This window comes from Orbicella faveolata, unplaced genomic scaffold (assembly GCF_042242905.1).
Source record: "Orbicella faveolata isolate gen_17 unplaced genomic scaffold, um_ofav_v1 contig_2, whole genome shotgun sequence".
NCBI classification, from domain to species: domain Eukaryota; kingdom Metazoa; phylum Cnidaria; class Anthozoa; order Scleractinia; family Merulinidae; genus Orbicella; species Orbicella faveolata.
Genome location: NW_028301547.1, coordinates 10,032,685 through 10,095,000, shown reverse-complemented (window position 1 = coordinate 10,095,000; position 62,316 = coordinate 10,032,685). Strand labels below are relative to the sequence as shown.

The window sequence follows — 62,316 nt, the reverse complement described above, 5'->3', positions numbered from 1 at the left end:
ATAAATATAATCAGAATCAACTAACACGTGCTGTTCAGTGTCCTTGAAGTCTTACCGTTGCATTAAAATACTGAGCAGTTGACCGTTTTATTCACTGATTAATTTAAAAACTGCGGAAGTGTTGGAAGGCGACGATCCCGGGGGCGGGGCATTTGCCCTCTTTCTTCGTCCCCACCCCGGGGCATTTAGGCAGCTTATGTGTCCCCATCCCGGAGAATTTGCCCATTTTTTTGAAAAAAAATGCTAATGCCCGGGGGTTAGCCCGGGGGGGATGGGCACTGCTAGAATTGACCGATGCATAACGAATTTGAGGGGAAACGACCAAAATGTTCGTAAAATCGAGGTCATAGTTAATGATTGATTTGTAACACAGGTGACTTCTGTCACGCAATTCAATGCAATTTTCGTCACCCAGAAGTGCCGTGTTTTGAGATGCAATTCATTAAGCATGGTGGCTTTCAGTATCAATTATTTTCACTTAACAAAAGAACGACACTTTCAGAGTAGCGATTTAAAAATGTTGCAACATAAAGGTTATGCAGAAAATTGTCTATGTAAACAAGGAAACGGGCTTTAGTGTTGTTATGTTGCACTACCCAACATTTCCGGATTTCAAAGAAGATAGAGCAGAAGTTAATTGATGTCGAAATACTATAGTGCCAATGTCTATGACATATAATAAGCCGTTGACTGAAAGGTTGCTGTCTCTTTACCATAAGGACTACAAGGATTTGTTGACTGTTGATCTGCTCAGCGTTTATCTTCTGTCGCCTCTTGACTTTGTAATTCGTTATATCGAGGTAGATTTTACGTTTGGGCTTCCGGATTATGTTCGTTATATCGAAGAATTCGTTACATCGAGGTTCGTTATATCGAGGTTCTATTCCATACATTTTACTGTAACTTTGGCCGGGACATAGAATATCGTTCGTTATATCGAGGACTTCGTTAAATAGAGGTTCGTTAAATCGAGGTTCCACTGTTCATGAGATTTTACTTTAATGATGTATAAGAGCAGCTGAAAACTAACATTCATACAAATTTTCGCTTCGAATGGGTTCTTGGTTTTGTGATATACTACGCTTGAATTTCTAAGCTTTTGCGTGACGCAGCATTTACATGACGGCGTAGAGAGCTGTCATGTCATGATGGTTAAAAAAGTGACTTATTTCAGGAAACTTGGCTATCTGAACAGTTTATGTCTTAGAAAAAGTATTATTTTAATGTTTTAGAGTTCCTCGAGGGATAAATTCACCCTTTTGTAGCAAAACTCAGTGACAGGTGTTTCTGTTGGTTTCCGGCCGCCATGTTGGTGGCCATACGGATGGGCACCAGCATGGCTTCTCCATACAAATCTCTATAAATTTGGGTAAAAAATTTCTCCGCATATCTCACATAAGAAAAATTGCTGTGACCAGAATCTTGGCGAGAGTCTTTGCATATTTACCTTCTTTCATTTCCCAGATTCTGGACTTTATCAATTGACCGGTTTTGATTTTTATTTTGATCTATTTTGAATTGCGTGACACTGAAAACCAGCAATAGACCTTTCCCGCATTCCAACAAACGATGGCGCCATGTCGAGGCCAGGGTGGACAAAAATACAACAAATGTATGAAAATGTCCACCCCAACCTCGCTCTGGTACTGTTGTTCGTACGCACTGAAGTGAAATGCGGGAAAGGTCTCTTGGTCTATTATTTTTCAAAAATTGTCCCAATGGGAGGGGGCGACCCCCTCCCATACTCTCCCGGCTGGAACTCAGTTGTTGATGTTGCTTTAGACTTAGTCATTACAGCAGCAAAACATCTTGACACTACATGTACACGTAAACTTGTCATGTGTAAACTGTGCCGAGCTCAGAGAGTTAAACTCCATGGGACAATGCACAAAATCGGGCTGAATTGAGATATTGTTGTTGTGCTTTGTCCCATTGGGACTACGAGCTAAATCAATAATAATTACTATTGGGGTAAAGAAAGTAAGTAAACACTATTCTGCCATACATTTCCCACTTAAAAATTGTAACGACTTGTCTTCCTTCTCATTTGTGGCAATTCAACTCCCAGATACTGACATCCAGCCGAATGGAATAAGCATAAGCATAATACCACAAGTACGCATTGCGGACCTATTTTCTTTAAAAATCCCGCCAAGAAAAGATCACTCACCTCGAGAGTCTCCTCCCCCTCCTCCAGGGTCTGTAAGGACAGCCCGTTCGTACGGTGACGTCATTCATTACCAAATTTCCTCGGCCGGCTAGTCAGACAATTTGTCCCTGAGAGGGGACGGTAATGTAACGTGACATGCTCAGGGCAAAGTCGTTGCGTGCTTAGTCAGTCAGCCGTATTCTTGGCACGAGAGACCCTTCGTTTAGTTTTTCGCATGGCAAGCATTTCGAATGAAATTTCTTTCGATTTCAAAAAGAAGGCACATACGTGGTGCAAGCAGTACCTTGGAGGAAGTTGGAGGAATGTTTCTTTGGAGGAGTTTTCCATTGACGTTTTAGGGTAGGTAAGCTTACTATTTTTTACAACAATGCAAGCTTATCAGCTGAGACTTGCTGAAATGCCGTAAGATATGCAAATATTTTGAGTGTTTTTCGGATTTTTAGTTCTATATAAGCGATTCTACGTCTGTTTGCCAACAAAAATTCTACCTTAAGTCGGCGTAAAACGAGGCATTGTCTTGTAATTTCGCCAAACTTGTTGGCCTTGATGACCTTTACGTACACGTAGTCAACACTGTCTTATTTTGGTCGTAGATGCGTGTGGTGACTTTTTATGTGTTTTCCAACAGCAGTATTGTATGAAATCTTCAGAATAGAACTGTATGCTCTACGTTCAGATCGGTGAACTTTTAATCCTTAATGCACAGGCAGTCCAAGCTCCCTCTTTGAACCTCACAAGCAACACAATATGGCATCGAATTATAAGGGTTTATATGGGATTTTCTACAAGATATCCATGGAGGTAGTTAAAAGTGAAAATTCTAAATAAAAATGGCTTACCTTATTCCGTACATATGTTGTTTGGTCCTGGGGTCATTATTTTACCTATTTAACTTGATTTAAGTGACTTTTTTGAATTCTGCTATTCCTTTCGTAAAGAGAGGACAAGGCGAAACACCTCAGTTGGGACAGCCTGCCGAACAAAGTCAAAAATCCCAGGCTAAAATGTACCCAGAGCCACAAATCCACTGCAGAATTCAAGGGCAAAGGTTGATCTTTCATTTCAATCCTCTAGCCACACAATTGCTAGCCAACAATTTCGAAGGGAAAACCGGAATTAAAAAAAGTTGCTTAAATCAAGTTAAATCGGTAAAATAACCATACCAGGAGCAAACAACACACATAGAGAGAGCTTGGGCTGCCTGTGCTTGATGTTGAAGAAATAATGAAGTTCTATGGTTTAGAGATGCAGACAGGCACATGAATAATTTATTAAGCCTCTCGAATAAATTGCTCTAATTCAGTTTCGGGTTATTGATTTCTCATGACATAGTGACTAAAACAAGCTCATTTTAGGTCATTCTTTGTTTTAGTAATTAGGTTTCTCAGTATGGGAGCCTGGGTATAGGAAAAGTGAATAAATACTGTATATCATTCACTTTTGGTTGATACATGTACTTTCCTTTAGAAAATTAGCTTTTGAGATGCCCCCCTCCCCTTGGAATTTCTAAACACCCTCCTTGGGGTGGGTAGGGATATTTTCTGGAACCACACATTGTTGAGTTATAAAAGCAATGCGGGACTTTGTAAGAACATTACAGAAATGCATAGAAAATACAGAGGCACAGTCAAGCCTCATGGAACACAACTCCCCCTTTGTTACAGCGCACCCTCTACATGAGGAGTAAGTTCACTATCTCCATTTTAAATGTACAAAAAAGTAACCATGCTGAAACTTATCATGGAGGCCATATGCATTCAACATCACGTCTTTTCTCGTGAAGCCAATGTGTGCATAAGGCTCTTAATCCAACAGTACCTGTTTTGTGCTGCTGCCTTGGCTGTATTCAAGCTCTTCCACCCAGCCATGTCAGGCCATGTGCATGAATCTAGTTGGAACACATGCATTTATGTGCTTTGTGGTACTATGATAAGCTTGAACTGACCAATCATAGCACATGTTACTTGGGGAACAATTATAAATGAAAATAGCTAACCTGTACTTGCATGAAAAAGAGGATGGTGTGCACAAGTATTTTGATATAACTCGTGTGTGAATAGAATTGAAAGTTTACTATTGTCAAAAACTGTGAAATCTTGAGTTAAACCTGCATGTGATACAACTGCAGAACCCCGTAAGGCACACCTGCTGCTTCAGACATGCCCTTTATCAACTTTATAATGTACATCCTGAACCTTTTGGGAAGAAAATAGTTAACTTGCTCCTTTTGCATTGTTGAGTTATTGAAAGACTTGAGAATTTCTACATGTAAGAACACTCAAAAAGTTTAAAGAGACACTTAGCTGCATCTCACACGTGCTTCTCTTTGCACTTCTCTCAAGTGTAAACTGTAGTTCAAGTTCTGTCACACAGCAGCCCATAAACTGATTTTGGATTGTTCTCCTAACATGCTGGTTAATAACGACGCCTCTCACAATAACGCAGATAGACCTTTCCCGCGTTTTAACAAACAATAGCTCCAAGTCGTGGTCAGGGTGGACAAAAATACAGTAAATGTAAGAAAATGTCAGCCCCAATCTCGCTCTGGTGCTATATTTTGTACGGATGGAAGTGGAATACGGGAAAGGTCTATTGGATCCATTATATATCTTCCACTGACTTTTAAAACAATATGTCATATATTAATAAATTCAGAACGAGCTGGGCCTATATATGGGGTACAAGTCTGTCTCGACCAAGCTAAAAAGTGAGATGGAAAAGATTGTTATTCGGTCTTTTATGGTGATATGGATTTATTCTCTATGGCTAAACTTCATTTTATTAAATTTCAGTTTTATTTTCTTTTAGTGGTGGTCTCAGCAATGAGTTGTTTATTTGCCGTCTGCCAGATAATTATCAAATAGGAAATGCAGAGAAGAGGAAAGTTGTCCTACGCATTTATGGACCACTCTATGATGAACTTGTCACTAGTGTGGGAGCTTTGATTTCAGATTCTGTTGTCTTTGCTCTGCTTTCTGAGTGGAATGTTGGCCCAAAGCTTTTCGCAATATTTCCTGAGGGGCGATTGGAGGAACTGCTTCCAGTAAGTTTACAGTCACTTAGGGTTAGGGTTAGAGAGCATGTGGTCAGATTACTTAGCTTGAAAGAATATTATACGAAACATGTATTTCAACTGCGGGAGAAAGATTTCAAGACATGAGAGATCATTGCAGTAATATGTACAAACTTTATAGGAAGTTGCAAAGTTAACAAGGAGAGCAAGGGGTTTTCTGAAACAAATATATATATTAGCTTTGTGAGGTTATCAAAGAAGTAACATAGGTACAACACCTTTTACCTAGTGCTCACAAGTACCTACCCCATCCCACCCCACCACCTTTCCTGCAAGGCTAATTAATTAATTGAAATAAATTAATCATACAATCATTGAAGTTTACACCTTATTGCCATAGTGCCATGGTGCCATGGTGCCATGGTGCCATGGTGCCATGGTGCCATGGTGCCATGGTGCCATAGTGCCATAGTGCCTTATTGCCATAGCTCTTTAGAGGACGTCAATCCCCAAACCATCCCAATAGTGCACTCTACACTAAAAACTGGAAAAAAAATCAGACTTCAAAGTTGAATGGGATTTGAACCCATAACCAGAGCACTGGTATCGTAGAGGTCGTGGGTTCATGTCCCAGCCTAAATTTTTGCAGGCTTTATTTTTGCAACTGCCCAAGTAACTTACATAATTTTGATGATCTCTGAAACCTTTAAATTATTTATTGCAATTGTAGCTTGTTGCAAATTTGTTTTTTCTAAGAGGAGAAATTCTGACTTTTTTTGTAGGCACGGAGTCTGACTAGAAAGGAGCTAGCATACCCTGAGATCTCAGTTAGGATTGCTAAAAAAATGGCAGTGTATCATGGGCTGAAGCTTCCTCTTTCCAAGGAGCCTGATTTTATGTGGAATACTATATCTGGGTAGGGACTGTAGGTTGCTACGATATTGTTCTTCCTCTATATTAGAATTAACAAAGGATATCATCTGATATAACTTGAATTAATTATTATTTAAATTGTCACAAGATTTTTATTTAATTTCAATTAATTGTTTGTCTTGTACATGATATTAGATAGCTGTTTTATGATGAATTTGTTTCAAATGACAGATGGTGCGAGGATGCTTTACAAACACAATTCAATGAACAGGATAAAGCTGTTAAATTGGCCAAACTCAAAAGTATGGATTTAAGAAAAGAATATCAATTTTTAAGGTAACAGTCACTTTATGAATTAATGTGATTTGAATGCAGACTTAATTTATTGCAACATAGAACTTAACATTCTTTAACTTATTAACAACCAGTTCATGGTTTAGCTTCATCATCAATTATGTTAAGTCTACATGTATGGAAATTATTGCTGCATTGAAGTGATCAACATTTTAATAAAAAAGAAACAATAATATTCTCCATTGCTGAATAAAACATATATTGAGGAACTACTTAAATGGGACTTGAAACTCTTAATGTAAGTTAATGAAAGTTTTTGAGGGTGTGTTTGATTCTTGATTTTTTTTAATTTCATTTATCCCAGAAACTATTTAGAAACTGCCACTTCACCAGGGCCAGTTACCTTTTGCCATAATGATCTTCAACAAGGTATGATGACAAACATTAAATAAGCACTTGAGACTGGTCAGGGCAGGGATTTGTAGAGTACAAGAGACTTAAGGCTCTTGAAATTTCCACCACTCTGTCAAGTCTGGTCTATGTTCCTGCATGAGAAGAGACGGCTGGACACATGAGGGACAAAGTATGCCTGTGGCTTAAATTCATAATTAAGTTCATGCTGTGCTTCTGGTCGCTGAGAGCTTGTGCTCCTTTAATTTCTTGAGCAGTGGCTGAGATTCAGGCCTAGAAGGAGACCTGCTTTATACTCTTTTCTCTCTAAATATGGGACAATTTGTTTACATTTTATAATAAAATAGAATGTGAACAGTTTGAGCTGGTAGTAATCGTGGTTCACCTCTTATTTTCAGGCAACATTTTGAAAGTCTCAAAAGAAGTGCAAGAAAGCAATGAGGAAGAATTTGACTTAAAGCTAATAGACTTTGAATTTAGTGCCTACAATTACAGGTAGGTAATATTGTACATACATACATGCAAATTTTGTGCTCTTGAACTAGCCTGGCATTTGTTTGGGGGATTTTTTGAAAAAATAACGAAACTCATACTTCCCAGACTGAACAAGCTAGTTCATTAAAGTATTTATATGTACATATATCACAGCTCTTTTGTGAATTTGTTGATTAACGAGTCGCCATGCCATGGTCTTCTTTGTTTCAGAGCTTTTGACTTAGCAAATCACTTCTGTGAGTGGATGTTTGACTATGCAGTTCCTCCTCCACAATATTTTTCTTTGTCGCTCAATAACTGGCCCAGCAAAGAACAGCAAGTAAGTTTACATTGTGTTAATGCAATTTTACTGTCACGTCAGTAAAATATAGTTAATGGAACGTGACGCTCGTAATCAGTAAGCCTTTCATGGCGGCGTTGTTTTCAATTAAGCTATTGTGTAGGCAAGCTCCCAAGGCCAAGCAGACTCTGAGATACATTGTATTCTAGCTCAAACATTATGGCTTTGTTACCTCTAGCATATTATAATGATCGATAGCATTGGCCAAAAATATTAAAGCACTATTCATGGCTAAGAGTATACATGTGTAATGCTAAGCTGTCCGGTAGTACAGCTCTTTCTACTGGCCTTCCCAGCAGACAAGCGTCTAGCTATAAAAGCTCAAACAAACTGTTCAGAGTTCACTTTGGTGTTCCGTTGTACAGCGCAGTTAGCACTTGCTATACTATTGTTAAAAATGTTCCCTCCCTCCCTCCCTTTGGAGAAGAGGCTGGTTTGCTATTTCTTATTCTAATAAACTTGGGTCACTCCTGTGTGGTGCGGTTAAGTCTGCGCAGCGACTTCCCCCAAGCGTCTTGGCTACGTCGCCTATGAATATCGCCCGCTACCAATACTCTTGTCCGATCCAGCACGGGCTGTCTTGCAGTCAGCTCGTAGTGCTGGGGAGATAAGTGAGGTTCTTGTTTCACGCAATCTCCGGAAGTCGCACAGGCTTACCTAACGCAAGGCAGTGCTCCCCCATTAACGCCAACTTGGGGCATTGTGTGTTTTAATTAGTAATTTGCGTGATAACCAAACAACAAGTCACGATTAGATTATTTTGAAAGGAACAGTTACATTAACTGGTTTTAACTGAGTGTGGAAAGCAATCAGACAATTACTTTGGTTCTGGTTTTGGCTTTGCTACTGTAACAATTTTAGATTGGGTGAGTAGTCTGATTGGTAAGTCATTGGTTAATTGGTTGATGTGTACACACATCAGTCAGAGATTTCCTGTTTTAGTCTAATTGTTGGAATTTTGTTCTCTGTACATGTCGTAAGTGTCAAGCAAGATTGCCATGAATACAATGAGAAACATAAGAAGTATAAGAAACATTTGAAATTTATCAAATTTTTCTATGAGAACAGCCAACCTGATAACTCATGCTGATTTCAGCCATTGCATGTATGCAATGGCTAAAATTGAGCTTCCAAGCCAAACTTTTAAATGGAAAGTATGGACCCAAGCTGAAATTTCGGGAGGGAGGGGAGAGTTCAAACTACAACAACCTTCTGTGGGAGAGGGTATGGATATTTCTAGAATATTCAACATTTTTTTATCCGACCCTTTATTGTGTGCAATTTGAGTAAATATTCTCCTTAAATCTTTTTCAAGGGAAATGAACTCTTACAGTACCACTGTACTTTTTATTATTGACAGCTACTCTTCATCAGAGCTTACTTGGACAAGGATCCACAGAACAACCATCCCTGTGCTGAACCAACCATAGAGGAATCAGAATTGTTAGATCAAGTCAATAGGTAAAATGTGAACATTATTTTCTTGCATTTTGTGCCTGTTACTTTGCTTGTATCCAGACTTTACCTTTACCTTACTTCTACATGTTTGAGTTGTTCACACAGAGCTGTAAATAGAGGAGTTTACACAGCAGCATGAATAGATAGGAATTTTATTTTTGAGTGGCAGAAATAATATTTTATGAATGAAGGAGTGTGGTGAGTGAGTAATAGTGCATTATTTTTTTACAAAACATAGGAACTCGTTGTCCTAGTTGGTAGAATAGAGTAGGGAAAAACAAAAAACAATTACATGGGAAAAAAAGGTGGTGATTGTACTGGCAACACAGCACCTGGGACATACATGCTCTACATTTTCCAGCCTTGCATCTATTTAACAAATGGAGTCCATTTTGCTGTGTGTCTGTTCACAGATGACATCAAAATGCGGTAAAAACACTGTGGAGCACACAAGGCGATAGTCGAGTGTGTCACTGATGTTCTTACCATATTTTGATGTCTTCTGTGATCACTTACTTAATAGACACATGGCAACATGGAATATATTTGTTTTATATCATTACGAAACAAAAATATGTTAATGACATCTCCTTGTCCGTTCTCCATTTGATCATAAGTTAGAACCAATCAAAGAGTCTATGTTTGGCTCACCATTGAAGTCTTTTTTCTTCTTTGCGCTGTAGGTTTGCTCTTGCTTCACACTTTATGTGGGGGTTATGGGGTGTTGTACAGGAACGATTAAACAATGGTAGTCATAACATCCAATTTAACTACCTGGTAAGTTTAGCTTGTGGACATCATTAAAAATGATAGATTATGAGCTTGAGATTTCTATCTCCTGATAGTTGATGAGGGCGAACCCGAGTCAAATATATCATGCATAGAAATTGAGAGTGAAAAACTTAATTGTTTTAGCTTAAATCTTCTAGTTGTTCAAAACTTATGTCTCTATCTAAATCCTCCTCACAGGAGGACTGCAAAAAAGTGGCCACCATTTTGTTAACAAGCGCACACTGCTCGGCCACTCACTATCTACAACAGAATAGATAGTGACAACATTTGCAAAGAAATGCAAGTAATACTCCATACATTGACTAACTCCACATTATTTACAAATGAAAACGGGCTTTAAATAACATGATGAAGTTCAACTCGCTTAATTCAGAGTGCATAAGGATTTCTATCTTTTTTGCCACGAGTTCCAGCTGTTTTGGAAAGTTTACGGTGGTGTTTGGGCATGAGACATTGGGTGTACATGACATTTCCATTGATAATTTTTTTTTCACTCAGAATTGCTTTATTTCAGGCAAATGTAGTCTTGTTTTCACAAGCATACCAACACTAAGTACAATTTGTTAATCAAAAAAGCAAAAAAGTCATTTCCTAAGACGTGATCAAAGGTACTGAAACAGAGGGACAATACTTGGTTGATTGAATTTCTCAAGTGTAAATTACAGAAATTAGGCCTTCCTTCAGTTGCTTTGTGTCAATTTCGATCTTGGCTCTGAGGCTAAGGGGAATAAAACAAAAGAAATCCCACTGAGGTTTGTGGATGTTTAATGGATTTATTTTGTTTTATTCCCCCAAGCCTGGGAGCCAATTTAGAATTTTAATACCTCGAAAATGGCCTTTTTTCTTTTGTTGATAAGTTTTTTCCTCACAACCTCATTGTTTCGTATTTTCTTTTCAGGATTATGGTTTGGCACGGTTTGAAGCTTATAATCATCGCAAGAAAGAGCTAGGTCTCATTTAATTCTAAAAAAATTGACTATGAACATGAAACTTTGTATTTTATCTACAGAAATTTACAGACAGACAGTTGTCTTGTTTGAATACAAAATTAACAAATATAGTCATTTGTACACTTAGCAAAAATATTGTTTATTCGTGTAAATTTGTAGATATGCTATATAGATCACACAAAAATTGCATTTTTGACAATTTAGCCCTTCAAGATTTTTAACTTATATATAAAAAATTATCAATTTTGACAGAAAAAATTACGTAATATATTATTTGCATAAACTAGGTGATGACAAATCACGAATGAATGTTAACTTAGCCTAATGTTGTTTCATTATGTATCTATAACCTATGTGTTTTAGGATCTTTTAGGTTTCGGTTACTGGCGAAAATTTGATTGAAAACATTGTTGCTGGCGTAATTATTACAATTCATCCATAGTTATGCCACAAAGGGCAATGAAAAAAAACTGTTTTTTGTGGTTATTACCATGCATGTTTGTTAAACTTGCTACTTCCGTAAAGATTCGATATAGCGCCCGCGGGGCTAATTTGTTTATTGTAGCTCATTACGGACGGACGATTAGAAAAGTGATGGGGGGGGGGGGGGGGCTGGGAAAGAAACAAAAAAAAATCATGCAAGGGAGAGTGACTGAAAAAAAAATTGGTGCAAAGAAGAAGGAAAAAATTTTCTGCAGAGTGAATTGCACTGTCTGGCTTACAAACTGTACTCGCCTGAAGAGCACCTTGGCAGCCACTTTATACTGCAGTTTTAATATCCCTGTCCTGGTGGAATCCCCATTCACCTGGTTTCTCTACAATTATGAAAACGGACATTTTTCACACTGGCAGTCAAACATCCGTGCATAAAAACCCTCTCTCAGATTGTCAAGATTAAGATTGCAAGAGTAGAATATAACCCCCCCCCTCCCAAAAAAAAAAAATGTGTGTGTGTGTGTTTGGGGGGGGGGGGGGGGTATGTTGATGTTCATTATTACGTTCAGATATCAATCAATCAATCAATCAATCAATCGATCGATCGATCGATCGATCGATCGATCAATCAATCAATCGCTTTATTAACGCGGTCAGTACGCTCAGCTGCAAGCTAGTTTCCAGGTACGCCATGAAGTAATAAAGATAAAAATAAAAAGCAGACTTAATAATAGATTCGTCTAATCTGTCTGCTCTGTGGTTAAGTCTTTAATTTCGCTGGTTGTAGTAGGAGCGCTTATTAAAAAACCCCGGCTTATTAGAAAGGGACGCTTGTTGGAAGGAGGGTGCTAAATCGAATCATTACGGTACATACATTTTATATTTTACTAAAACTACAACCCTAATAAATTCTATCTGAGCAGTAGTCACACGATCTTTTAAACAAAGTATACGATGTTCGCGATTTTCTAAAAATATACCTTCTTCACCTCATTATGCCTCTATTGTATTTGATATTTGTATCGTGAGAAAATAAAGATATTAGTATTATTATTATTTCTTGTGCAATGTTCTGATATTTTCGGAGTCTCCCGATTCCCGCAAACATTTGCTGCTCCCTCACAACTGTGTTTATATTAGGGTTGTCACAGCCTACATCAATGAACGTTGTTTTTCTTGTTAACTACACTTTTTTTTATAGAAGAATATATTTTATAAGAATAGCGAGGCTGAAATTTGCGAAATTTTCATGATATTTTAAGAATAAGCCCGAGGCTGAGATTTTGAAAAGAATATAACTTTGTGTGTTGAAAATTTGTAAATGTAATACAATTATATGTTTTTAACTTAACCGAATCAAATTCTTCCTTTCTCTAAATGGCAAAACTAGCCAAAAAGCGACAAAAACAGCACTAGCCGTATGTTGGATGCCAATAACATTTCTGCAAGAGGTCATGTGCATCATATCAGGTTTTGATGCCTGCAAGCGGGCTCTAAAAGGAATTGAACACCATCCAGACACCAAATGCATTCGAAAACAAAAATGTCATACACTATAATTATATTTGCATAGTACTCATATCGAATGAAAGTTTCTTATCCTGTCAGATTATTGGACTTTCAACAATAGGTTGTCGCTGAAAAAATAAATATTTTCCTTTCTCAGCTTCGTATGAATGACCCTTCGTGATGGGGCTTTCAAAAAAAAACAACAACAGAAGAAAAATCCAGCAGCTTTCGCAACTGTTTGCAAAAGTCGTAGTTATTTTCATTAGAACAGAATCCTGCCTTATGATAATATCAAAATGACAATATCCAAATCAATATCGAAATTTTAATTTTACTAATAATCTACAGTTCGTATATTTATAGTTAATGTTTATCACCCATGCGTCCAGTAATATTCATCGTTTTTTTTCAGCTTATATAAACGGTGATTGTTTTTCTGGTTTTCGCACTCATACCGTGTGTGGGCGTTTTTATTGCATTGTGATAAATAAAACTTACTGACACTGTTGCCCGAGGCTACACGAAACATTTAAGATAATACACCTGTACATTATCTTCATGCTACACAGCTCTAAATTAAATTATTCTTGAACTCCATCGATGCAAATTCAAGTCTTGGTTTAATTAATCAATTGCCGTCGAAGTCCTAGAGAGGTCATAAAACCGCATCAATGAAAATGATCCTTTATATTTTGCCGGTCATTTTAAACAGTGTTCAGTACATAAATTGGAAGAAAAATCGTTTATACTTCGTTTCTATTTTTCAAGTAACTGTGACTGGAAGATGCCTGATTTACAATAAATGTAAGGCATTCGGAATATAACAAGTTTATCAGTGTAGAAACAGATCCAGGCCAAGGCGGAAAAATCGCGAACCCGGAGAATTTTACATTGAAACAGCAATATTTCGCTTGAGTGGTCCTGAAGGTTAGCAGATTAAAGCGGTCACGAACTCCTCCAAATAAATCTGTGATAAAATCCATTTATGTAAGTGAACTGGATTCCTAAACAGCCCATTCTCTTAGCTTGATTCCAGTGCTGCTGTACAAGCGAGTCAGCTATTCCTTGAAGCTTGTCTGAGCCGACTGCCGCCGTGAGCAGTTTGGCCGACCAACTGTGAACCGTGCGCCAAGCGTCGTCTTCGTTTAATGAAGTGGAGACCTCGAGTAGACGATCAGGTCCCGGTAAAATGTCATACCAGCTTGAAAGAGCCCATTCGCCATAATGTCTCGAAGCGTTTGTCGACATCATATGGAAGGGTACAGTTCTTAACGTTATGACAGGTGACTGTGAGTGTTGACTGGCGAGCGCTGAATATATTAAAACTGGCTAGAGTGTCCCTTTAGTGACATTAAAATTTCCTCCCGAGGACATTCCGGAAATGCCCGACTACCGATTGTTCTCGCGAAGATTGTCGACAAAATTCCAAAGTATATTATTCCGAATGGAAGGGGCCACCGCCTCGGTTGTTAGTCCGTGGTCGGATCGTAGCCGATGCCAGCCGAAGGCCTCGGTCGTTTTAAAGGACGAGGATCGTGCACTTACAATGAAACAGTAGGATCGATAACTTGAAGGTAATTGTCCTATTTTCATTTTACATATATTTTTGCGCCGACTTGAAGAAGTGACATTCAGTTAAGGTCAGTCAAAGTAAGAAACTAAGCCGAACTAATTCTTATTCATCATGAATTCATCGTCATATAGCATATGACACAAATATACTTATTTTACTGACAATTGATTTATTAAATAATCTTCTCACTGCTTACTTACAAGGTCAACATTAAATAATAAACTACTGTTTTATAAACGCGGCCCTACGTGACACGAAGGCGACAGTTAGCTAGTTTTATAAACGATGTTAAGGATATGACTTTGTCTTAGACTCGCACTGAATGTCAGTTGGCCTAAAATTCGTAAATAATTGTATTTCACATAAACATCTTTCTTGAGAACCAAGTAAAATATATGTCACCGTGGTCAAATCCTACGGCGATCAGGAAGGCCACGCCCACTCTCTGCCGGAGGAACTTGAAAACAGAGGTTTTTTATGATAATGTTCTCGTGACTCTTATCCGTGCAACTGAAGCAGAAGCCGTAAAAAGTATAGTCTGCCTCAGACCAAACGGCTCAGACACCCGGAGCATATCCCGGTTTCTGAAGCATAAAGCGACACTAAGATAAATGATACCTTTGACCTTCATGTATTCTGCAAATTCATGGCTTTGAAATGGTAGTCTAATGTCCGAAGTGACGTTTTCGGGTAGACCATGTGTGAGAAATATGCGCCCCAATACTGGGATAACCACTTACTCTCCCCTGGATGGGATGCTATAGTCCGCCCGGGATAACCTCCCTTTCTACCCTCCTCCATCCTTCAGCAATCACCGGTACCCATTTCAGTAAAACCAGGGGTGGAGAAGGAAAGTCAAAGAGCACAAGGCAATGACCCCGGCCTGGGCTTGGTGAGCACGGACCACTCAATCCAAAGACAAGCAATAACCGATTGGGCCTCACTGCTGAGTGAGCTTAAGAAACTTCTGCCAAAAAGGATTTTAAACACAAACTAAAACATGCAAGTGAAGTATATGAAAGATCATATATTTGAACTGCGGACGGAAAGATATATCTTTCTCCGCAGTTCAAGTATATGATCTTTCATATATTTACTTGCATTCTTCACCATCTACGGGTATATTGCGAACTCACAGAGTGACCAGCTCCCAGTTGGCTTGATAGCTCCGTTGGTAGAGTACTGAACCGGTATCGCAGAGGTCATGGGTTCGATCGAATCCCATTCAAGCCTGAATTTTTTAAGACTTCAATTTTGCAACTGCTTACATGTTAGTTGTGTGTATAACTACGATGATCAATCATTTCTTCATACACAAGAAAACAGTTTTACTTAACCATTTTTAACCTTAGTTGGTTGTATTATTTTAAATCCTAGTTCTAGTTTTAAACGTTAGTTTTAGTCTCACGTTTTAACTTTTTATTACTTCTGTATTTTAGACATTTAATGTACATTTTAGACTTTTATTTTTAGAGGACGCTCCTGAAAACCACCTCTCGGTGACTGGAGGCCTCCTCTTAAAATATTAATTTATTATTACCGTTATTATTGTTATATTATTATTATTATTATTATTAGACACCAACAACAGTTCGTTTCAGAACTACACTCACTCGGACGATCACACTATACGAACTATTATTATTATTATTATTATTATTATTATTATTATTATTATTATAATTATTATTTTAAGCGCACTAAGCATTAGACCACCGCTTCTCCACTAACTCCTGACACAGATAAAACGTCCTGAATACTGTTCTTTGTAGTAAAACATTGTGCTTTGTCGGAAACCGACGCGCTCGTTCCCAGGGCCTTTTAACAGGATGTTACTGAGAACGCGAGAAAATAAGGAACAAAAGGTTCACTGAGCGGTTTTCCCGAGATTTTCAGGATAGCGACTTCCAGCCAATGTTACTGACAGGGATTCATTCCATCAAGGCTAGGTCATCTTATCTTTATTAAAAGTCTAAAAGGTTTGTTTACATGTAATAGGTTATTCCACTTGGCGTATTAATCAGTACACATTTCCAGTTACCGCGATACTTTCTGGAGTATTTAGGGGCAGATTTTCCTCGAACTATTAAGCCAAGTTTCCATTCGAGAAACAAGCATTAGCGTAACATAAGAGCAAGCACGAGAGGCCTTATTCCACCGTGAAAACGGGTTTGTCGACACGAACACAAGCGCAGGCTCAAGCACAAGGATCACAATTTTTTTCCTTGTACGGCTATACTTTTGCTTGCCTTCTGTTTTATGTGAACGGAACCCGTCATAAGAGTCGATAAGAGCCAAGTCCCTCGCTATATATTTGAAAGATTCGTCCCAGTTTCCATCCCCACGTAACTTAAAAAGGGACCTGGAACTAGAACAGCTGAAATGAAAAATTACCGGGAAAATTAAGACAACCCTTCCCTATTCGATGGAAAAAAATGGCGGGTGGGTGGAGGGAATTCAGTTCTCTTTGCCACCTGTGACCACGCTCGAAACTTTTTAAACGTCCTACTTGCACTGGTTGTCACGCATTCATCTCTACGAAATATATGACTTCCCCAGACCATAGTACAAACTATGCCGGCTAGAGGAACATGAACATATTCCACATCTCATTTTCCAGATTAGTGCCTTGTTATCTCCATGAGTTGAGCTAAATATTCAAACTTGAAGTCCATCAAAACAGCTTGCGTGTTACACAGTCCGTACTATACTGTACAGCACCAATATTCACAACTTTCGTTACGAGGTCAGAGAGTTCGATCTGCCTGCTTGGCTGCTGAAAATAGAATGAAAAGCTGTTGTATTTATTCAAGTTAAAGTTTCTCGGAATCCCAGCCAACAGACAGGTGTGATCGATTTCATCTTCATTTCGCAATCTGTAGTTTTTGATGGAGTCTCTCGTGAAAAACCTCAAGGAACAAGTTACTTGTTCGATCTGTTGGGATACTTACACCAAACCCAAAACCATACCGTGTCTTCATACCTTCTGCTGTGAGTGCTTGGAGAAACACGCATTAGTCAGCCAAAGAAAAGGAAATTTTCGCTGTCCCGAGTGTCAAACCGAAGTTAGCATTCCTGAAGGAAATCGTTTCGATAATTTGCCGACCAGTTTTCTCCGCAACAGTTTGCTGAGTCTTCTCGCTGTTCGACATAGTGGGGATGGAAGCCAGATCAGCTGCGGTATTTGTAAGAAAAAGAGCGCTGAGATCAGCTATTGCTTTGATTGCGAAAATTTGATGTGCTCTGACTGGAATGTTCCAAGCTGCCGCCGCTGCGTTTGAAGCACGCAAAGTCACGCCAGTAAAACAGTTTCAAGCCCGAGACTACGAGGCCTTGTTAAAGCGACAGTCCTTTTGCTCACAGCAGTACCACGAGACCCTGTTAGGGGTAAATTCCTACAAGCGACAGGGCCTTGAAACGACGACATGAGTGCTATGGATTGGCGACGAGCGACAGACTACTCCAGCGAAATAGAGATAGCGACACCAATGGCAAGATAGACCGACAACGAATTTCGGAACCAGTGAGAATGCAGTGATTGTTTTAAACGTCTGAGTCGAAGTGAAGATGCATTTCCAGAGTTTTAAATCGGTTTTCGGGTCGTGAAACCCAGGCTTTCTTATATATGCTAAAATGTCCACGTCGAATAAATCGAGTCCGTCATTGCTGAGCATTTTTTCTCACTCTCAGCTGAGTGAGCAGTGCCCTAAAATGCCTAAAAACACGCTTAAGGAAAAAGGAAAGAGATCTTCGAAAGTCGGCTTCATATTTTTATTAGTAGGCCACCAGTAAAAGAATATGAAGCTGTATTATCAATTAGGAAAAGAGAGACAGGGGAAAGCTGCCAAGGTCTTCTCGTCTTCAGCAGAAGGTAAGGGTTACGCCAAATTCAAAGGAAGATTAAAGATAGGAGAGACTATCTGATTGAGGCCGTTGAGATTTTGGGCTAAAGAACGGTTCTTAAACATAAAAATGGTAAAAATAGTCATAGGTTCGATTGTACTTTAGGTCCAAATACTGACTGGAAAAAGACTGAAAATAGCAATTCCAAGCGTGAAAATTTCAAAATTTCCCGGGGGAGCATGCACCCACATCCCCTAGGAGGTTAGCAAATTCAGCGCTCGAAAACATGCCCAAGCCCTTAGAAAGTATGCTCCCAATATGCCCCCAGCACAGAAAATTGTGAAAAATTGAAGTAGCTAAGAAGTCTTTTCCTTCATCCTGAGTCGAAATGTGATGCTTGAAAAGTAACCATAAAGTAATCACTAAACCCACTGACCGGAGAAATGCTGGCTCTGCATAAAAATTCCTACTGCTGAAAAGTGTTCGAAGCAAGTGCAAAGCATATAAGGAGTTAATTATATCCAAAGAGATACTTAATTAAAATTTTATATGTACTTGACTAAAACAGCAAGGAACCTTGAATGCGTGAGAAATTATAGTTTGAGCGTGAGAGCGCAAGATTGCATTCGTTTGCGTGAACCTCGTGCTCAATGCGTGAGACTTCAGAGCACTGTGTCGGTTTTTTTTTTTTAATAAACAAGGGTATTACGATGTGTTATACGTGTAGCTTCGTTTTAACCGAACAAGGTCAAATTTCCCGACACAATTCCTCCGAGACGAAATTCCGACAGGCGACCTAGGAATCTTGCGAAATGCCCACATGGCTGGTGGCGAATTTCAGACAGGGGACATGGGTACCCCCCCTAACAGGGCCTCTACCACGAGAGAGAGGTAACCAGGTTTTACTGTCTTGAATGTCAAACTTGTGTTTGTCAAATTTGCATAAACACGGATCATAAGAATCATAATGTTGATCCTCTTGAAAAAGCAGCTGATGCCGAGAAAGCCAACATCATGGCGGGAGTCGAGTTGATGAAACAAAAGAGCAAAGTTTACACTGATCTAATGCGTGAAGTTGAGGATACAACTTCCAGGCTAGAAGCTAATATTATCAAAACTATAGCTGAAGTTTCCCAAGCTGCCAACCAAATGATCGCTAAGATTCGAGAACGCGAGCGGGAGGCCATTACTGAGCCCCGGAACACAGGCGTGACGAAAACGGAGAAATTAGACAGTGTCAACAAACAGACACAGTCCTCGATCAAGCAAATCGACCAAGCAGTTGAGTTTGCAAGTAACCTGGTTCAAAGAAGCTCAAGCTCAGATATCATGCAAAGCAACAAGAATTTGGGACAGCGATTTGAAGATCTTAACAAGACCGCAGTGCCAGCACTTCCGGTTGGCTCATTCGTTTAAGCCTGGGTTTCATATCAACCGGCGAAATAGATGTACATCGCTCCACAGTTCAAGGAATAACTGAGAATTTCCAAGCTGGTATAGAGGCAGAGTTTCTCGTCTGTCCAAAAATATCTAAAGAAGAACTGACGAGTTGAACTCAACAAAAATTACGCGTTGAAGTTCTCGTGGAACCCGTTGAACAAGAAGGCAGTTTGATTATTTGTGAAAAAGAGGATGGAAATTTCCAAGTGAAATTTATACCAAAAGTACCAGGCAGTTGCAACATCACAGTAAAGATAAATGGCGACAAACTTGCTAACAGTCAATTGACTGTCCAGGTGAAGGAAAGACAGGTTGATATCGTTGGCGAGTTAGATTTAAAAGGAGAGATGCCAAAAGAACCACGCTGGATTGCTGTTAACGGTAACGGACTGATCGCTGTAGCTGACCGTGAAAAAAACTGTCCTGATATTCGATAAGGAAGGAAAGTTTGTGTGAAAAATTGGCTGCCTTGGAGAGAGAGCTGCTGGGAAACTTAATCGTCCGAAGGAAATTGCGTACCTGAACGATGACGAAATTCTGGTTGCAGATGAATTGAATCACTGCATTCAGCAGTTCAATGTACAGACAGGGAACTTTGTGAAAAGCTTTGGAAAGAAAGGGACTGGAGAGGGAGAATTTCAGAATCCGACCAGCGTTTGTGTGACTGGTGAAGGACATGTTGTTGTGGTCGATAGCAGGAACAGCAGAATCCAGCTCTTCACGAATGATGGCAAACCTTTGTTCAAATTTGAAGATAGCGGTCCAGGAAAACTTCGCGAACCCATTGGATGCATCTACCACAAAAACATGTTCATTGTGACTGATAACTTAAACCATTGCTTGAAAAGTTTTGACGGTTCAGGGAGGTTTTTGTACAAAATTGGAGAAAAGGGCGAGGATGACGGAAAGTTGTCCTTTCCTTGGGGTTTGTGTGTCGAGAAATATGGCAATCGTCAGAATCTTCTTGTATGTGACTATAACAATGGTCGGATTCAACAGTTTACAATGGAAGGTTGTTTTACTGGAAAAACCATCACTAAGATAGGAAAACCAAGGGTAATTGTTTCAACAACAGATGGTCGCATTTTGTTTTGTGATTCGATAGATAAAAAGGTTTACATCCTAAAATAACTGGCAAATGAAAATGCAAAAAGTGAAGAATCGGGCCTCGCTTGAATAAAAAATATAATTGAAATCTTTCAGCAGGCAAAAACTAGTAAGAACATTAATAAGAACGTATTAAATTCAAAAGAACTAAGAACGTTCACTTCAGATTTCGGCTGGGCTTAGTCAGTCGGATTACTGACCTTTATAATTATTTCGAATTCTTGCTCAACAGTGCTTTGGTCAAGTTAATGATGATCGACACAAACTGAATCGGTACATTATAATTGATGATCTTATTACAAATATGGCAACAACTTGTACCCAGTACTCCTCACTCTCCAGGAGCGAGAAAATCTGGGCACCAAGTAGACCAGTCAAATGGATTTTTACAATGTAAGTCTTTTAGATGTGTTAAGACTTGTAGATAGATAGAGAGATAAATAATCTTTATTTATCCACGGATATATGTTAAAATAATGAACTCGCCAACGCCGGAGAACATAACCTGATTGATTATCTGGACTCAAAATTCTGGCTGGCGATTGGTTAAATTAATAAAACTGTAATGGAAAGGAGAGAAACATCATGTCAAGAACTTGATGGTTAATGAATTTTTTGTAATATCTCGTCATTTACAACAGCTAGTCTGACATCCTTTAATCTACAGATCAATAAAACCACTGAACACCATTAACTTCATTTGCATTTGTATATTTTGCAAAATGACTTCATCACAGAAAGTAAATACTGATAAAAAACCCTTTGAAAATTCGGTAAAGTTTGCAAAAGACTTCATCATAAAAAGTAAACATTGTTAGTATGACTGAAAACTCAAGTTTTCCTAAAAAAAAAAACCTCTAAAGGAATCGTCTCGCGTTTAGCTTGGCCATCATATACGACTCCAGGTTTTCTCCCGTTGTATGCCTTTCTGTTTAGCAAGTACTTTCAGCAGCAAGCCAACCGACTGACATTCACGCCGACCTAATCTTAATTCGGCACAGCGTTATTGACACTTCAAAGCTCCCACACCACAAACATATTTCCAACAGTGGATAAAGAACAAAGCCCGGACAATTTTGCCTAAGGGGAAGGAAGCTATAAAACGCCATTAATCATAAAACTGCGTGGTCTCAACATCATTCTCCGGTTAAGCCTAAACATGGCAGAGAAAAGCGAGGCAACGTTACTTTTTCGTTTAGTTGTTCTAATAATCTACATTTCGCTAGGGTCATTGTTATTTTCTCACATCGAAATCAAGCGAAGTTCAAGGGAAGAACTTAATGATAAAATTGCTCGCGGCATAAGTGTTCTGCTAAGGCAACATTCATGTGCTGTTAATTTATCTGAAGCAAAACTGAAAGCATTCGTCTGGCAGATTTTTGAACAGATGAATGTCGAAAGCGACGAAAGATGGCAGTTTAGAGACGGTTTTACTTTTAGCTTTGAGCTCCTCACAACCATTGGTAAGTACACTGAATCTGTTTTGGATTTTGCAGCAGTTTATGTTCCATTATCTTTCAGTCTGATAGCAGATATGTCAATGAAGGGCAAAGTTTGCTGCCAATGGAACTGAATCACGAATTAAAAAAACGTAGAAATGTAGCATTTTCCGGCCGCCAACATCGCTCTCGACCGTCGGCGCCCGAAAAGCGTTCTCAGCAGGTCTAGGGCCTTGGTTGAAGATCCTTGATCGGGCACGGACGAAACATTTTTGAATGTTGCCATCTTAACCCCTTACTTTTATGGTAAAGTTTAAATAGTCGAGAATGGGTAAGTAACGACGTAAGTAATTGTCGGGAGAATGGTGGTAATTAACGACGGACCCTAATGTCTTAGACTTTATGTGAACTAATGAGCGGAATCTTTGTTGATAAGGGAGCTCATAATCTATGTTATGGGTGACTATGGCGAGTTTTCAATTCTTTACTGACATTATTTGAAACCCCCTCCCCCGATGTTCTCTGTAAAATTTTCCTGCCAACAGTAATGCCCTCCAACAGTAATACCCCCTTCTCGCTTGACCTGCTCTTAAATGGCCGATGAAGCAATATGATTTTTTTGATGTCTCTATATCATGAGTCTTTCGTTTCCTGTATTAATTTAATGATGACTTTAATACCAAAACCCTGCACAAGAGAATTGCAAATGATTCCCACAACACAAAAACAGTGCCTCAAGGCAGTTATTAGGAATTCGGTAATTAACTACACTGATGTAGTTTGCTGTGCCTTCCATTGCAGGTTACGGTACATCTCCACCAAAAACTCAAACAGGCAGACTTCTGAGCGTGTTCTACGCTTTATTTGGAATTCCACTTTTTCTTGTAGTTCTAAAGGACGGCGGTGAACTTATCAACAAACACATTACTAAAGCTGTCATAACGGTCGAGAAAAACCTCTTCAGGACAGAACAGCCGCAAAATGTCAAAGGAAAAGTTTTGAGCGTTTTCGCATTTGCAATAGTGCTGTGCATTCTTACTTTGGCTGCGAAAGTTTACACCTTTCCTAAATACGGAAACCCGACTTATATAGATGCGCTGTACGTTTTGTTCATGACATTTACAACCGTGGGATTTGGAGATATTACGTTTGAAGGAACCAGTAGAAGTATACCCATAGCGCTTTTGGGATTAACCCTCATGTCGACAATCATTAACGCAATTTCGGTTTGGTTTGAAAACAGAGGGACTGTCAAGTGTATAAAATGTTGTAAAGTAAACGTGACGAGGTCGGTTTGTAGCGAGAGCATGAACCATACAACAGACATTGAAGATGACAAACACGTTCCAGCGGCAACCGAAGAAGTCACCGAATTCAAAATGTCAGCTCCTACTTCCGTAAGTTGTTCGTCCGTGCACTGAAATTCTTTTGTGCATGGATTATAAAAGTTAAGGCAGTGACGGTACATTTTAGTTTTGAGAGACGGGGGAAGACTACAATTTGAAGGAGTACTGAAAGTCAAAATCGACAGAATTTGTAACATTTTGTTTAGAAAGACTAACATACATAAAGTCAAGTTTGAATAGTTATTTTTGCTTATTTGTTGTTTTTGTTTTTGTTTTTGCGACATAAAACGTATAATACCCCATTTCCTCTTTGAGACGCGCGCACAGGGAATCATGGTAGTTGTGTGCGATGTCTCGAAGATGTCGTACGTGTGATGATTCAATTACCATCATTCCTGGCGCGCAAGTCTCGTAGGGGGAATGGCCCATTAGCTTTGAATTAAATTTGAGTCTCCCTCGCTTTCTGCGCCTCGACGTTGCGGGCTCAAAACTCATATCAGCGGCGGCAGTTGTGACGTAATATATAGATTTAGGCTAGCCTAAAAGCGTAGCTCCTGGGCCGGGTTGTTCAGAGCCCGAGTAAGCTAACCCAGGAAAAGGTAGAATTTTAATTTGAGTTTTCTAACTTTGCGGTGAGGTTTTCTGTATATTGTTTGGCCTTCTGTTTTGAGTTTTAATAATCGCCATATACACAAAACAAAGTAGCAAAAAAACATTTGTATAGAAGAAAAAGTTATAATTCGGTTAACTTTTAAGCCTGGGTTAGTGTTAACCGGCTTCCGAACAATCCTGCCCTGTTTCCAACAAGTTAACCTGGCATGAGCCCGCGATCCAATCGAAAACCAGCACTTAGCTGTAAACTTGAGCTCGCGATATGGTCACGTGATACTGGTCAGCGCATACCTTATTTTGACAGGTGTCAATTGATGATAACATGGATGTCCAATATCAAAGAAGTACACGGTAAACCAAGGCTGCAGGTCTCTGCCAGCCTATTATTTAGAGTTTGGCCGCCATGTTGCGCGACTCCGTCGTCGTCGTCGTCGTCGTCGTCGTCGTCGTCGTCGTCGCCGTCGCCGTCGCCGTCGCCGTCGCCGTCGCCGTCGCCGTCGTGCGTACGCGCCCACGAGCAATACCGCTAGCCATGACAACCATGAGAAAATCAACTCATGGGTTTCCTTTTCTTTCCTATATAAGTATGGGGCTCCGCTTGGCAGCCCCTCGGGCCGCCGGAGCTCCGCTATTACATGGATGGAACAGAGATGGGGAAGCCTCATAAACAAGCGTTTTAGACATATGCCAAACTATTTAAAAGTTAATACCCGTGGTCTAAAAGTTTTCATTTCTTCCTTCAGTTCAGTTAAATCACACGTTCAGGTCAGTTACGCAATATGGCCAGCTGCGTGAGCGGGCAAGATGAACCGAATCCTGCACTGTGATTGGCTACCCGAGTTTTCCCGCTTGGGATAACCCGTTGTGTCCCCCAAGGAAGCAGCGTATTTTTCCCATGTAATGAATCCCTTATTGACCAACCTTGTTAGGTCACGATAGCTGGATATTGGCCTGGTTCACACGCACAAAAAAAAAAAATGAACTTGGCTAATATCCAGCCATTTTCACCTCACGCTTGGTCAATAACCCATATTTATTATATGGCTACAACAGCTGCGTGAGCGGGTAAGACGAACCGAATCCTACTCTGTGATTGGCTACCCGGGCAGGCAAGAATGCGCCATCTTGTGCGCTCGAGATTACCCGCTGTGTCCCCCAAGAAAACAGAGTTCTTTTTTTTCTTGTAATAACTGCCATTATTGACCAAGCTTGTTCGGTCTAGATGGCTGGATATTAGCCTGTTCTTAAACACGCAAGAAAAAAAGGAACTTGGCCAATATCCAGCCATCTTAACCTCACGCTTGGTCAGTAACCCATATGAAATTGTACAGACACCGTGAGAATAGATGGAAGATTTATCAGCACGCACCTGAAATAAGTAGAACGTACTCTCAGATGGTTCTTAGCAAATATTTGGCTGGGCAGTGAGGACCCTTAATCCAGGAACACTTCGACTTTTTTGTACATTTTTCTTATTGACTCTAGAGTGAGGGCTCTTCATTTAGTGTTTTTACTTTGTCCATTACATTAAGAGCCTTCATTCTTAGTATAGTCACGTAAATAATAAAAAAAAAAAATGTTCAAAAATATCAAGTGTTCTTTGTTTGAGAATCGTTAGTGTAAAGTTCGCTTATAAAAGATGAAAGCGAAAGTGTCTGCAAGAAATTGTGGTGACCCCTAAAAAAGCCCAAACCATCAATTTCATTCACATTTTGTCGCCCCTCCCCATCCGGTCGACTTGGTCATTTATCATCGATCAAGTATCCCCCCCTCTCCCCTCGGGCGGGTGTTTAGTAGTGATCAGCGCCTGTACAGACTTCTCTGATTTGCCCCCGAATCCTTTTGAACGAAATATTAGACGAAAAGACCAGTTATAGTTTTTTACAGCAGTTCAAAGTTTCCTGAAGCACGACCAGGCATGCAACATATCATGTTTTTTTTTTCCAGTTAGTGCCAGTCCCCAGGGCATTCAAATCCTGCGGGAGACTGGAATCTTCATTCTGCCTTACATTTTGCCTTACTCTGAGCCGGAGCTCGATTTGATTTGTACTCAGCCGAATGTAGGTCGTTAGGAAAGAGTGCCTTCATAGCATTTTAACATTTCTAACATGGACGCCGCCTCGGGGAAAAGGAAGAAGAGAAGGGCTGTCTCCGACATCGTGGAGTAAGTCGAGAATTCAAATCATTGCTTTCACCAGATCTGTCTGATACGACAGACATTCGAATTTGATCGAATTAGCTGTTAAGCTTGGATTGAGAACGGCCAAAATTTGATGGATCAACCTTTGGACAATCTTGATTTTTGGGCTTACAGTGGCGGCTTGGTTATGTTGGGGTCCAAATTATTAGCTTTCTATGTTTTGCCAAACTTGAAGTACGTAAGCTTATGAACCAGGCAGGATATTCAGAGCTTATTATTAAACAAGCTTAGATCGAAGCTTGCGTGTCTGGGAGATGATAGCTTCCGTTGCTTTACGAGTTGTTAGCTTATACCATGTTCATGTTTTCTTCAAGTGTTGTTGTGAAGGCACGTAGTGTATAATAACAGATGCAATTTTAAGATTTGGCATTGTTCTTGAGGAAAGTGCTCATTCTGTGTTTGGTTAACTGCTGATCATGGTAAATATACTGTAACTCAACCGTATCTTCTAACCCAATATGAAATTGCATAAACTGACTCAGACATTAAGGATGTTTAGCATCTACTATTTGAACTGATGATAAGTTAATTTCTGTGACATGCTATGTACTGGTTTGGTCAATTCCAAAATCATTCATTCCCCATCCCTACCCTGGCACTGTCTAGGATTGCAAGACATCACCTGCTTTGTAGAGGAAACCACATGATTCTGAGTGGAATTTGGAATCAATAGGCAGGAGTAATTTTTTCAAGGGCAAACAAAATTGTATGAACCCATAGTACAAGTGCAATTTGTAGTTTTTGAAGAATGTTCCTGCCAAGAGGTGGGAAAGTTAGATGAGAGTGAAAAATTTTCATGTACTTATTTATTCCAAATATTTGCTCAAGAATATTGGTCATGTGAATTTACTTGTTAATAATACACTTGGAAATTTATAGACTGTTTGCATTAATTGCTTACCTAGGTAGGCTGCAGTGCTCTTGGTCCTCTAAAATGTCCCCAACTATTCACAAAACTCCCAATAACATTAGAAAATCTTTGGCAATCTTCAGAGTACTGGGAATCTTTGGAAGGGTATAGGTGATATTCAGGGTGTTAGAAAATGTACAGGCAATATTTGTTAATCTTCGGCTGGGTTTGGGCTATCTTCACAAGTGCTCAGAAAATGCCTAATTATCTTTGGCTATCTTCAAAAGGCTTTGGGTGAACTTTAACCACCTTCAAAGTACCTTGTATAACCATTGATAGTCTTCAATTGTCTTTATACTAACCTGGATATCTTAGTGGTAATTCACACTGGTGTTAGACTTTTTGCATTAGTATTACACTTAAACTGCACTGCTCTTACATGTGGCTGATCAGAATCGAGTGATTACTTTCAAGTTTATTATTATTGCTCTTGCAATATCTTATTGTGCAAGATGGGAATTGGTGGGAAGCCTGTATGCAACCCTCTGAGAAGGGTTAACAGGACTTCTACCTTTTCATAAAATAAACTCTTTTTAAAAAGGGAACTTACATAACAGATTTGGAATACAGAGGACCATCTCTTCAATGGTCCCTTAAGTATGGGAGAATAGCTTGCTATTGCAGAGAGCTGGTCATTGTAGGAAAGTAAAGTTTATTGGATTTATTCACATTTCCTAAATATCGCTGATTCGAAAATAGTTACGAGTAGAATAGACACTAGTTGAGCCAGGAAAGCCCTTGAAACAATGATAGAAGGAGACAAATAACTTACAGGAGGCCTTTTACACATGTCTCTGAAATGAAAGAAAAATTTGTGTCCTGAGCAACATGCAAACCCGCATCTCTCCACATATTAGTTGGGCGTGATATCTGCTGTACTGCACTGGGGCATCCACACTGGATACTTGGCTTATTGATGTGAGTAGATAGAATGCGGCCAATCCAAAGGACATTTTTCCTTCAAGACATTTGTGTGTTTCATGGCTTTTCCCCAACAATCAGGGTTACATAATAAGTTAGAATATAAACTATTTGCACCAGGAAAGCATTAGAAACAATGATAGAAAGATGTAAATAACTTACAAGCAGCCCTTAAATAATCATTGTCATGATGGTGAGGTATTTTTAACATGACTTGGACATTTGACTTAGACCTAGATTTGACTCAGCTAGCTAAGAAATGTATTTTGTTAAGTCAAGCTTCCAGCACTTTTAGAAACTCAAGGATCAGTTCGCATTAACTGTTTATAATAGGTGACAAAACATACATCACTTATGTACCAGGGTTGTGAAAAGTAGTCTGCTGCCAGCAAAAATCGCCATCTACTTGATCTGCCTCCATCTACTCTGCTTGCTATTTGCCTGATTCTTTAGGAAAGATTGCAAAATCAGCCACCAAACTCTAACAATAAGGCTGTCTAAATCTTACTTTGTGATAACCTTGCTTATACCATTTGTTACATCACTGTTTGCAGTGCTACATGTATCTGGAGGATTTAAAAGTTGAATTAAAGCATTTCAGACTTTTTATCCTCAAAATTGCAATCTTTTCAGTGAACAGCAACTTTTTAAAGGTTGTTTCTGTATCAAATATTTATATTTACCACTTGAAATGTGCCATATATCACTTTTATGTTTGATGCATCAAATGGCTAATGCTTATTGCAAGGTACTTGTAGACTTCGAGTAATTGCTCTGTCTGGAAGAAAAGGAGATGAAATTGTGTATATTATTAACTGCTTATTAACTAAGTGTGAGGTCTTTACAGGCAGATCTCACACAACTGAAACCACACTGTGTTGACCAAGCAATAGCAAGGTCTTCTTCTGCAATGTCGAGGTTTGAGATTTTCCCTTAAAGACTGAACCGTTAAGGTTAAGAAGTTGTTTATTATTAATGTGGCTTTTTGCTCAGTTTGTGCAGGCCCATAATCAGCCTGTGGGCATTACGAGTGAGTGATGCCCTAGAATTAGCCAGTCACATGTTATATTGGCTGTAACCACAAGCTGTGTAATGATGTAATGATGTAATGATGTAGTATAATACTATAATTGCTACATATACCTGTTGTATTCCTTCAATAACTTATTTACAATAACTAAGTTACTGTAACTTGTTTGTAAAAATGTATTATGCCTTTCTTAAATTGCATGTTGTATATTTCAGTGATGACAGCGATGCAGAAACTATTGATGGAGATGGAAGGTAATTGTTACCTTACCGTACATATTTATTTTAACGGAACTGCAAGTTCTTGACATTTAGCACGTGATGTTTAATATCACTCCCTCACATCTTGTAATTCACAAATATCAATTAGAATTTAAAATTAAAATTAATTACATTTAGAATTGCTTGCTCTTTTGCTTGCTCGTTCACCAACTTGCTCACTCAGCCGTTTGCTCACTCACTGGTTCTCTTTTCTCTTTGGAAATCACTTGCTCGATCACCCTCTTAGTCACCTGTTGGTTCACTCACCCTATCACAAACTTGTTATTAAGGTGTTAGTTAGCACTGGATAGCATGGTAGGATGATGTCAAGAAGTTATCAGTTTGGAATTGGTAATTAAATGTAAGTGTGATTTAGAACCAAGTGTAGGTAGCTCAGATTTACTCGCAGTTTTGAGGTCTCATCTGTTTGAATTCTGCGTCATGCTTATGTTATAAACACAGTGGTCATGCAAACTGGAGAAATGATCGTGACATCTTAGGGTGAGTTCCTCTGGGATGGTTCCATTTGGGATCAATGATTTGAAATCACTCGGATTATTTTGCATCAAAAGAGTCACAAGTATTTATTGGTTCCTTCTATGCGACATGATCTCAGTGATCCTGGAGCACTGATTCTGATCTGTATCATTCCAAAGGAACGCGCCCATATTAAATGTTTTTTTTTGGTCATAATACTAATTGCAAGCTTAATTATCTGTTTCCAGGGATGTGGATGACAGTAAGAAAGGCTGGCAAAAGGGGTACACAAAGTGAGTTTATAACATAACTAAAGCAAAGTGCATGCTCTGATTGGTTAATTTAGCGTCTACTATTTGCCCATGGGTGTACGCTGCTAACGTGTGTGCTGATGTTTACAAAGCAAATCTTTTGACAGACATTGATTCCAAAGTAATGGCTGACGTTCTTCTGCCAGAAATGCGAAACTGTCTTCACAGTTGTCTGAAGATGAAACTTCATCGAGTTACTGGTGTGCAGTCGGTTGTCATGAATGAATTTTCGTGCGCTTGTTTTCTCTTGTCATGTAAGACTACATGAACATTTTTTTGTGATGTAGCTCAATAAAAGGACTTCTGTTGTTCCAATGTCTCAATGTTATGTTATAAAACAAATGGTAAATGCCATAGCGTGCACTATTGAGTTATGGATGCACTTGGGAGGTTTGCTAAGCACCCAAGAAGCTAGAGTCGCACGAGGCCATCGCCTCGTGCGACTCTTATGCTTCTTTCGTGCTTAGCAACCTCCTGCGTGCGTCCATAACTCAATAGCGCACGCTATGGCGTTTACCATTTGTTAAGTTGATTTCAAGTTATTGTTTATTTGTGACATCTAACTTGACACAGGGTAACAGTTATATTTTGTCGTTGAAATTACATTTACTTAAAATTTGTCTCCATAAATGAACCAACAGGCCAAATCACAGCGAGATTGAGAAAAGGCGACGAGACAAAATGAACACTTACATTAATGAACTGTCTACCATGATCCCGATGTGTAATGCCATGTCACGCAAGCTGGATAAACTGACTGTTTTGAGGATGGCTGTGCAGCATATGAAGACTTTAAAAGGTAAAAGCAACTTCTCTTAAGTGGTACATGTCTTTCCCCTCTCTATAGTTCATGCCATGTCCCTCTGAACACATTGTACCCTCTTTCTCTATCCACTCCTCCCACTGGGTTAACCATCCCCTTCTCTCCTTCCTCCATTCTCCTTGTCCTCCCTTCTCCTTCCACACTTCTCCAACCCACTCTAACCCTAAGTTTTAATTTTATTTCTTTTTTCATTTTGTGGGAGGCACGGTGGCTTCATGGTTAGTGTGCTGGACTCTGGAGCGAGCAGTCCAAATTCGAGCCCTGGCTGGGGACATTGTGTTGTGTTCTTGGGCAAGACACTTAACTCTCACGTTGCCTCTCCCTACCCAGGTGTATAAATGGATATCGGCAAATTTAATGCTGTGGGGGGGGGGGGGGTAACCCTGCGATAGACTTGCATCCCATCCTCCCATCCAGGGGGAGTAGAAATACTCCTAGTCACTTCATGCTACTGAAACCAGGATAAGCTCTGAGCCTGATGAGGCACTTGGCTTGTATGCAGACTTTTCCCTCTCTTCTCCGTACTCCTCCTTCCTAAATATATGTACCTCCATTTTATGCTCCTCTCTCCTAAGGTGTCAGATGCAATTATATCTATCTCCACAAAGACCATAGTAAATCATAGTCTGCTGAAAGCTCCTTTACATTGTATTTTTCAGGAGCACTTGACCCATTCACTGAGACAAACTACAAACCAGCTTTCTTGTCTGATGAGGATTTGAAGAACTTGATTCTTGAGGCAGCGGATGGCTTCTTATTTGTTGTTGGTTGTGACAGGGGATGTCTTCTCTATGCGTCCGATTCCATTCAGAGTTACCTGCACCAGGCTCCTGTGAGTTCATTTCCTGAGTACTTTTTAGTCTGGATTTTGGAATTTGTTGGGACTTGGGTAAATAGTCCATGGTCTGGGCAACCAAGTATGTAGATATAATCAATGACACAATAAACAACAACAACAACAACAACAACAACAACAACAACGACAAAACTGAATGGAAAAAACAAACTGAATGGACTTGAATAAGGGGTGGACCATTTGATTTTTGAGGGGTGGGGGGTGGGTGATTTGTTACAGGCACAAATTGTTCTAATCCTTACGTGCACTTAGGAAACTTTTTTCTTGGAACTTGGACCGGCAGATAACCTGTACATTTTTTACTCAAAATTTTCCCTTAAAATTGGGGATGTGGCTTATCTGTGAGAATATCTGGACAATGTGCCATAAATTTGCAGAAATTAACCCTTTTTATTGAAAATTTATAAGTCTGTATAGCAAACTAATAACATCAGACTATGCAACAATCACTGCTTTTACAAGTTTTACAAGACAATGTGCCATAAATTTGCAGAAATTAACCCTTTTTATTGAAAATTTATAAGTCTGTATAGCAAACTAATAACATCAGACTATGCAACAATCACTGCTTTTACAAGTTTGGTGGCTCCTAAAAGAGCCATTTTTGTTCATAAGCATAAGCTTACATTTCTTGCTGTTAAACTAAAAAAATCTTTTAACCAGTTTAAAGTTTATGCCATTCTAGAGCAGGTAAACGTCACTTGGCAGGGAATCTGGACTGTTCCTTTGTTTACATTGTCGCAATGAACTGTGATCAAAGAAAGCTTTGAAAGCTACTTGTGTCCAGTATTCCATCTCTTGGTGAAATGCCTGACTACTACTGTTAGTTACGAACGAACAAACAAATGATCTTGTTATATGTAAAATTCTACAGTCTGAAAAACTGACAAAAATGGAAAAAAAATACTGGTTGAAAAATACCACAGAAAGATCAAACTTATTCAAAGTTGGAAGATATCAGATTCTATACTATTACTCAACAGAACAAATTATATGTAAGGGTTTCAATTTGAAGTATTCTCTGTTTTCAATGTCATTGAGTTTCAGTGCATTGTTAGTTTACGCTGGTTTACTTTCAATAAATCAAGAAATGTAAATGTCAAAACTCCACTTTAGATTTATTTTAATTGATTTCTTTCAAAACCTTTTTTTCAAAATTGGAGTTGCCAAACTTGGGGTGTGGTTTATCTATGTGGCTTATCCGCCAATGTTTATGGTATTTTTCTCTCCATATAACAGGCTTTTTTCAGCTCACTGGACATGTGTGAATTTCTGTTCGGCAGTGGTCATGAGCATGAATTTTGTTTGGTACAAGCATGCTTGCAGGATGTTTTTTTCAAAATCACTCATCCCCCCTCAAAAGTGGTCCACCCCTAACAACATAATTATGAAAAATACAAGCAAACCTTTTATGGCCTAAAATATTGATCCAAATTAGTTTTTTACGAGTAATTATGGGATTTGTCCTGATGGACTTGAACATATAATGCACATATCTATTTGACATGACATGTGATTAAATTTAACTGTTTTGGTTTCTACTTACAGTCTGACCTTGTGGGGCATAGTTTCCTCGATCTTGTCCATCAAAAAGATGTCAACAAAGTCAAAGAACAGTTGTCATCTTCAGACACCACACCTCGTGAAAGACTGATTGATGCAAAAACAGGTCTTCCACTTAAAACTGAGAATCAGCCAACTCCAACAAGATTGTGCTCTGGGGCTAGGAGGTCGTTCTTTTGCCGCATGAAATGTGGTTCCAAAGGGAAAAAGGATCGGGATGGCATGGATTCTGAACCATGCTTGATGAAAAGAAAAAGCAAAGCCAAACAAGCGGCACAACCAGATAAAAAACCTTACGTTGTTGGTAGGTGTAACAGACAACCTCAAGAGACCTTATGATTTTATTACAATTTTCCTCAAGTAACTCAGTCCTATTGATTATGTCAGTCAAAAAGAGAAAAGCATAGTAATAACTTTCTGTGCTAAAGATTTTGGAGAAGACTTGCAGTCGAATCTTGCACCTGTGCAGTAGTGTTAATAGTACAGTTGAACCCCGCTATTTCCAACCTTCAGGGGAAATGAAAAATAGTTTGAAGTAATGGGAGTTTGAATAGTAAGTGATTGAAGGACCAAGGTGACCAAGAAATAACTAATTTCCCTGTCAATTCTACCCTCCTTCATTTCATTGGGAAATGTTTATTTTGGAAGGGTAAAAGCACATATCCTGTTCTTTGTGCATTTATCCTGAAATCTTAATTCCTTTTCCCTTGGCCTTTATCCTCCCAAAAAGTTACAGAATGCCATAGAAATAAAAGAATAGTCACAAAAGTCATTCACACTGATTGTTCAGCTCTTCTTAAATCTTGGGTATGATATGTGTGACTAAAAAACAAAACAACCAAAACACACATGCAGTACATCGCATTGACTGTGTTGGTCTCTGTATTTTCTATGGCATGATATACAATAGTTATGCAATGCTCTCTTGTGGTATAACTTGGAATATCCCACTTGTCACTTGTTAATTCTTGGTAAACCAAGAAAATACAAGTGACTCGTGGGATATTCCATGTTATGGTATACCACAAGAAAGCGTTGCATAACTAGTATTTACATGTACAGTCGGACCCCAGTAATTTGAAGTTGGTTCTTTCGAATTCCCTATTATTTTGAACCCCAAACCATTTCCCTTTGATTTGTTCTTCAGTCATTTACTATCAGCTATTTCAAACTCCCACTATGTTGAACTATTTTTTGATTCTCCTGAGAGTTCGAAATAGGGGGATTCAACTGTAGTAATTTTGAATTTACATGGATTGATATTTTCTTAATTTGAATCAATAAGTTAATAACTGTCTACATTAGTGTCTCCAAAGGTCCATAAGTCCATATTTACTCCACTGATGTGTGTGTGTCCTAATGAGATAAACTTGATTCATGTGTATTGAGAAGTCCGGTCAGGTTAAATTTTAACTACTGTATTTTTTGGTTGTTCTAGTTCATTGTACAGGTTATTTAAAATCATGGCCTCCATCAGGCTGTTCTTTTGATGACGATGATGAGGACAGCGAATCTAGAAATCTCAGTTGCCTTGTAGCAGTGGGAAGAGTGGAAACAATTTATGATGAAACAACAGATTATTCACTGCCAGGAATTGCGAATGAGTTTATCTCACGGCACAGTATAGATGGCAAATTCATTTTTGTTGATCAGCGGTGAGTAGGAATCAACCAAGCTTGCAGTATTAATTCCCTCAACTGGTTGACAGTGAATTGAGAAATCATAATTATGTTAATCAGTCTCAAGGCTTTACCAGCCTTGATGGTTCACAGACAAGAACATTTCCTTGAATTTTGGTATTTCTCTTGTGATGAAGTCCTTTGATTCTGGTCAGAACTCTTCAGATGTACTTGATTTTCCTGGGTGTGGAGACTCCCATACGAAAATGTCAGGATGCTTGTCTTCTCGGGTACAAATCAAGGATTCTGGTCTCACTTAGTGTGTTGATGATGAAAGGCCACTATTTTTAGCTGTCAAGGTATCTTTTGGCAGGGTTCGTACGGGTCCTGGAAAACCTGGAAAGTCCTGGAATTTTATTGTGGTATTTTCCAGGACTGGAAAGTCCTGGAAAAGGGCTACTGGTCCTGGAAAGTTTTGGAAATCTCTTAAACTCGAGTAAAAAAAATATGAAATGTATGGCAGGCAATAAGGAGAATTAACATTAATATCGTGGGAGTGAAAGGATTAATGTGAATTTTAGAGTCCTGGAAAAATCAATCTGATTCCTGGAAATGTCCTGGAAATTTGTTTCTGAAAAAGGGTACGAACCCTGTTTTAGGGTGCACTTGAAGACACAATTATTATAATAAAAGAAACGCTCACATTTCTGTTTTTAGGCTCGATTTCCACTGGTCTCTAATGAGTCTGGTCTACTAGTGCAGGCTGCTTTCCTGAACAGCGGCTGGTAATCGAGCATGTTCCATTTTAAGTAGTATCTTTAGGGGTCAAATAAAGCTCAAACCGAGCCCTGATTGGTATCCTTTGGGGTTTAATTCAAATTTTCCGTCAAGCATCCCTGACCTGTTCATATGGGATTTCTCCTCGGGTTGATTTTAAAATCCTGAACCCAGCATCTGATGTGTGGGTTGAGTTTGTTGTTGATTCATGCCTTGCTCTATTTTTCTGCAAGTTTGCTGTTTTTCCCCCCTCAAAAACACTCCAATCTCCAATTTGACCTCAAACTGACAAAGCATGTCTACTTTATAACGAGCTCCTGAAAGACCTTTTGTGTTCAATAATAATTGCATTAAATTTTACCTTATGTTTCGCCCTTAATGTATCAGGTTCTATGGAAACCCGTCTTACAACAGTTACACCCTGTTTTAAGCTAACAGTAGAGAATTCGTAGAGGGTGCCTGCTTTCTAGTACGTCCATGAAAACTGTAGGAACCATTGAACTTTTTTTCTCATTTCAGAACAACTGCCATAACAGGCTATCTTCCCCAGGAATTAATAGGAAGTTCAGCCTATGAATTTTTTCACCAAGAGGATTTGAATTCAATAGCTGTGTCGCATCGGCGGTCACTCCAGGGAGAGACAGTAATGACAGATGTTTACAGATTCCGATGCAAGGGAGGTCACTTAGTTCCACTCAGAACTAAATCAACTGTGTTTAGAAACCCCTGGTCTAAAGAACTGGAGTTTATCGTCTGTGTCAACACTGTTGTCACGTGAGTATACATGTGTATGGCTAGCCTTGTGACTTTTTTCGATGACCCTTTCCTAAGAAAAAGACACCCAAATATAGATACCATTACTTTTAGCAGTGGTTTTGCATTGAAGAGCTCCCTTTTTTGTGAGAATATTCTTTACTAAATGATTCTTAGGTTGCGAACCAAATGATTATTTGAAACACTTTCTGAAGCAGTTTTCCAATGGTTCATTTCACCTGGCAACCTCTCAACCTATATGCGAGATCAGACAGGATTAGCTTATTTAAGCTTATTTAAGCTAATTATTTTATTTAAGCTTATTTAAGCTTATTTACTTTAAAACTATCCGATCTATTAAAACCAGATTTATGCAGAACTAATTTCTAGTATCAGATGGTAACAGTTTGGCAGATTGTTATTGTGATAGGCTGAAAGAAATGTTGAACCATTTAGAATACACAGCAAGACTAGTCGAGTAAAATATCAAAACAATTGAAAGTGTTTTTCAGCTAAAAGGAGTACAGACTGTAATGCCTGTTTCAATCGCTTAGAAAATTTTTTGCTACATGAAGTTTTCGAGAAACCTTAGCTTCCTGCTGGCTTGCATGATCTTACAGAGGGGAATGATGAAGAAAATTCAGTATAATAATGGTCTTTGCGAAACCAGTATTTAAAACTGATATGTGCGTGAGGGCGACAGGATGTATACTGTTGTACTCGGATCGTTGAGCGAATAGTGAAAACCCCAAGGTGATAAAAAAATATTTTTCACCTCCTGTCGTTTGAGGCCCTACCAACACTGTCAGGGCTGTGTACATTTGTTACCAACCCTGTGGTTAATATTATTCATATCCTTTCTCCTTTTGTCACCTGTCACTCAACTTTTCTTTTGGACTTTGCTTTATTTTCAGGGGTTTAGAATCGTTTGCTTTGCCTCTCACTGCGCCCGATATGCAGGCCCTGCAGCTAACTGGCAGCGTGGGGTCTGCGTCGTCGATTCAAAGCGACAGCATGTGTGCAGGTCATCAGACTAGTGTTCAACAAGTATTGGAGATGCTGAAAAAGAGGCAGCCTGTAGATGCGGGTAAATAATCCATTAGTGTTCGGCAATCTTTGAGAGACTATTATAATCTCCGAAAGTCATCGGGTCGTCTTCGGATCATTTATGCAATCGACTTATCTTAACTGCTTATTAACTAATTGGCAGGCGCGGTGGCCTCATGGTTAGTGCGCTCGTCTGCGGATCGAGCGGTCCGGGTTCGAGCCCTAGCCGGGGACATTGTGTTGTGTTCTTGGGCAAGACACTTTACTCTCACAGTGCCTCTTTCCACCCAGGTGTATAAATGGGAACCGGCGAACTTAATGCTGGGGTAACCCTGCGATGGACTAGCATCCCATCCAGGGGGGAGTAGAAATACTCCTAGTCGCTTCATGCTACAGAAACCGGGATAAGCTCCGGCCTGATGGGCCACTTGGCTCGCATGCAGACTCTACAGAGTAAATTTTTACGGGCGGAATAAAAAGTAAATAGTAATGCCCTCTGCCTAAACAAGTCACAAATCAATAATAAAACTGTAGAGTAAATGCTTTTATTTGACTCAATCCAGGATCAAAGTCTTCCGTTAATAAAATATCTGACTTGGACGGTGCAAGGACAAACGTAGGAGCAAGTCGTATTGGGGCCATGGTGGCGGAGGAGGTTCAAAACCAACAGACACAAGACAAGTATGTCACATATCATATGACTGAGAAAATTACTTCATTGTGATTGACTGAGAGCAGGCCAATTTATCGTTTATTTTTTTTGCACTGCAGTGCAAATTAACGCGCGCGCGTTCGTGATTTTCTCAGTCATATGATAAATGAGTAATCGTATGATGGCTGGAACAATTAGGATTTACGCTACTCGTGATACTTGAAAACTCGTGCAATTGTGAGAAAATTATATCACTGGTAGTGTGAATCCGTAATTGCACTCGCATTCATACGATTACCTATACTGTATCATTATTGTCATTCGACTCACCTGGACCTGTTTATATCTGAGGAGGCATCTGTATGGGATTTACTTTCTATAAAGGGTCACCGGCACGGTGTAAGCAGTCCCCTCATGTAAGGGGATACCTGCTTTCTGTAAGGGGTAAGCTTCTGTTAGGGTGCAGAGGGCTGCTACAAGGGTCGCCTTCCATAATAGGACACCAACCCTGCCTTGTACGGGGGATGCCTTCCTCCTTTATCTGTTAATTTATCGCCAAGTTTTAATAGAGCCATAGTAAGTACTTTAATGAACTAGCTTTTTTGGTTGGTGTGGGGGACGCGGTGGCCTCATGGTTAGCGCGCTGATCTCTGGATCGAGCGGTCCGGACTCGAGCCCTGGCCGGGGACATTGTGTTGTTCTTACTCTCACAGTGCCTATCTCCACCCGCGTGTTTAAATGAGTACCGGCGAATTTAATGCTGGGGGTGACCCTACATGGACTAGCATTCCATTCAGGGGGTAGAAGAAATACTCCTAGCCACTTCGTGCGACAGAAACTAGGATAAGCTCCAGCCTGATGGGCCACTGGCCTGACGGAGACATTTGTTCTCTCTGTATTGAGAAGTATTGGCTACTTTTTAATTTTTGGGACGTTTATTGATACCGCCTTTGGCTCCACCATCAACTTGCAAAAAAAGACGTAGACCAGTATTTTCGCAATATAATACACTCTTGTTTTTATAAGATGGTCTAACGTTTGAGTGGAGGCTGAACGTTCTTCAAAGAACACAGCTCTAATATTTCTCGAGATATTCTTGATTCAGTGTTTTACTGTTTTCGTGGAACTACTAATGATGTCATCACTTTCCTCATTTGCATAATACAAAAACGTAAACATGTCTTAAACAAAAGAGGATGTTCCAAAAAGGAAAAAGCCATTCTTCTTTATTTTGAAAAGCCTTTGAAATAAGCAGCAATTATTTGTTACTTCATAGGCACTTTTAAGATGTTCTGAAAGTTACACGGTATAATATTTCAATAAATCAAAGTGGACGTGACTAGGAAATTTATCAAAGTTGGTTGTTTGCCTGGTATGGTATCGAGTTGCTTGTCACATGCTTGTGGGACGTGCTCTGATGCCACGAACAAGATTTGTCCACATGTCGCCCCAACCAACTATTGCTAAATTTGGCTTTGCAAAAAGCATTTAACACGGAGGCTCACTGCCTTTATTTATACTACTCATTAAAGGAAAAAAATGAGCAAGATAAAAACGTTCTTTACTAACTCACAGCCTAGGATAGTATGTTCTTACAATGTTGGCTAATCTTAGTCTCAATGTTCTTACAAAAAAGGTTCTTTTATTAAAAAGACGGTTTATCACTCGGGCTTTTCCAGTCTTTTTTTCCACTTGGTTTTGTTTCTTTAATTTTTAGGCAAGCCCAGTTCGGAATGAAAACCAATACGACTAACAGATCAAATGAGGACCTCTCATTAAACATGGATATTTCGGGTGGAGGTGTAACTACGATAAATATAGACGATATTTCACCCAACACGCCCAGTGGCTCGAGAACCGCGACGGCGAGGGGACTGGGCTCTCGTGCGGGGGGCGCTGGTGTGGATAGTCAGCAGCAATTATCGCAGGCGCATCTGTTGGAGCAGTTGATTGGAATGCAGAATGCAATCGAGTCTATGGAAACTCCCATGGAGCAAAGCGAGGAGACAATGTCGGTATTCATGAATATGCTTGAAGCGGATGCTGGACTCGGGGGGGATTTCGAGGGTTTATCGTAACAAAGATGGAAGGAAAGTTATCAATGCGTTTTATTTCCTTTTCACGAAGACTGATGCAGGTGGCCAGTGGTTTTGTTTCATCTCTAGTGAAAGAGTGGATTTTAAGAAAAGACGGAAAGGAGCTAAATAGTTTATGTTTATATCACCAACAGTCTTCAATGCCATTGCTCATCTAAGATCATACAAGGTGGAGACAACAATTTGATTTGAGTCAAATGAACAGAGTTGCCTTGACAGCGTTACGTTACGTTACGTGTTGAGGCTTTGCCTCCGCGTCCATCGGCTCGTGAAACCACTGTACTTAGTGTCCCTCTTTCTTCCCTCCATTCGTTCCTTTTAATCATCCAGACTTCTTTCAGGACGAGCCTTCTTTGTTTGTTTGTTTCTGTCCTTATAAGTTTCGGCTAAAAGGATGTGCGCTGGTTTACGCAACAAAATTATTTTTACAGTGTATATAATTTGTATATAGTTTTGAGATTAACTTCCAGTTACCACGTGCTATGCAAATGGCAATAATGAAAATGAACTTGATACGATAATATCTAGGCAAATTTAGTTTAAAGGCTTATCAAATAAGTTATGTCAAAGTTAAAGGTAAGTTTACAACACCTTCATATATTTCTTTTCATGTTATTTTATCTACAAGGACAGTATTTTTGTCGGTGAGGCGTTACTGAAGACGCCTGCCATCCGTAAAGACGTATAGACGAATGTTCATACGAAGCTGCGATGTGCTGTGTAACTCGCAAGGCATAGTAGCAAGTGGAAGCTCACGGCTTTCGTCTCCAAACACTGGTTTGGTCTTCAGTCATCTTTCCGAGATTGTGAAAGGTTGATTTGCAGGAAACTTAAGACGTTCTTTAAGTGCAAATCACGAGAACGCTTTCCTTTGTAATAGTAAGAACAAATGAATATTTTAACTTCACGTTGTTTTGATAGAAAGTCAGTTCAGTGAAAAGTTTTATTGATGTAGCTGTTGATTTAGGTACGACGTTTTCTTTATAGCCAGCGTCACTAATATGTTCAAGAATTAGAAGTAGGATGTAAGGACGAGACGAGAAAAACAAGAAGAAACTTAATAAACAGTTCTGCCGATACGTATGCTTTGTGCTCCCAAAAGGGATAATTACGAAGAATGAACTATTTACGGACAATTGATTCTGGAAGAAAATTTATGAATATCCTGTTCAGTAAACTGAGGTGTAGTGTTGAGTATACATTTTAACTTGACAGAGAGAAGGGTTGGGGGTGGGGATGGGCGTGGGGATGGGGTGGGGATGGGCGTGGGGATGGGGTGGGGATGGGCGTGGGGATGGGGTGGGGAAGGTAAATTCCCCACAGAGCAAGTAAAAGGAAGTTCATTGGTGGAAGGAATTCATTGAATTCACTGTTAAGTTTTCTTATTCATAAAAGTTCGTCAAAGAGTGGAAGTGGATATAAATAAAAAGGTAAAAAGCAAAACAGTACATTTACGAACAATTAAATACAAATTCTATATCTGCTGTGTTTTCCCTTGTGTGTGTACCTATCTTGCTTGGCCCTTCCTACAATGTTTTCAACCGTTTTATGCTTACGATCATCTATCACCATCACCACTACTATCACCGCCATTATCATTATCATCAATATCACTCCTGGCTACACACGTGACTCAAAAGCATTAAGACAACACCGGACATTGCAGTTAGTAAGTCAGCGTCCATATTACGCCAGAGAGATTTGGAAATGGAGCTTTATTTGTACGGTTAGGTCTACCGTCTTCTCTAATCTGTCGCGAAACGGAGCTTTGCCAAAACGGTTTTCAAACCGGAGGAATTGAAAACGCCGGCTTTTCGTTTTCGTGTGGACGGAAATCATTTTGAAAACGCAGCTTTTCGCAAACGATGGCGTCACGATAATCATGTGATTTCAATGGCCGAGTTTTCCTCAAACACAAATCCAAAGTGACCGGTGATTGTTACGTTTTAAATTCCTCCGGCGTAATGTGGACGGAAATATTCGATGTGTTTTCAGAGTGCAATTTTTCCAAATGTGACCTATTTTTTTAAGTGTGATTTATTTTTCGTAGTGTGCCCTTTTTTTCCACGTGTGTCCCATTCTTACAAGTGTGACCCTTTCCAAGTGTGACCCATTTTTCCAAGTGTGACCCTTTTTTTCAAGTGTGACCCATTTTTCCAAGTGTGACCCTTTTTTCCTAGTGTGTTCCACTTCTCTACGTGTGACCAATTTATAGAAGTGTGACCCTTTTATCTAAGAATGACCCATTTTTCCAAGTATGACCCATTTTCCAAAGTGTAAACCTTTTTTAAGTGTGACCCATTTTTTCAAGCGTGAACCTTTTTTCCAAGTTTGAGCAATTTTTCCGAGTGTGACACATTTTTCTGAGTGGGTTCCCTTTTCTCGAAGTGTGACCAAATTTTCCAAGTGTAATCCATTTTTGCAAATGTGAACGCCTTTTTTCCCTCAAGTTTGACCAATTTTTCCGAGTGCAATCAATATTTCCAAGTGTGACTCACTTTTCGAAAAGTGACAAATTTTTCCAAGTGTGTCCCCTTTTTGTGAAGTATGACTTATTTTTACAGGTGTGACCCGATTTTCTAAGTGTGACCCATTTTTTCAAGTGTGACCCATTTCTCTAAGTGTGACCCATTTTTCCAAGTGTGACCCATTTTGCAAGTGTGACCTATTTTTCGAAGTTTTACCTTTTTTTCCAAGTGTGACCAATTTTTCTAAGTGTGACTAAGTGTTACCCTTTGTTCCAAGTGTGACTCTTTTTTCAAGAGAGATCCGGTTTTGCAAGTGTGACCAATTTTTCCAAGTGTGACCTTTTTTTCAAGTGAGACTCATTTTTCCAAGTGTAACACATTTTTTCAAATGTGACCCTTTTAAACTTAGTGTGTCTTATTTTAACAAGTTTGACTCAATTTTAAAAGTGTCATCCTTCTATCCAATTGTGACCCATTTCTCGATGTGTAAACCTTTTTTTAAGTGTGACCCATTTTTGCAGGTGTGACCCATTTTTCCAAATGTGACCCATTTTTTCAAGTGTAACCCTTTTTTCCAAGTGTGACCCATTTTGCAAGTGTGACCTATTTTTCGAGGTTTAACCATTTTTTCCGAGTGTGACCCATTTTTCCAAATGTGACCTATTTTTTACGTGTGATTTTTTTGTAGTGTGCTTTTTTCACGTGTCTCCCTTTTGACAAGTTTGACCCTTTTTCCAAGTGTGACCCATTTTTCCAAATGTGACCCTGTTTCTTAAGTGTGATCCATTGTTTCAAGTGTGAGCCGTTTTTTAAAGTTTAACCCTTGTTTTAAGTGTGACCCTTTTTTCCATGTGTGACCCATTTTTGCAGGTGTGGACCCCTTTTTGCAAGTGTGACTCATTCTTGCAAGTGTAACCCATTTTTTTAAGTGTGACCCTCTTTTCAAGTGTAACCATTTTTCCAAGTGTGACCCTTTCTTCCCTAGTGTTTTCCAGTTTCCCAAGTCTGACCAATTCTTAGGAATGTGATCCTTTTATGCAAGAGTGACCCGTTTTTCCAATTGTGCACCATTTTTCAAAGTGTAAACCTTTTTAAGGGTTGACCCATTTTTACACTTGTAACCCATTTTTAAGTGTGAACCTGTTTTCCAAGTTTGAGCAATTTTTCCGAGTGTGCCACATCTTTCTAAGTGCCCCCCTTTTTTTCGAAGTGTGACCCATTTTTTCAAGTGTGACCCATTTTTCGAAGTTTAAACCTTTTTTAAGTATGACCCATTTTTCCAAGTGTGATCCATTTTGCAAGTGTGACTTTTTTCGAAGTTTAACTATTTTTTCCGAGTGTGACCTATTTTTGCAAATGTGACTCATTTTTCGTAGTGTGTCCCATTTTTACAAGTTTGACCGAATTTTGCAAGTGTGACCCTTTTTCCAAGTGTGACCCATTTTTCTAAATGTGACCCTGTTTTTCAAGTGAGATCAATTTTTTCAACTTTGACCCATTTTTTTAAGTTTAACCCTTTTTTAAGTGTGACCCATGATTCTAAGTTTGTCCCTTTTTTCCTAGTGTGTCTAATTTTTCGAAGTGTGACCGATTTTTAAAGGTGTGACCCTTTTATCCAAGTGTGACCCATTTTTCCAAGTTTGACCGATTATTCAAAGTTTAAAACTGTTTTTAAGTGTGACCCATTTTTGTATGTGTGACCCATTTTTGCAAGTGTGAACCATTTTTCCAAGTGTGACTTCTTTTTTCCAAGTGTGACCCATTTTTCCAAGTGTTACCCTTTGTTGCAAGTGTGAGTCTTTTCCAAGTGTGGTCCGTTTTTGCAAGTGTGACCTCCTTTCCTAAGTGTGACCCATTTTCTAAATGTGACCCATTTTTTCAAGTGTGACCCATTTTTCCATCTGTGTCCCCTTTTTTCCAAGTGTGACCCATTTTTTCACGTGTGACCCATGTTCCTTAGTGTGACGCATCTTTCTCAAACTCATTAATAAGTCATCAAGTTTAAACGAAGGAAATCATGACCGTGACGGTGTTTGGATATTTGATCTCAATTAGCACAGATTTTTACGATTTTAATTCTCCGTTTTTTCCTTAGTTTTAGTTTCGATTGAGAAGATATATCAAACACTCAAGACAGTGTTTGACCACATTTCCAAACACCTCGAAGCTCGTCAAAAATTCTCCGCTATACGTCATATTTTCAACTCTCTACTCGGTGTTTGGGAATGTGGTCAAACACTGCCTTGAGTGTTTGATATGTTACTTTTAAGTGCGACCAATTTCTCCAAGTGTGACTCATTTTTGCTGGTGTGGCCCTGTTTTTCAAGTGTGGTCCATTTTTTCAAGTGTGACCCATTTTTCGAAGTTTAACCCTTTGTCTTAAGTGTGACCTTTTTTCCAAGTGTGACCAATGTTTGCACGTGTGACCCATTTTTTGCAAGTGTGAACCCAATTTTTTCCAAGTTTGACCAATTTTTCCAGGTGTGACCCATTCTTCCAATATGACCCAGTTTTCGAAGTGTGACACTTTTTTCTGAGCGTGTCCTCTTTTTTCGAAGTGTGACCAATTTTTGCAAGTGTGACCCGTTTTTCCAAGTGTGACCCATTTTTCGAATTTTAAAACTTTTTTAAGTCTGACCCATTTTTGCAAGTGTGACCCATTTTTCCAAATGTGACCTATTTTTTGAAGTTCAACCATTTTTCCGAGTGTGACCCTTTTTTCCTAGTGCGTCCCATTTTAACACGTTTGACCCATTTTTAAAAGTGTGACCCTTTTATGCAAGTGTGACCCATTTTTCCAAATGTGACCTATTTTTCCAAGAGTGACCCATTTTTCCAAGTGTGACCCATTTTTCTAAGTGTGACTCATTTTGCAGGTGTAACCTATTTTTCGAAGTTTTACCATTTTTTCCGAGTGTGACCCAGTTTTTCAAGTGTGACCCATTTTTCCAAATGTGACCTATTTTTCCAAGTGTAATCTTTTTTTAAGTGTGACCCATTTTGCCACGTGTGCCCCTATTTCCTTTTGTGATTTATTTTCGTAGTGTGCTTTTTTCCACGTGTGTCCCATTTTTTTTAGTGTGACCCGTTTATCCATGTATGCTTCATTTTTCCAAGTGTGACCGATTTTTTAAAGTTTAAACCTTTTTTTGAGTGTGACCCATTTTTGCACGTATGACCCATTTTTGTAAGTGTGACCCATTTTTGCAAGTGTGACCTATTTTTCGAAGTTCAACTATTTTTTCCAAGTGTGACCCTTCTTTTGTAGTGTCCCTTTTTTTCTAAGTGCGACCCCTTTTATCCAGGTTGACCCGTTTTTCAAGTGTTTTTCATTTTTTTAAGTGTTACCCATGTTCCAAGTGTGACCCATTTTTACAAGTGTGACCTGTTTTTGATGTTTAACCATTTTTTCCAAGTGTGATCTATTTTTCCAAGTGTGACCCGTGTTTCCAAGTGTTACCAATTGTTCCAAGTGTGACCTATTTTTCGAAGTTTAACCATTTTTTCCAAGTATTACTTATATTTCCAAGTGTGCCTTTTTTCCAAGTGTGACCCCTTTTTTCCAAATGTGACCCTTTTTTCCCAGTGTTACCCATTTTTCCAAGTGTGACTCATTTTTCCAAGTGTGACCCGTTTTCCCTAGTGAGGCCCATTTTTCTAAGTGTGACCCATTTTTCCAAATGTGACCTAGTTTTTCAATTGTGGCCCATTTATCCAAGTGTGTCCCTTTTTTATCCATGACCAGACTAATGACCAGATTTTTTGCAAATAAACAAAACCGATTTTAAGGCCTGTTTATATTTATTGACGTTGCCATGGTTACTGCATGTACGTCAGCTTAACTATCAAAAGGCGAAGTTTGTATTGTTAACTTACTTGCTGCATTTTTCGTGACCAAAGGATGAAGGGTTTTAGAGAAAAAGGTGAATGAAACACAGGTATCAAAAACTGTGTTCAGCAACCTTAAGCTGCCCACATCTCTAATATCAGTAGCAGGCCTTTAGCCAGAATTTGAAAATGTGCTATAGGGCCTGCTCGAATCAGCAATTTATAGGGCAATATATGAAAACTAAAACTATTTTCTTTAGAAAGTGGCCGTCCCCAGGACGCCTGGGCACCATCAAGGATTCAATGATTTATTAAAGTGCTTCTTTCAACAGTTTGAAGATGATTCATGGTGATAGAGCAGTTCGCAAAGGATTGGGATAGAGCATCTCTGTTTCATCGCAGCAGGTGAATACACTTTCTTTTGTAGTGTTCCAAAACAAGTTTATCTCTATTGAACTGAGTCGAGAGTCTAAAAAATCACGCGCCAGCTCAGTAGTCTCCTTCACAGCTGTTTGTAACTTGTGTCCTCGTGCGATGATTCTTTCCAGAGCGAATGGTGAAGTGCTGTGTGATGACCCAAATAACAGCCGAAGAAGAGACTTTACATCCGCAAACTCAACCACTTGAATAATAATTATTGATGTCTACTGTTCGGAACAGTAATTTAGTGCATTAAGTTTATTTATAGTTACACCAACGAACCATTACTTTTAATCACCCTGAGTAATACAACCAACCCTTCAAACTTAAGTTGGTGATATTCCGTCTTTGACTGGAGCAGGTATAAGGTGCATCTGGTTCTATATGTAGGATAACCTTTCACTCCATATAAAACAGACCCTATAGCAAGGTTTAACTTCACAAATCGATCTCTCATTACTATTTGTCAGCACTTAGCAAATATTTTTCCTTAAAGTACAATTGATAATAATTTTATGTTTTATCTGCAACAATAATGCAGTTTGTCAGCTGCCAGAAATTTCGGACTGTGATTCTGGTCACTTCGTAAATTTTATAACATTGTCATCTCCAATAACAAGCAAAAAGGGATTGATTTTTCTTGTTCAAACAGTGTTATGGATGACTGATTTCATTCACAATGGAACAATTAACTAACAAGAAGATTGGAAAGGACCTCATCTCTATCATAGCAAACGGTGAGTATGTCTGCGAGTTTCAGTCTTGTTAGTAGAATATACATCTAAATATATCCTAGTAAGGGCCTGTACTGCTTAAATTCTTATCTTCTTCCATATTTTTCTTGGAAACTATTTAAACTTTATAAAGCGGACAATAAACCGTGATTGGAGAGCCAATCATTTTCTCTATAAAGTCAAAGGCTATCCCTAGTACTGGAACAATTATACTTGTCGTCGTTCCTTGGGTAAGCAAGTAAATCAGGGTTTTTGATGAAACTGGATTCAAAATTTCTTGATAACTTTCCAGAAATTATCTGTGAATCCATAGTTGTAAAAACTCAGGTAGCCAAATTGATTGACAGTAAGACCTTCAACTTCGATATCTTTCACTCGTGCATATAGCAGGGTTCTCCCGAAAATTTGAATTACATAGAAGGAGAATGTTTTGTAGCAATTTCAGAGCCTCCAGAGCAAACAAAGACAGACCATTTATTTGGATTTTTATCAGACACACATGTAGAACTTTTCTAATGCCAAAATCATCTTATCTTTAGAAATGTACCTTACTGAACACTTTAACTAGAAGTTAACCATGAAATTTGGTTGAGAGATATTGTCTAGATGGGCCAGAAAATTCTCATACAATTGGATTAAAGAGCTTAGAGCTCGAGAATTCTGTCACTTGATATTGCGCCCGAGTTAAAGAGATTTTAGCAATCGAAACATGATTTTTAAATTGGTGTCTTGGGAAGGTATCAAATTCGCAAAACTACACAAGGCGTTGGGTCACGCTGAAATAAAATAGCCGTATAGACCAAAATGCCAAGATATTGCTTTAATTGTTTTGCGAAACTGTTCTTGAAATGTTACGTATGGATGTTCTTTGATAAATTTTGGAACTGTTAAAGTACACGTGAAGATTGCACAAATATCACCAATTCTAGTCAATAATAAATATTAACCTTCGCATGGGTTTTAATTTCACCTAGCCAATATTCGTGTTTCTTGTAACTGGGGGAATAATGCATTGTAATCTTTTGTGATAAAACAGCATCTACAGAAAATGCTTCACAACTTACTTTATATGTGATTTTTCCCTCTAGATTGAAAGACAAACATAGAAAGCTCAGTGGACGGGAACTACCAAAGATTGAAGCAACGCAAAGCAGGCAGAGATTGAAATAAAATGACATTCGGCAGGAAATTTCTTGGAATAAATACTCTGCCTTTTCAGTGGACGAGAAAAAAAAGTCTAAAAAATTGCCTTGAATTAAAAATCTGCGCTTTAACACCGTATGATGATGATGTTAACTGACTGCCTAGCTCCGCTAGCCCCTATGGTTATTCCAGGCAGCTAGTACTCCAATTTTTACTTTTATAATATTTTCATTGAAATTGTAATTTTTTCTTTAGCAAGAGTGGGTACAAATAAAGATTGATTTTTATTATTATCATTATTATTATTATTATTATGAGAAAATAGTCGATACAGAGAGCTAAGTCTTTTGACAGTTATATTGTCTTGGATTTTTAAAAAGATGTTCTTTGAAAGCACCGTTAAAAGGTCGCAAAAACAAACTAAGTCTTTTGGCGGGAAAATTGTCTTTAGAAAACAAAGTCTGTACTTTTCAATGGTGTCTGGTTTTTGAGGCAAAAATATATTATCCTTTGGCGGGAAAAATCTTGCACTTTGCAACAGATTTGTCCCTTCAAAAGTCAAAGTATATACTTCATTTCTGGCTAGACTCTGTTCAAAAGTGCGGAATTTTTTTCTTTTTGGCAACCCTACATAGTCAAAAAACAGTAAAAGCCCACATTTCTTCTAGTTACCAGGCCCCTTTTAAAAGCGCAATATATTTTTTTAATTCTTTTGTAAAACAAAAGGACAAAAGAGAATTAAGGCGAACAATAGTTGTAAAATATTTTATTGTTCTCTACCATTACTGCTTTTAATTTACAAGTTTTACTAAGAGAAACCTGTTTACAGCACTTGACTTGGTACAGAATTTTAAAGTTGTAAAAATATTGAAGTCTGAAGATTATTTGTAGTCACTAATAAGACAAAACTGCTCAATCGAAGAAACAGTAACTCTGATACATCTAAAATTACTGCAAAGATCAGCAGAAATAAAAATAATTCTGGCAAAACTAATCGCAAAATGTGAAATTGTAATCGAAACTAAAACTACAGGCTAGTGAAAAAAATTATCCTATTTTTACGAAATTCAAACTGGCTCATTTTGAATTTTTTTATTGATAGCTTCTTTTCAAAAATATTTGCTCTAAGTTCTAAAAGCGCTGGATACAAATTATATGGGGATCCATGTTGTTAATTGAAACCGCACGGAATATAAAATTTATACACTAGCTCTTAAGCTTTCGAAATTTGTTATTAAAAAGACTCTGTCTAGTTAGTGCATGTCGAATTTATCGCAGTCAACTCCGACTGACTTCGCGGTGAACAAGCGAACGAAAAGTTTTTCTAAAACACCTAAGCTGAGTTGAACGGCTAGCAAAAAAAAAAAAAATCGTGTTATCGAAACGTCACGGAATACCCAATTCCTACACTAAATTTTCAAACTTAGCTTTAAAACGATTTTCTGCATTGTTTTAGAGGGTACGAGTCACATTTGACTGTAATCAAACAGCAAAATCTGGCGAAATTCAAGACATTTCGGGCTGAATGCGCGAAACGACACTAAGTCAAATTTTATTGATCTTCTGCAAGAATTGAGTGTAGATTAATGCCTGTTGAATTTGACTTCAAATAGCGAGATTCAAGACGTACAACTTCAGCTAACTACAGTAAACAAGCAAACGACGATTTCTTCAGAGAAATTTGTTTTAGTTTGTGGTTTCAATAACATGGATCCGCGTGTTTTGAAATCGATCCTTTCAGAATCGAGTTCAAGGTATAAATTCTCTTTCCTAATTCCCATTCGTCTCTCTGACCATTAGTTGTAAGAATTTGGCGATACATCAATACAACAATTAGATGCAGACTTTCTCCTCACTTTCTGCTTGACAATGTTCTCTAGTCCTCTTCGTTTCTAACGATATACATGTAACTAGCTAGAGTATTGTCCTTTACCCAACGAAGCATCAAGATCAGAAGTGATCCAAAGTCTTCTTCATGTCAACAGGCATGTGGTGTCCATAAGAGTCCAAGAAATGGGAGCCACGGAAATCCACCAATGAGAGTTCGTCAGAATCCGCAGCAGGACGTTTCTACGAAACTGTAAGCCAAATATCACGTCAACACCACTACAACGAAATACACATAAAAGGTCTGAACTCAAAATTTCCACCACAGAAAGAACCCGACGGTACTTTATTAGAAGTGTACTTTATGTGGTAAAAAAATTGCATTTTGTTGTATTGTGATGGAATGTATTCACGACAATAATTTCATGTTTCATAAAGCAAATTATCCATTCGGTCCCACAAGACAAACACACAAGGAATCAAAATGGTTGATTTGAAAACATCAATTGTTAAATGTCTAGGAGTGCAACAGACAAAGTGCAACAGACAAATAACAGAGAAGTGGTTTCCTTCATATACTCTGAACTGTCAACTACTAAGTTGTTTATTTTTTTTTCTTTTTAACTCTAAGCATATCATTTACTTCAATATTGTAAACAAGTTGTCGTTGAAATAAATTAGTCAGACCAGAGCCCAGCTGCTCGAGATCTCTTGATGTAAAACTGTTTACCTCGCAGAAATAACGTTTCTATGAATACTTGATTTGTATTATAATGAAACCAACATAGCGGCCATGGCGAAAGCGGCCTTTTGAAGGTCATTCAAGGTCACCAAACTCCAGAGAGGAGAACAAAAAGACAGTGTTCTGCGTCATAAAGTTCTCATTCATTCATTCATTCATTCATTCATTCATTCATTCATTCATTCATTCATTTATTCATTCATACCTGCTATTATTCCGACAACCTCATATTCTGGTCCAATCACAATGCAAAGGACAATTAATTGGCTAAATTAATTGATTATCTTTTCGGGGTCGTCCTGTCTTTAAGCGAGGTGAATTTAGAAAGACCCTGGAAACAAGCTCTGTCAGAGACAGATCAGTAAACGTAAGCCTCGTTCACACTACGCCAGAGAAATGTGAAAACAGCGTTTTCATTCTGAAAACGCATCAAATGTTGTTTTCCGTGAAAAAGCAACAACAACAACAGCAACAACTACAACAACAATAACAAGAAGTCACGGTAACTTCAACGTCACGCAGTCTAATATTTTCACGGATTTTTTACCAAACCTCTTATTCAATTAAATCTCTTTACAGTATTCTATATTCCTCTGAAAATGCTAACCGATTCCAAAACTCATTTTGCTTTTCCAGTTGACGAAATTCCCGAGCTTAAGCCCCAAGGGGAGAGTACTCCCTATAATGATCTCTAAGGGGAGACTCCACCCGAAAAGCCTACCTTTCTCGAGTTTTAGGTATATAGAAAGGTAGGGATTTCACAAATTGAAGTGTATGAATGGGTAGGGAAATCGGAGTATCTTAATTCCCGCCACAACGTGAACTGAGCAAATAATACTTTTTTTTTATTATTAAAATCAGTCTTCTGGTAATGCTTGATATTTTCCCATTTAACTTCGTTCCAAAGCTTTAGAAAAACGATGCACTCTTCTTAAAGAGGTATACGAACGGGGTAACTTTTCTGTCAAAATTGTAAACAAAAGGGTAAGCTGTTGCACCTCCCGGCGGAACCTCCCAGATACTGCGTGATATAAATAATACACAATACAGTCGTTTGGAATTTTTTTCATGTTTACCTTAACGAAAAATAAACGATGCGATTGGAAAGACTATCTCAAAATTAGTGAAGTGAGCAAGATTCAGCACGAAACCTCGCACAAGAGTGAAGGAATTGATTAAAGAACACTAACCTTTGTAACTCTCTTGCACATGTTATTCTCACTTTTCACAAACCGCGGTCATCTTGACAGAGCTCGTGACGTCGACATGAACAACATCGCTGTATTTCGAACTAAAAGTTTTATTCTGACTCAAAGAAAAGAATCAGAAAACACTTGAAAAATCGCACAAACAATATTATAAAAACTCAACTTATCACAGCGGCTAATTTTGTTATTCTTCTATACATTTCACCGCCCCTTTACAACCAGTTCGTCATAAAATTGCAACTCAAGAAACTCAAAAACAAGTTCTTAAATTAGGCGACAAAAAAAGCGTTCTCATTTTAAGAACCACGCTCGCCCTCGGTCGCGTGATTTAAAAGTAATGATTATTAAAAGACCAGATAGTAGTCGGTCAGTGTGGTAAAACGCAGACTGCGGATTACACACTGCAGACCAGGAGTTAAATGAAGACTGCAGACTTTTTAACTGAATCGTGCTACTATTTCCAACATTGAGAGCTAACCGTAAACAGGCCAACCTGAGTGATATTCAGGCTAACTTTCATTGCGATTAGCCTGAATAACGCCTAGGTTAGTCTGCGTACGATTAACACTTGATATTGGAAGCGATACGATAAATATACACTAAAAAGTCTGCAGTCTGCAGTCTGCACTTTACTGCCGGTCTGCAGTCTGAGTTTTACACTGATCGGATTGTAGTAGCTCAGCTCCTTGTGTTCTGTGGCCTAATGCTATGATGCCGTTTGTCTAACTCTACCAATGGAATTGAAATGACTGGGATTTATTTTAGGGAAAAGGAAATGTCAATCAGTTCGAAATACCAGGAAGTTGGTTGGTATTACTGAGTTATGTTTTTTCAGCACCTATGCACCCCCCCCCCCCGGGAGACTCCCATATAAAAAGGACGGGGGTACTCGTCGTACCTTTTAGGGGTTAAACAGCGGGGATTTTTGCGGAACCTTTTAGGGTATTGAACCGAAAAAATATGACAGGAGATAATGTGTTGTTTTAGAATTGGTACCTCTTACGGGTAAACAAAATTTCAGTCCACGCTCAAAGAATTATAACGCACGCGTAAACATCCATTGTACGCGTTGCCTTTGCTGTTGTGGTTTGCTTATTAAACTCCCACAAACTGAATGAACAGCCAAAAGAGCGCAAAGCAAACGAAGCCCAGTCCATCAAAAAGGAGGCTAGGAGTGCAGAAAACATCTGTGCTATGAGACGTCTTTTGAAAATTAACACAGATAAAATGACTTTTCACCAAATTTCCCGCCATTTCGTCTCAGCTAGTTACAAAAAAGTCGCGTGGGTTGTGGACGCATCGCGGGAGTGACATCCTCGGAAGCACTGGGCACCATGTGTAACAATAACTTAAGAGGGATTACCTTAGGTATAAGCCTATTTGGGGGATTCCCTCTCTTACCTTGATAATCTCTTGGTAATCAGTATTGATCGCATCGCAGTCTTGGCGCATTTTTCTTGTGGCACATGTTATATTATCATTTACTTCTTCTCTTCTAAAAGGTGGATTTTACCTAAGCAAGCGAATACAGGTTGAACAAACAATGCCACACAAAATTTATTTGTTAATTTGGTAATTTATAAATACAACTGATGGCGACCAGCAAATTCCTAATCAGAAGAACTAAAAATACAATTCATTATTTATCTCATATCCAGTCCTTTCCTACGACGCTCTCCACGAAGACTGGGTACGACACGGGTACGACACGTACGATACGTGATCACCGAAAGCAAGTAGTCCCTGGATCGTGGATATTGCTACCATCATAACAAACATAACGTTTATTTCGGCTATGCACCGTCGTTGTGATAAAATAGCTGAGAAAATATTAACTAAATGAAGGCGAAGAGTAAGCCATTCAGCCTGGCTGTAATAGACAATAACTGTTTCCGACAATATATAACAGTTTAGATATGGCCTCGGCCTTTCAACTAATTACAATTTATTCCTTCATTTTATCTAGCTACTGCTATCTTTTCTTAGCATGTCCCAGGAATTTCTCCTGCAAAGTAAACAAGCCCTACATAACAATAACATGTGTAGATGTAAGCGGTTTACTAGATATGTACAAAATTTTCAAGTGAAATGTTTACAGCCGAAGCTCAAAAGATACCTTGTCAAAGTGGTATAGTCTTTCTCAAGTGCAGTTCTAACGGAAAATTAAATAAGCAGTTTGGGATGTTTATTGGAAAAGTGTTATTCAAAAAGCTGTGTCCGTGCTCGGGGGGACGTCACTGACCACGAGGCCAGGATTAGAGACGCCCTTTTCTTGAACAGGTGCACCGTTCTTGACTGGGGCGGGGCTGTGGCCGTTCTGGGTTGGACCAACTATATTTAACTGGGCGGTGAAGGGGAAGTTCTGTCTCCCTGCTGCCGGGGACTCGCCAGATCCCCAACCGTCTCCATAACTTGACAGTGGGTACGCGGGCTCACCATGTTTGGGAATGTCAAGACCTAGGATAAAGAGGAATCTCAGGTCAATTTTTCTTTTATTAAAAAAAGATCAATCGTATCATGAGCCAGTTAGAGTAAGTTTTTCGATGAGATTAGATGACAGAAGAGGAATAAATCCATGTTGGAATGAAAAGGAGAAAGACGGTGGGGGCTTACGATGTCAGTCTGCTATCGACAGACAAACTTAGATCATTCAGGGTAGATTTATCAAGGCATTTAAATGAGTGGTGTAGCTTCTTTAAAGCTTGTTCAGGCTATGCGGCGCAATCCAATATGAGCCGTGCTTGAGGTGTAAACTGGACCCTTCGCAGAGTAAGAATTTCGCTGCCTTAGTCGAGCATTGTGAATTGGCAGGTAACACGAATGGATCGTTTCCGACAGACTACAGCCATCTTAGTTATAACCTGGTACAGTGTGACGTAGATTTAGGAATTTTGGATGTAACTAATACACAGACTGAGAAGATGTTGAAAAGTCGGCGCCAGGAGAAAAAACAGACTTGGTGCTAGTACTTGTGACTAATGCGTCAGTGATTGGCAGTACGTCACCGACTCGTATCTCTGGGGATGCTGCTACGAAATCGCGAAAACCAGGCTACTCACCTTTCAACTCGATTTCTTCACTGACGCGGAGCTGTTTAGTGAGGCGCAAGGTAATAAACAAGATGGAAGACAGTACGACAGACCAGGCAATGATAACAAGCACTCCCAGCAGGTTCCATCCAAACAAACGGAATGAATATTCGTTACCGGAATAAAAGATTCCAGTTTCCTTGTTGAATATTGGAACAGACAGCACTCCCCAGATACCACCACCGAGATGAACTGCGGAGTAAAACAATTCCACAAATTAAAATATGTCAGCTAACGCTTGTGGCAGCCACTAAAACAATATGGTCTACTTTGAGTATACGGTGGACTGAGAAACCTAAGAGTTCCAGCTACGATATTAGAGTTCTGGCGTCACTTACCAGCCACAGCATCCAGAGGATCATCAACCCTTAAACGCAACATGAGAGTACTCCAAGCAACGTATGCCATTCCAGCGATGATTCCAATAACGAAAGCAGCATAAGGATGGACAGCATTACAGCCTGCACACAGAGCCACCTATGAAACAAACATATGCACCGACGAGTTAAATCAGTATTAACACCATATTCTTTTCAGGACAGATCACACTGACTGGAATCATTTGATATTCAAGCGTGTGCGTGAAAATGCTTCTGGCAAGAAAGGACTGAAAGAAGAAGGCGAACATATGAACCTAATCAATAACCTAGCTGAATACGAGCCTCTCCTAATTCAGTGGTTTGAGTGCTCCATCGATATTTGGGAGGTCATCGGTTAGAATTCCATCAGGGACTCAAGATTTTTACTTTGTTCCACGCTCGCAACATGCTGGACTTTTAGTCTTTTAGAATGTGATTCATTATTTGTTTTCTTTAATTCTGTTATTTACGATAGAATTCGCTGTTTTGTACTTGAATCGATTTGTTTATTGATAGACTAAAAGGCAACTAACTGCTCGACGTATCGCAATGTTAAATTTTTGGCTCTAGATTACTTTCAGCCTGTCTTAGGGTCCGAGAGAATGTTTATCACTGCGAATGGGGGGTGGGGCAGGGGGGGGGGCAGGGGTTGAGGCATGCCGATCCCTTGCCTCCTCCCGGTACCCCCTAGCTGCGCATCTTGGGTTGATTTACGAGAGTTAAAACAGACTATACTGAAACATGCGAGAACGATAAAGTTGTGAGATGTGGGTGAAAATGGCGACGTAACTGATGTGAGGGTAAGCTTATAGCCACAGAACGGGAACAATGGTAGAGGGCGTTAACCCTGTCCTTCGAGAGAAACCACCCAGAAAAGATCTTTAGGAATAACCCAGGGTTTGGTAGCCATACCATTCCAGTAAGTCCACCATTGATGGTAAAAAGCAAACTCCAGTATTTATCCGCAAAGCCCAAACGCTTGATAATCATGGCGGTCAATGCACCTGCGGCTCCTGCATTACAAGAAAAACACATCGATTAGTTTCTTGAAATTGGAACTACAGTTTAAAATACTTCAACTTTGAGAAAGAAATTTGAATGCATGGTAAGTATAGCCAACCTCCTAAAACAGTGTTCACAATGGCAAGGGCCACGGCGTCTGCGTCACCAGGACTAGCAATGGCTGCCTGGGAACCTCCATTAAAGGCCAGGAAACCAAAGAACAGGATGAATCCTCCAAGGGCTGCTTTCTAAAAAGCACAAAGGAAAACATTTATGTTTATACGCATCTGTCCGAGGGTAGATTGGTTCTAAATATTACATTAAACGCTCCAAACGTTGTGAATAATATCAACCGGCATTAGCATAAACGCTACAGTTGCTGGCATGATACGAATAATTGCTCAAGGAAAATTGAGCACGATATAATAAATACGATTGTCTGACTTGGGTTTAAAATCTCAGAACGCTTCACTGAAGAATGTATGGGCTCATTTTGCTACCCAGAAATTTTGCATATCTCCTTCAATATTACACCAAAGAGCTATCAAATCTCACCGATTACTAACCTACATTTTCCACTTAGTTAGTTTGACTTGAATTACCATTTCGAAGCTTAACTTTTAGATCACGAAACAAAGGATTTCGGAGGGAGATGAATAATGTCCAACCAATTGACTCAACGTCTCAATTAACCTAGAATACGATACATACCGGCACAGTATGACCCGACATCAACTGAGGGGCACCATTAACAAATCTTCCGATTCTTGGACCAACAACGATTGCTCCCACTAAAGCGACTGCACCTCCAAGGGCGTGAACAACCCCACTACCTGCAAAATCCTACCAAAACATAAAGAAAAATTAGCGAGCTCAAGGACATTGCTGAGGACCTATTTTATTTATTTGAAGTATCGGCGGAAATATCTTTCAAGTGACTTGATTTTTGGGTCTACTGACACTGTTTACACACGAGCCATCGTCGGCCCATCATCTCACACCAACATTTTTGGCGGGAAACGACTGAAAGTTGTGACAGACGCGGTTCATAATGGCGGGAAAATCCCAGTTGGATGCAACCTGTAAGATACTTTATGTTTAATGAGCTTGACAGAATTCCAGTCAAATATTGAGCCTTATTCAGTTTTAGACAAAATACATGCGCCATATTGTGAAATACAAGTGCTATGTACCTGGTATGTCACAGACATGGTCACATTGTCTTTAGTATATTCGACACCAACAGCCAGCCAGCCATTTCCATCCCATGCCCAATGAGTGACTATTGGATACACAAAACCTGCGAGAGAACAACAGCGTTTTCTTTGAAGTCGGCCAAACCGGTATCACGCGCAATTGAAAACTTAGAGTAAGAGGATTCAAAGGAGCAGGTTTTAAAGAGCTACGTCACGGTTTGCGCACCTTGGAAAGTTTTGCCTAACTTTTTCATGCAAGTTTGTCGTTTGTAATCCGTGTCAATCCTCTCCATCCTTAACCATCCTTGTTTCGTAATGGTTTATTACTTTATCTGCTGTGTTCTTTCATCTTAGTAAACTATTATTTTCAGGTTTCCTTTAATATAAAGGTAATTTTGTAAGTGGCCAAAATACCGTGACAGAGCTACTTTGACAAAGACAAAAAGTAAACGATTGTACCGTACGGGAAGATCAATCCCCAGCACTAAGTTAACGTCACTGTAAAGAGCACGAAACGTTTTGAAATTCTGTGAAAACTCACCAGTCAGAAACACAGAGTACAGAAGGTAAGCTTTGAACTCAGTTCTCTCGGCCATGGCACCGCTGACAATTGTTGCCGCAGTTGCCGCGAAAACGAAGTGGAAAAACCAGAAGGAGTACTGGTCGGAAGGTAAGTAAGCCAAAGCAAAATACTTGTGTCCAATGAATTTGTTGCTTTCAGCTCCAAAAGCAAAGGCGAACCCAAATAACCAGTAAGCCACCGCACCAATAACTGAAATAAATAATTGAAGTATGAGCCAAAGGTATAAATCAGTATAACATCAGACCCAAGTTTGTAGAAATGTCGAATTTTTTGAGTAGTATTCCTCGTTTTCAGCGAGATACAATTCGCAAAGACTGGGGACAACTCATGCAGTGGGATACCCGTGATTACTTACAAACAAAAGACGATTCTGCTGTACTTACAAACATCCAAGAAATTCTTGATCAAGATATTCGTTGTGTTCTTTGACCTCACTGAACCGGCCTCTAAGAAAGCAAACCCTGTCTGCATAACTGCAAGAAAAAAAACATCACAAATCAAGTGAGACTGGTCGACCTTACAACCTAATCACGTTCAGGCAAAATTAACGATCAGTGCAGGTGACAGGAAATGAAAGCCTTAATGTTACAGTAAAACCAGTATTAAGCGGACACCCTCTATTAAGTGGACGCCAGCTGAAGTGCCAAAGTTTTTTCCCACAGCTAACTGTAAATAAACCTGCATTCAGCGGACACCTCTGTTAAGCGGACGCGGACACCAATATTAAGTCATTTTGTTGCACAAAACCTGTAATAAGCGGACACTTCAAGAGCATTTTACTTCAAATGGTTCAGCTGAGACTCCTTTAACATCGGTCAGCGATGTCGTTTTAAAGCTAAGTGATTATTCCACATTGTTGCATAGATTGACTGGACTTTGTGCTATGCTAGTTTTTGATCTTACACTGCGTTACACTGTGTTACAAAAGGGTTAATAATTAACTATTCTATTGCACAACATATTAGAACCTGTTTTGAGTGGACACCCTGTATTAAGCGGACACTAGTGAGGGTCCCAAGGGTGTCCGCTTAATACAGGTTTCACTGTATAACTCAGATAAAACAAACTTCTCAGTTATTATGGGATGCTTTTAAGTCAACAAATTAACCTGGGTAAGAGAAAGCGAACGAATGATAAAATATCTTCATTTGCCTTGCACAGGGTGCATGTGTTTTGCTGTTGCTAAAACGGAGAAATCCATGCTGCTGCCGGGCTAACGGCGTTACGTTCATTTAGTGTTAGTATGTTTTGGGAATTGAATTTCCGGGATGTACAGCTAGTGTGAGTACGCTGTGTTTCAGACTGTCCCTCACTGTTCTCCAACAGGTGGTATTACCAACAATGGTGGTAATGAACTGAGCGATCCAGTACAGAAACATGTTTTACATAATAAAAAAGGAACACGATTTTGTGTTTACCTTCCGCACAATTAAACTTCACCAGCGAGCTAGTCACATGTTTAAAAGTTGATCAAGTTTGTGAAGCTGACGCCGGGTTTACGCTTGAAACCTCACAAACTCGCTGAGGCGGTGACTTCACCAAACAAAAGATGGTGTTCCATGTCCCCTAGTAATGCGCAGTAAAACCTGCTAGTGGACGTAAGAGCGGAAAAAATCAAGTGCGTTCAGCAATTTTTCTAGGCCTCAAAAGTGCATTGTTTTCTTAGAAACAATTGGAACAACATCTTCTATTCGGTCATGAAAAGATCACGAAAGCGAAAATATTTAGATCAGACTAAGTTGCGGCTAATACGCATGCGCTTGAAAGAAATGAACGGGCATGCGTATTAATGCGCTATACCAAAATAAAGATAAAACATAGACATCGGGTTGGTTAAAGCTTTGAAAGATAAACAAAATAAATTTATGCGAGTATGGCCGTTATTCCTTGATTTTTTTCCTTAATGGCAACAAAACATCTGGAAACAGGTCTTCTATAATTTGCAGACGTTCACAATGCACTCTTAGCTCCAATAGCGGATATACAGCAATTATGTTATAACAGTTTATAAGTAGCTATTGAGGGTTTTGCTTGTTCACCGATACAGCACAAGGCGGTTTCGTTAAAAGCTAATCACTTTAGTCAAACGTTCGCTTGTAAACGCCAAACAAAATATGAATAACGAACGGTCTTTACTGCGGAAGGTATTTGTTGGAGCAGAACTTCAAGGTTCCACAGCCACGCACAGAATTTATCTAAAGAATGAACTTTGTGGAAAAAGGTTTCAAGTACTCACAAAAGATTATGCCGCCCATGAACATTAGAAACAGTTGATCGATGTTCCCACGGAGAATCTCTAAACTCTTTACAGTTTCCGTGAACTGAGCTGGATCGACGGAAACGGTCATTTTGAGTTCTTCTGACTGGTAAAGAACTTATCATGGAAAGTGCTTGAAATACTCAAACGCGTCTCGGCTAGGTTGTCACGTACACTGATACGCACGGAATGACCTTTGAATTGTCTTTGTTTAAGAGTGATTAGTTAGCTGTGGTGCCGATTGTTTGTTCTTTTGCGTCAGATCTTGTGTAGAGGTACACCAAAACAGAACCGACGTTTTTTTTTTTTGAGGGGTTTGTGAAAAGAAAGTGATCAGTTTCCAGAGAAACTGCTGTGCCACGTCGGCAAGCGAGTAAAACTCTCTATGTTGATTGTTTCTTCATCGAGGCGACACTACAAGTCGTCAAAAATCAGAACAAAAATTTGCTTCTGGGCGCCGCCTAGGTCCCCACGGGATCAATGAACGCTTTCCATTATTCATGCATTCTTCTTACATACATACAAAAACAAACCACATTCCTCCATTTTGCTCTAACGCAGGGGTTACCATCGAAAAGTCAACGTTTTGCAATTTCACTAGATAGGCTAACTTGAAGTTGATAATCAATAAGCGTTACTTTGGAGAGGTTTTTCTTTGGAAATTAAAAAAATTCCGTGAAAACCTCTCTGGTAAGGGTTGGTATTGTATAGGAGAATCTTTGTTTACAATATTTACCTCATTAGCATAAGCGATACAGTTTCTGATGGAGCTTCAAAAAAATACTTTTGAATGTTGAAAGGGCACAGCACGATTAACTGTCGCAGAAAATTTCAGCCCGAGGTATTGAATACTTTTTGTGCGACGTGGGTCCAAAGACTACAAAATTTTACAAATAATGTCTGAGCTCATTAGCGCTTTTGCCGCCCAGAAATTTTGCATGTTTTGAACGCCAATTTTTCCACGAATATTACACCCAAAGAGCCAAAAATTTCATCAGTAGAAAGCAGTTATTAGGTTTCACAAGGTCTTAAAATATTTGTAGTCAATTCGCGTCTAGCGTGATC

General features: G+C 39.2%; 4 protein-coding genes and 1 pseudogene across 6 annotated transcripts in view; 4 read left to right on the top strand and 1 right to left on the bottom strand.

Annotated features, from left to right (window-relative positions):
* Nucleotides 1-2,283: 2,283 nt before the first annotated feature.
* On the top strand, nucleotides 2,284-11,724 carry LOC110051632 (choline kinase alpha-like). The gene is made up of 10 exons (XM_020757686.2): nucleotides 2,284-2,509; nucleotides 4,979-5,213; nucleotides 5,966-6,099; nucleotides 6,288-6,392; nucleotides 6,715-6,779; nucleotides 7,160-7,256; nucleotides 7,467-7,575; nucleotides 8,957-9,057; nucleotides 9,738-9,831; nucleotides 10,745-11,724. Exons 1-10 carry the CDS (start codon nucleotides 2,385-2,387, stop codon nucleotides 10,805-10,807), a joined length of 1,128 nt encoding a protein of 375 aa, XP_020613345.1. The 5' UTR covers nucleotides 2,284-2,384; the 3' UTR covers nucleotides 10,808-11,724.
* A 5,357-nt stretch (nucleotides 11,725-17,081) lies between these two features.
* LOC149111912 (E3 ubiquitin-protein ligase TRIM45-like) lies at nucleotides 17,082-21,402 on the top strand (annotated as a pseudogene).
* A 62-nt stretch (nucleotides 21,403-21,464) lies between these two features.
* Nucleotides 21,465-23,731, top strand: LOC149111911 (potassium channel subfamily K member 4-like). The gene is made up of 2 exons (XM_089289556.1): nucleotides 21,465-22,166; nucleotides 22,944-23,731. Exons 1-2 carry the CDS (start codon nucleotides 21,863-21,865, stop codon nucleotides 23,561-23,563), a joined length of 924 nt encoding a protein of 307 aa, XP_089145682.1. The 5' UTR covers nucleotides 21,465-21,862; the 3' UTR covers nucleotides 23,564-23,731.
* A 2,338-nt stretch (nucleotides 23,732-26,069) lies between these two features.
* LOC110051474 (protein cycle-like) lies at nucleotides 26,070-41,474 on the top strand. The gene is made up of 11 exons (XM_020757505.2): nucleotides 26,070-26,264; nucleotides 29,377-29,415; nucleotides 30,147-30,191; nucleotides 30,851-31,008; nucleotides 31,692-31,864; nucleotides 33,437-33,755; nucleotides 34,890-35,106; nucleotides 36,367-36,621; nucleotides 37,515-37,687; nucleotides 38,211-38,328; nucleotides 40,017-41,474. The coding sequence occupies exons 1-11, from the start codon at nucleotides 26,209-26,211 to the stop codon at nucleotides 40,375-40,377; spliced, it is 1,914 nt and encodes a 637-aa protein (XP_020613164.1). The 5' UTR covers nucleotides 26,070-26,208; the 3' UTR covers nucleotides 40,378-41,474.
* A 12,823-nt stretch (nucleotides 41,475-54,297) lies between these two features.
* Nucleotides 54,298-62,316, bottom strand: part of LOC110051158 (putative ammonium transporter 1) — a 23,477-nt gene continuing 15,458 nt past the window's right edge. For all 3 annotated transcript variants that reach the window (XM_020757155.2, XM_020757173.2, XM_020757165.2), the window contains exons 2-10: nucleotides 59,378-59,467; nucleotides 58,953-59,183; nucleotides 58,409-58,515; nucleotides 57,927-58,058; nucleotides 57,334-57,463; nucleotides 57,126-57,226; nucleotides 56,193-56,331; nucleotides 55,825-56,046; nucleotides 54,298-55,222 (exon numbers count right to left, since the gene is read on the bottom strand). In XM_020757155.2, coding sequence (XP_020612814.2) covers nucleotides 54,969-55,222; nucleotides 55,825-56,046; nucleotides 56,193-56,331; nucleotides 57,126-57,226; nucleotides 57,334-57,463; nucleotides 57,927-58,058; nucleotides 58,409-58,515; nucleotides 58,953-59,183; nucleotides 59,378-59,467 — 1,406 coding nt within the window. In that variant the 3' untranslated portion in view covers nucleotides 54,298-54,968. The remainder of the gene's footprint in view (nucleotides 55,223-55,824; nucleotides 56,047-56,192; nucleotides 56,332-57,125; nucleotides 57,227-57,333; nucleotides 57,464-57,926; nucleotides 58,059-58,408; nucleotides 58,516-58,952; nucleotides 59,184-59,377; nucleotides 59,468-62,316) is intronic.

What these genes read in the sequence shown, in the direction of transcription:
- LOC110051632 (XM_020757686.2), top strand. Translation starts at nt 2,385, where the DNA reads ATGGCAAGCATTTCGAATGAAATTTCTTTCGATTTCAAAAAGAAGGCA. An exon ending in CCATAATGATCTTCAACAAG is followed by an intron (nt 6,780 to 7,159) that starts GTATGATGACAA and finishes TCTTATTTTCAG; the next exon opens with GCAACATTTTGAAAGTCTCA. An exon ending in TTGTTAGATCAAGTCAATAG is followed by an intron (nt 9,058 to 9,737) that starts GTAAAATGTGAA and finishes TTTGCGCTGTAG; the next exon opens with GTTTGCTCTTGCTTCACACT.
- LOC149111911 (XM_089289556.1), top strand. Translation starts at nt 21,863, where the DNA reads ATGGCAGAGAAAAGCGAGGCAACGTTACTTTTTCGTTTAGTTGTTCTA. An exon ending in TGAGCTCCTCACAACCATTG is followed by an intron (nt 22,167 to 22,943) that starts GTAAGTACACTG and finishes CTTCCATTGCAG; the next exon opens with GTTACGGTACATCTCCACCA.
- LOC110051474 (XM_020757505.2), top strand. Translation starts at nt 26,209, where the DNA reads ATGGACGCCGCCTCGGGGAAAAGGAAGAAGAGAAGGGCTGTCTCCGAC. An exon ending in ACTATTGATGGAGATGGAAG is followed by an intron (nt 29,416 to 30,146) that starts GTAATTGTTACC and finishes ATCTGTTTCCAG; the next exon opens with GGATGTGGATGACAGTAAGA. An exon ending in GAGGCAGCCTGTAGATGCGG is followed by an intron (nt 37,688 to 38,210) that starts GTAAATAATCCA and finishes GACTCAATCCAG; the next exon opens with GATCAAAGTCTTCCGTTAAT.